The following is a 68,516-nucleotide window of genomic DNA, read 5'->3' on the forward strand; positions in this document are numbered from 1 at the left end:
CTTAAAAGACAAAGGACAACTGGCTCTAACAAGGACAGAATGAGATTTGGAAGGTCAGATGTACAACTAAACAAGAGGATAAGTACATAAAATAGACGCCTCACATGTCCTCAGCTGACAGCTTCATTGAATTCTACCCACTCAACACCAGTTTCATGTACAACAATAAAGAGAAGATTCAGGGGTGCAGGCCTTATGGGAAGAATTGCAAAGATAAAGCCACTTTTTTTTTTTTGAAACACAGACATTGGACAACAGATAATTGGAAAAGAGTGTTATGGATCTTAAGCCCATTGAGCTTTTGCGGGATCAGCTAGACTATAAGGTGCGTGAGAAGTGCCCGACAAGACACATCTATGGCAAGTGCTAAAGGAAGTGTTGAGTGAAATGTCACCTGAGTATCTGGACAAACTGACAGCTAAAATGCCAAGGATCTGCAAAACTGTCCTTGCTGCACATGGAGGATTTTTTGATGAGAACACTTTGAAGTAGTTAAAAAAAAAAAATTACATTTAATGGTAATTTTTCACGTTATTAATGTCCTGACCCCCAGTCCCATTGTGATCATTTGAATACCACTTTGGTGAATAAAAATACCAATTTCTTCCCATAAGAGCAAAATATCTACGTTATTAAAACTTTTTGTTCACCAGTGTATATCATTCAACAGGGCTTCAAAAGTGATGTTTGAGGTATGACTGTGTGTAATTTATATACATTATATAAACCTGCATGATTTTGTTTTCACCCAAATCGCTTGAGCGCAAACCAGGCCTGGTAGTCATGACTAAACCCTCAGGAACATTTTCATTGGTCATCTCAATCACGCAGTCACCTGTGAATGGTGTGGTGCAGACTCCAGAAAGATTGTGAAAGGATCTGATGCCAACCAACAGCAAGATATGCCTGCCGGTAGTTTAAATAAGGGCATGACTTGCATAAATTCAAATATGCAAATTTGCGAATTGGACTTCCGTGTTCGCCTGCAAATTCACGTCATGGCTGAACAGCTCTGTTGGAGAATTATTATTACAGAGTGCTAAATACGCTGTGCCAGCTGGAGCTTAGGCCCTGATACGCCCGAAGATGGAGAGTGGGGAGATGAAGGGAGAGACTCTAGTCCATGCTAACAGTACATAATGCACTGCTTAACCCTTGTGCGACCTTCGAACATTTTTGTCTTTTGAATTTTTTATTTTTTTTCTATCTTTTCCGCTGTTTATGCCAACAGCATACATTACAGTGTAATTAAAGCATAAAATCATGAATACTATAATGAATACATTTCAAAATGGAAATGTTTAATATTTTCCACTAGATGGCGCTATTTCTTCTCATGTTTAGCCTATGGAGCAAATACATAACCTTTTCCTATTTTCTGTTTGCTGTTTTATAGAGCAATGCAGCTAGCAGTTGAATAAATTATGCAGCTAAAGTTGTGTTGGTTTGGATGTCAGAGTGTGTTTTGTAATTGTGTAATATTGAGAAGTGTGTGTGTGTGTGTGTGTGTGTGTGTGTGTGTGTGTGTGTGTGTGTGTGTGTGTGTGTGTGTGAAAACAACAGTGGCATTATGTAAACAAACTGGCATTTAAAGGGTTAAAATCCTGAAAATGAATAAATATTTGGTAGATATGTTCAGGACTGATGTTGGTTGGTTAAAAGTCAGTGAAAGTGGAAAATAATATTAATATATAATATTTTTATGGCAGTTTTTTGACGCGGACATTTTTGTCCTCTAAGGACCTCTGAGCAACTTTTTTCACGCGCCTGCGCATGGGAGTAACCCGGATGGATCATTTTCATGACGTAAATCAAGATGGCCGCGCTGTGCTGTTGATGTGATTGACTTGCAGCACTGATCACAGAAATGAAAACATAATCTTTATATTCACCTTATTTTATCTTTATCGCCGATTATATTAAGACCGAGATTGTTCATATTTTCATGCTATTGTGATTCTTTTACATCGGAAAACTCCGAGGACTTTTAAACATGGTAATGTGTTAAACTGTCTAAACGAAGACCATTATTATTAAACATGCAGATAAAGCTGTAATTCTATAGTTAGCTCTGGTTTTGGCTTCACACATTACATCCAAGCACCTTATTTAGATAGAGTCTACATCATTTACGAGGTAAATCCATTACAGGAAGACTGATTGCATCAGACCTGATTAGAATGTAAACTTATATCATGGTTGTGTTTCCAAACCTAGTGAGCTGCCTACTTAGATAGCATTGTTTTGGCATCGTATGGACGTTCCTAATTTGTTTTTCTGGGACCAGAATGTCCACAAATGCTGTCCAGTAGTCATTTTACTAGGTTTTGAACATGTGGAAGGATTTGGATGCTTGATTTGTTCTTATTCAGTCAGCCAAATTGGATAGCATGGAGGGGAGCGAGTCAAGTGCAAAAGACAGAAGAAGATCTCGGAGCAGAGGTGAGTTTCGATCAGCACCTCAAGTCAAGTGGCTTTTATTATCTAATGGCAGTATACCTCCTGTGTATTGCCATTAGGAACGCAATGAAAGGATTATTAATCCTGATCAGCCAAACATACTTCAATGATGTTACTTGGGGCAACAGTTTTTATTATTATATATATATATATATTATATACATTAACAGAAAGAGAAAATCGGAAACGTAAAAGGAGCAGATCATCTTCGTCATCTTCCAGTTCTTCCTCCTCCTCCTCATCATCATCGTCGTCGTCTTCACGGTCTTCATCCAGCAGTGATTCATCTCGTAGTAAGTCCAGCTCCAGTGGCTCAGGTAAGTTAAATTTAATTTAAATCACTATTTATTATGTAGTATTATTAATGAGCTGAGTAGAGATGGTACATGCATGGCATCTTTGATTTTAGGATCACATGCGTAATACAGACTTAACTAAGTCAAGTTAAATACAGAAGTTCATGAAGTTCATAAATAAGTTCATGAAGACTAATTTTGTAGATGTGGTTAAACTTCAAATAATTAATTAACAGGAAAGACGAAATAATTAAAAAAATATAATAAATAAGATTTAAATTACACTGCAGATCAAAGAAAAAAAATGTTGATGTGTTTTGTGCTTCCACTGCCCTAGATTCTTGTAAAAAGCGAAGAAAATCTTCAAAGAAACTGAAAGAAAAGCATGGCAAAAAGGTAACTTACTCTTTATAAATTCACCTAGAGTTTGCTTTGTAAATGCATTTGACCTCCAAATAAAACAATTGCAGTAAAGGAATGTCATGGGGGATTTTAGACATTTCGGTGATTATATACTGAACCACTGTAATACATTGAGGGCATTCATGCATACATACATGTATGTTCAGACTGAATTTAAAATTCAAAAATCAAGGTTCCAGTGAGGCACTTACAATGGAAGTGATTGTGCCCAATTTTTGGAGGGTTAAAAGGCAGAAATGTGAAGCTTAATTTTATAAAAGCACATGCATACTTTTGTAAAAACTTCTGCGAAAGTTAAAATATTCAGTGTTTCAAAAGTGTATCCACAAGACATAAACAATATGCATTCAAACTTGATTTTAGTGTCTTAAAATCACTTAACCGCATCTGTGTAAAGTTATAACCAATTTTACAATTTCATTACATGACAAAGCTTAAAACCAATGTTGAAATTTCAATTTAAACAACTTTATAGCTCAAATAACACATGAGTTTTAACAGAAGAATTACTGAAAGTGCTTTTATAAAATAAGCTTCACATTTCTGCTTTTAAACCCTCAAACAATTGGCCCCATTTACTTCCATTGTAAGTGCTTGATTTTTGCTTCTTTTAGAACGAGTCGAAATTAATTTTATATGGTTATCGATATTATGCCATGAATGCCGTCGATTGAGCTTAACTTGTATTGAACCCGGAACATTCCTTTAAAAATCCTTAAAATGTCTATAGTGAATAACAAATGTTCTAGTTATGTTTTACAATTAAATATATAGTTGACTAAATATTGCATAATATTGTGTAAAATAAAACTTTGCTCACAAGTCATCATTATATCATAATCATTCTTTTGAGTCAGTTCTTTTCAATGAATCGTGAAACGATTCAAACATCACACTGAATGATTCATTAGAGAGTCGTTCTGAATCAAAGTTATTTGTGTTTATTATTCAAACATCTGGAAAGATCACGGATAAGATTGGGATGGATTGGTTGCAAAGTGTTGCGAATGTACTATTGGAGATAGAGATGCAAACAAATTCTCTGGATTGACAGATATAATAAATGATTGTTAAAGACGCTAGTTTATTACCTCAGTCTCCCCGCCAGCTTTTACGTTCACTAATTAAAAGTCGCTTTGGATTTGATTATTGCTAATAGAAAGGAAGAAAAGAGAAGACACGTAAACGGAAGAAGGAAAAGGGACAAAAAGTGCAGGATGAAAGCTCTGGACCTGTTCAGATTTCAAAGGTGCCCACTCTACTGAAAACCTCACACACATCATCTTTCAGCATTTATTTGGTGTTCGCTGATTAATTATTTCACATTTTAAATACTGATTGTGCAAAGTTTCCTGTCATCCCCAGTACCTTAAGGAAAAGAAGAGAAGCGGCAAGTATAGTATGATATCAGGGAAGAAGATTAAAATGAAAATGAAAAAATCAAAGAAGGACAAGCAGGTAAGTTCAATGCACATCGTGAGTTGACAGGGAGTGCATGAAATTAACTCAACAGATCAAACACCACAAACTCCATCGATCATAAATCCAACCTCCAAACAACATGTCTGTAAAACCTGATGACATCATTTCACTCAACTTAGTCTCCTATTGGCAATCGTAAATAGCTTAAAATAATTTTCAGAATCAGTTTTACAATCTAAATCATATGATAGTGCTTGGTAAGTTTTGTGCACAGAGTTTTAATCCACATGTTGCTTTTTCTCATTACAGAGGGACAAAAACAGAGCCGAACTGCTGGAGTTCTTAAACTCCACCTTCTGATTCAGTCCCAATCAGGACCTTTATTTTGCATTACGAGCCTGACCACCACTCAGGGAAAAAACGTCTTCAATGACTGATGTTGTCCTGATGCCATACATTGACTATTCCTTAACATAAATTGTTTTATGTAGATGGTTGTCTATACGATACATACAGTATGTTTTGTATCTGATTAACTGTACACTATGAGAAATGTAGTAGCTTGGATGTAACATTGTTACATGTTACTGAAATTTAAAAAAATATATATATATGTGTGTGTGTGTGTGTGTGTGTGTGTGTGTATATATGTATGAGTAATCATGGGGATCATGTTTTTGTCTTATCATCTTTAAATGGTAAACCTCAAGTAAATAATTACTTTACTTAATCTGTCCAAAATCAGAGGTGTAAGGAATTGTTCCGAGAGATGCTGAATTATGTTTCGTTGTGAATAATACAAGGACAGTTTGGACTCATTCAACCTTTCACCAGGAATATTACGTTTTATATTGTATCATAGTGAATCTTCATCCTTTCTTTTTCTCTTTTTTCAAAACAATTCAAATCAGAAGCAGCAATGTTGTCGAGCCGTTCCATTGTTGTGTTCCTATCCCATATGATAATCTATTTACTCTATGGTGTATTTACCTCCGCACTAGCAGATTGTTGAGTTTGATCTGTGTATTGGACCGTTACTTTGTCAATTCTGTAAAATACATTTCCACTCTGATTGTCTAAGTCCTTTCTTTTATAGCTTCTCAGACATAAATTGGCTCTAGAGTGACATATACAGGATCATTAATAGGAAATGTTTTTAGCTAGTTTAGTAATTAGTAGAGATTGTATGAAAATGTATTTATTTTGCGGTGGTTTTGTCATCCTATGAATAATATGTATTATTTAGCAACCTAGAGCTATACCATTTCTTTTATTTCAAAAGACAAACTCCTTACTTATCCAGAGCATAGCTATATTGTAATAATGAGCACATACCTCCAAATAATAGCATGACGTTTTGGCTGTTTTCGCACTGTGTTTGTGTTGGGGAGACTGACTCCTGAAAATTTGTGTGAAAATGGTGGCCTTCGCTCCTGTACAATGCAATTAAATAACTTAAAATGGCTTGTCAAGTGAGTTGATGTATTTCCTGTTGAAACAGGTGTAGCTGAACTGAAAATGTATTAAACATGACCAACAAGTGACCTGACTTGATTTAAAGAGACTTAAACAACTCTTATTTTGATTTTAAGTTCTATAGTGAGTGATCTACATGCTATTTGGGGAACAAGCATTGTTCCATCGCAAAGTAATGTACATTAATAAGTTAAGAGCGTGATTTGTGTCTGTATCAAGACAGCTGGCCCAGTTTGTTTTCTACCGATAACTTGTGCACTGAGTCTGATGGATCTGACACATCCGTTAAATGAGTGAAATCAGTACTGTTGGTAAATTGGGACCTGTCTCATAGACTTCCATTGCAAGATCATTTCTGTACACTACACACACACACACACACAAAAGAAGAGTTTTGCTATTTAATTTACTTAAAGGTTCGCTCAGTATTTTCATAATTGAAACTTTTGTATAAAACCATGCCCAGTCATATCAGTAACATTATAAAAGCTGTTTTTATAACGCAAGGGTGCCTCATGGGGACTCCATGTTAGAATCACATGACCAGCTGAATACTACTCAATCATTGTGTGTCAATTTAAAAAAGTTACTCAGAGGTCCTTAGAGGACAAAGATGTCCTTGTCAAAAAACTGCCGCAATAATAATAAATATTAAATTTCAATAACACTTTCAATTAGGAATTTTTTTTTCAGTCCTGATCATAACTACCATATATTCACAGTTTGTTTACATGATGACACTGTTTTTTGTATATGATGAATTTCTACAATGGTATCTTTAACTGAAAATATGGTGCATCCTGGCCGCTTGGCAACACTGTCTACTTTGACAGACTTTATATTAAAAAAAATAATAATTCTGAGTGCACCTTTAATTAAAACGGTCTAAAGCAACACACTTCTTGAGCATTTTCTCACAACTTGATTCATTACATTCCATCCATTTAAATTTGTGAAATGGATCTCCATTTGAGTAGAATACGTTTTACTACTTTTTGAGGTGTTAATGAACATTGATGAAACTGGGCAGGGGATTTCCATTTCCCAGCATGCTTTGCAAGGGACTCTATAGGAAGAGAAACTGTTGAAAATAAGTGGTAGTTTATGAGTTTATAAGGGGATACTTGTTAGTGTTTAATGTTTTGTTGAGATTTAGAAGAGTTTCTGTTATGTTGGAGTTTTGGGAACACCATTATGGTGAAGATTGTAGCTTGACCTAACGATGAGGACAGGTAGATGTCATGCGAGTTTGAATGCTTGCTTCATTGAGCAAATGCTGTGCAAACCATAGTAGCATAGTTACTAAACTCCACTCTATAGTATGTTAACATTAACTTTCACTAGTTAGTAAAGAACTAAAATAAATTTGAGTTATATTGACATCTGATTTTGCTGGGTATACCCAATTCAAATAGGTCATTTCTACACAAAGCTTTTGTGTTGATATTAAATATTAATTTTAAGTTAAGAAAACTCCTTTCAAACATGTGGAACAACTGTCCACGACTGAATCAAATTTAGCCAAAGAGCTATTGCTATTAGTATAAATGCAATTATTGTGTTAAAAAAACGAAGGTTGAAATACATTTCTGTGGTTATCATCATTTAGCACATATGCTTAACATTGAGAAAATAAACATAGTACCTATATAACAAAAAAATTATAATAATTAATTTAATTTTACCCTCATCAGAAATGGGTATAAGATACAATTTGTGATGCATTTGTTGTAAAAATGTAAGATTTACAGTGCCGTACAAAGCAAATATGCATTCATCTTTATTTTGCATGGCAATAAAAAAATGTAAAACGTTGTTCTTAAAGTAAATTGCCTCTATTAAATCGATAACCTGTACAACTCAAATGACAAAACATTAAAAGGTAAAAAAAAATATGTTTCACAAACCCCTCATACAAATTAATAATTAGGAATGGGGTTTCCACAAAACAAGATTTTGCTAGGACAACAAAATCTATCAAATTAAATTTATAGCGCAAATAAAAGGACATAAATAATTATATATATATATATATATATATATATATATATATATATATATACACACACACACACACACTTAAAACCAATTGCCTAATATTGTGTAGGTCCCCCTCGTGCCGCTAAAAACAGCGCCAACCTATTGCTATCTCAGAATAGCATTCTGACATGATATTCTTCTCACCACAATTGTACAGAGCGGTTATCTGAGTTTTACTGTAGACTTTGTCAGTTAAAATCAGTCTGGCCATTCTCCATTGAACTCTCTCATCAACAAGGTGTTTCCATCGACAGAACTACCCCTCACTGGATGTTTTTTGTTTTTGGCACCATTCTGAGTAAACTCTAGAGATTGTTGTGCATGAAAATCCCAGGAGATCAGCAGTTACAGAAATACTCAAACCAGCCAGTCTGGCACCAACTATCATGCCACACTGCAAATCACGAAGATCAAATTTTTTCTCCCAATCTGATGATTGGTGCGAATATTAACAGAAGCTGCTGACCCATATCTGCATGATTTTATGCACTGTACTGCTGCCACACGATTGGCTGATTAGATGATCGCATGGATGATTGTTGGTGCCAGACGGGCTGGTTCGAGTATTTCTGTAACTGCTGATCTCCTGGGATTTTCAATTAGATTAGATGCTAGGATTATCAGCTTTCCGTTAGGAGGTGGGATTCACTGTCCCATTGATTCTTTACCATTGATTCCATTGTGTCGGCACTCCGGCATGCTCCACACACGCGGTGCTTTCTCTGTTGTCAGACCAAGGCTCTTCTCAACGTTCCCACATACAGTCTTAACATCAACGCCATCTTCCTCCGAGCCATAACTGTTGGAATTCAGTTCCAAGGTGCTGCTGAATGGGTTGATCCGCACACGTGACTTAAAGCTCAGCAGCGACAGGCTGATGGAGCGTTTGTTGTTCCACTGGTGGATGAGACGCTGATCCTCCTGCTCTTCCTGAACACACTCCAGTGTTTCCACAATAGCAGAGCGAAAGAGTCCAGAAACCTCCTGCACCTCAGGCTCATTCTCCAATAGCACCTGCCGAAACCTGTGGATGGATAGAAGATTTCCTCAAAAAACTTCATTAACCACCAGTCAAAAGTCTGGACACACTTGACAAAACAGAAAATTCTTTCATTATTCACTCTCCCTCACCTCATTCTGCACTCATATGAATTAATTTCTTCTTTGGAACACAAAAGGGGAATTGTTTTCAAGTATTTACAGGGTTTATTTGCCATTATATAAGTGCCCTTACAAAAAGTGAGAGTTCACTGCAAATTTGCCACAATCATGCAGCAAATTCGCCACCGATCATTTTCAGATGCAAATTAGCTTTCTGGCAAAGTTGCAGCAAATTGACCATTGTTGCCAAAGGTTTGCTGGAGGTTCACCAATACCGGTGAAGAGCTGCAAACTTCTGGCAAACATTTGTGGTGAATCACAAGCTCATTTACATGTAAAAAAAAAAATGTGTGGCAAGTTTACATTTTTTGTAAGGAATGAATCCAGACTGTCAAGCATGACAAAAAACAACAACAAAAGAACACACCATAAAACCACAGTAAGTCAATATGGCTATTAGTAGTTGTTATTCACTCTCGAATCAAATCACATTCGTAAAATAAAGAACTGAAATCAAATATGGCGGCTATGTCAATAACATCAAACCTTATTGTTTCATGACGCCATGATGTTTGATCATGAAATGCAGTGAGTATCACATCACAGATCTTTTCCTGTAGTTTTGTTAAAAAAAAAAATTGTGTGTTTTCTTTTGGTCCTTTATCAAGCTTGACAGACTATTCACAGTCACTATTCACTTAAATTATGGCACCACCTGGAAAAATTGAGGGGGGAAAAATGTCATACAGCTTTTTTATTAATGGAATTATATTACCTTTATATATGCAGTTTTGTAAAGGTAAAAAAAAAAAATGTTGTTGAAATATTCCTTTAAATGTTTGTCATTAGTTACGTAGACAAATATAAATTGTGCCTATGCATGTATTCTTAAAAAAAATATATGTAATGTGTGTTAACTACATAATTCCATACTGTCATCTGTTAAAGATGTGTCCCAAACCGCACACTTCAGCACTATTCTGCGCCATTTTGTAATGCTAATATACCGTCATCGTAGAATATGCACACAAACATATTAATATCAAGCATATGTAAGTCCATATTGCTGATTATAACATGTAATAAGTAGTGTGTTTGTCATCAGTGTTTCATTCAGTAATCTTACAACACATCCTACATTAAAGTTTTGCACCTAAAGCACCCAATACTGACGCTGATATACAAATGTTGATGTTCTACACATGTCTAAAGCATATAAAGTGATTAAACTAGTCTTATATCAACCCTGTTTTACAGAAACCATGATCCAGCTCATTACAACTTCAGATATAATCTGCATGTACAGTACTCTATAGTAAAATTAATTTACATCTCTCAACTGAAACGCTTCACCCCTCATTCAAGTCCTTGCTTCACAGATGCTCATCAGCTGCTCACAGATCAGCAGTTCTCAGTATTATGTCCGAAAGAGGCGATTCTCAGTTCAGTGTAGGCCTACTGGTGACTCACAAACTGCTGTGACCGACTCAGTGTACTCTTGACTCGAGAAATATAGACTGGATAATCTTAAATTGTTAAAACTGTAATACAATCAAGTTAGGAACATATTTCTAGTATGTTTTATATGTTACACTCTCTGTTGTTCAGCTAAATACACCTGAAACATACATTTCACTCAATGTCAGCAGCTCACCATTTCTCAATATGTCGGACACCTCCAAAAGAGGCGATTCTCAGTTCAGTGTACTGTTGACTCGAGGACTGTTACGAGCGACTCATTGTAGGGTTGAGCTGTTGCGACCCAAGAGTATGGAATGATATTCCGGACATTATTCAAAAGGAATTGCAAATTGTATTTGCAATTGCGTTTTCAATTTGTGGACGCATAAAATGTGACATAATTCAAACGCAATTGCAAATCGTGCATTACGGTTTGCATTTTCGTTTAAGCGAACGCACAGTGACTGCCAAATTTCAAATGGAAAAGCAAAGTCCGTTTGCAACTGTGTTTCCCATATCTTACGAGTTTTGGCCCTGTCATATTTAAATAGCAATTTCAATTACCACGTCTGCTTTTTCACTTTCTCAGCGTCGCGTATGTAGCCAGCCAAAACTCAAATGGAATACTAATTCCCTTAGTATTTCCATTTCCGATGCCTTACACAGAAACCTGTCAATCAGGGTCAAGGGTGGGATTATGCTATGGGGCGTGTATGTCTTGGGAAGTGACATCACTCACAGTCTATCAGGATCAATAATCAGCACTGCACTTTATTCATCTATAATCTCACACTGGACTGTCAACATATTCTCCTCAATATACTACTTCATAGATATATGAATATATATTTCATATACTCCTACTTATTGTATTGTATATTGTGTGTATTGTTTACTGTACATTGTATATAATTATTGTGTTGTGTAAGTATGTGTACATTTGATATGCACACAAGAATTTCACCTACTGTTGCACTTGTGTACATGGTAGTGTGACAATAAAGTGATTTGATTTGATATGATAAACCGGCGTCTGTTCAGGGCATCACCTCTTGACCGTCGACTGTGAGTGACGTCACTTCCCAAGACAAACACGCCCCATAGCATAATCCCACCCTTGACCCTGACTGACAGGTTTCTGTGTAAGGCATCGGAAATGGAAATACTAAGGGAATTAGTATTCCATTTGAGTATTAGAAAATCAGTTATTTTGAATTCTTATAATAAAGGTGGCTTAAATTTCATTGATTTTGATTCTCTTAACAATACCTTAAAAATTAATTGGCTTAAACGTTTCCTTCACAATCAATCTTCTATTTGGAGTATAATCCCAAGATATATTTTTTCTCAATTAGGAGGTATACATTTTCTTTTAATGTGCAATTATTCAATTAGTAAACTTCCTGTCAAACTTTCCAATTATCATCAGCAGATGCTTATGGCTTGGAAACTTATTTACAAGCATAATTTCTCGCCACACAATTTTTTAATTTGGAACAACTGTAATATTCTTCATAAGAGGAAATCTTTATTTCTTGAAAACTGGTTCAATAATGGGGTGATATTAGTAAACCAGCTATTTGATAGTGAAGGTAATTTATTTAATTATTCCGATTTTGTTTCAGGATACCAATTCCCAGTATCTAGTAAAGAATTTAATATAGTTTTCAAGGCCATCTCTTTGGAAATCTGTATGCTGTTTAGAAACAATAATAGTGCTACAGTGACTTCTGTTTCTCCCCTAGCCCTGAATCTACTGTGGTTGGTTCTATTTGTTTTTCAATACATAAATCCAATTATAAAATTAGGTCATTATTTTTGGACCCTGTTACTTCAATTCCTTCCTCCATTTCTTATTGGAATAACCTTTTTGATGATATTAAATGGTCATATGTTTGGTCACATCCTCAGAAATTCTTTCTAACTAATAAAGTTAAAGAAATATCCTATAAAATTATTCATAGATTTTATCCAGTTAAATACTTTTTTAAAGAAATTTAGAAATGATATTGATACTTCCTGCTCTTTTTGTGAAGCCTCCTCTGAAACTGTTGATCATTTGTTTTGGGAATGTCTTTTTACTCGGTCTGGAACAATATTGATGCTCTGATGGTCCAAAAGGTTTTATGTAACTTTTCTTTATCATATAGACACATACTTTTTGGATTTTATGTTAAAGACAAGAATCTAATTAATGCATGTTTTTGTATAAACCTTCTTTTATATATTGGAAAGTTTCATATCCATAAATGTAAATATATGAAAAGTAAACCCCACTTTAGCTTTTTCAAAGAAGAATTGAAGATGTATTTAAATACAATTTCAACTTCTGTTAACAAGAAAGCAATGAAAACATCCAGAATTAGTGCCACGTTTAATATTCTCTCTTAATGTTTTTTCTTTTGTGCCCTCTTCTTCTTTTTTTTTCTTTCTTCTCTTACTCTCTTTTCTTTTTAGACTATTGTTGAATATATTTAAATTTCTTTCACATTTCCTCTCTTAATGTATTCTGAACCATAATTTCTCTTTTGTTTTGAAAGATTGTTTATATTTCTTGTATGTATCGTCTTGTTCTGTTTGTTAATATTGCAATAAAAAATAAATAAATAAATAAATAAAAATAGTATTCCATTTGAGTTTTGGCTGGCTACATACGCGACGCTGAGAAAGTGAAAAAGCAGACGTGGTAATTGAAATTGCTATTTAAATATGACAGGGCCAAAACTCGTAAGATATGGGAAACACAGTTGCAAACCGACTTTGCTTTTCCATTTGAAATCTGGCAGTCACTGTGCGTTCGCTTAAACGAAAATGCAAACGGTAATGCGCGATTTGCAATTGCATTTGGATTATGTCACATTTTATGCGTCCACAAATTGAAAACGCAATTGCAAATACAATTTGCAATTCCTTTTGAATAATGTCCGGAATATCATTCCATACAAGAGTTCAGTCTGATTTGGGAACTAGTTGAAGCGGTTCATTGCAATATCACCAGTTCTAGGTTCATATTACTCCCAGTTATCGGCTCATTTCAATTCAGAATCACAGGCACATCCGAGAGACAGGTTAAGATAGAGTAACTTGTGGATCAGTGTTGACTTCAAACGCGAATGGTTTTAAACTATTCAGTCCGATTTGGTGTACTGGTTCAACTAGTCCCCTAAAATGAATCGGTTCAAAAGATGATTCGTTCATGAACTGGACATCACTAGTGTATGGTGCATCATTTGGGACTCAGCTAGAGTTTTGATTTCTTTACAAATTGGTAATAGAGAATGGTGTGTCCGAACCGTTGGCTGGTAAATTCAATTTAATAAATCTACATTTTCTTTATTAAATAAAACCATTTGGTATACTATGTCAACAAATTAACTTTCAGAACTCAAAACTTTGTCCCCTTTTTTGACTAAGCTCTAAAGTTAAGCTTATCTTGGGGTTTTTGTCAAAGGAACAGGTCATTAAAGAGCACCTATTTTGGTTTTTCAAATATTACCTTTCATGTAGTGTGTTATATAGCTGTTTGTGAAAGAATCAAAAATCAAAGTGCACGACAAATGGAGTTATTGACTCCCAAAAGAAAGAGTAGATACTGAACACCTGAAACGAGTCGTTAGTAATTCCAGACTTATTTCCTGTACTAACCTACGTAATTTGGTAACAAAAAAACCTGCTTCTGGTCTTCATTGGCTGCTCGCAAACAGCTTTGACCCGCCCTCAAACACTAAACTAAGTGGTAGACCAAATCATAGACATATTTATTATGTCTATGGACCAAATCACAACAGACTGGAACATCTGACCAATCAGAGCAGAGTAGGCTCTCTGAAAGGCTGAGTTTAGAATGAATGCTTTAGAACAGATAATTGAACGAGTCGTTTTTGACAGTGGGGAAAAAGGTAATGCTTCAATTTAAATTATGAGCAAATTAAAGTGTTTTTTGACCTTGGAAGCATGTAAATCTATTGTCTAAGACCTTTAAAACAAAATCAGACACGTTTAAAAACCATAATAGGTGCACTTTAAGAAATGTAAACAGGAATAGACCGTGGTTTTACAAGTGGAGGTGATTCTGGAAGTCAGCCCAACATTCACTTCATGCTTACAACAGCATACTGTTATATGAGGGGTAATTAATGTAGTAATAGAACAAGAAATAAAGAAAACATAGTAAAGAGCGTAGTCTGCCATGCTATAAGAAAATGGTATCTGGCCCTTTAGGACTTCTAAGGACCATGATTTTTGCTGCATTTCTCGGCCACATAAGAATGCAGGCTTTTTAAGAATGCAACCGCACCATAAGGTAGTTCATCTCCTAAAATTTGATGTAATTGTGTGTACTGTATATAATAATAAATATATAATAATCATATTTATAACATTTCCTTTATTTTTTTTACTAGACTATGATGTTATCATGTTGCTTTGTCTGGTTGCCAACCAATTGCTGCATTGCCGATAATATTATTGAGTATGGATACATGTGCCCATTTGGCTTGGTAGGTGCCTCAAGCATTTCACTTGCCAAAATATGGGACAATAGGCACTTACAAAGGAAGTGAATAGGGGAAAATTTGAGGGTTTAAAAGGCAGAAACATTTTCCCAGTAGCGTTGTGGTGTCAAGGTGGTCTTTGTCAAACTTCAGGCACGCAACAATGTTTTTCTTTTGGAAAGCAGAGGCTTCCTTCGTGGTGTCCTGCCATGGACACCATGCCTGTTTAATGTTTTCTGTATAGTAGACTCGTGAACAGAGATCTTAACCAGTTACAATGATTCCTTCAAGTCTTTATCTGTAAATCTAGGTATCTTTACCACATTGAGCATTCTGCGGTGTGCCCTTCGATTCATCTTGGCTGGAAGGCCAATTCTAGGGAAAGTAGCCACAGTACTAAATTGTCTCCATGTATAGACAATTTGTCTAACTGTGGACAGATGAATATTAAGCTCTTCGAGATACTTTGTACCTTTCCAGCTTCATGCAAAGCAACAATTCTTGATCGTAGGTCTTCTGATATCTCTTTTTTGCGAGTCATGTTCCACGTCAGCAGATGCTTCTTGTGAATAGCAACTCAATGTTTGAGTGCTTTTAACAAGTCAAAGTAGCTCAAGCCCACACCGCCAATCTAGTTTCATTAATTTGATGCCAGGTTTGCCAACTCGTGACTCTAATTAGCTTTTGTTAATGTCAATAGCCTAGGAGTTCACATACTTTTCCCAAAATACACTGTGAATGTTTGAATGATGTATTCAGTATGTACAAAAGAATACAATAATTTGTGTGTTATTAGTTGAAACAGATTGCATTTGTTAATTATTGTACCTTAGATGAAAATCAGAAACCAGATTTTGTGAAATACATTTTTCTTGCCACTGTCCTTCCATTGTAGCTTTAAGTTTTACTCTTAAGAAAAGGAAGTCAAAATGTGTTTTTGTGGTAATCAACATAATGCCACAAATGCAGTCAGTTGAGCTTAACTTTTATTGAACAAAGAATATTGCATTAACTAGCATTTTAAGTGAACCTAAAAGGAGAAATTCAGAAAATGGCTCAGAAAGCAAGTGCATATTTTCACAGAAATGTACTGTGGGCCACCTCCATTACCACTCAATGTAAACAGCAGACTCTCTTCCCCTGGTTAAGTTTCACCCATTTTCTCCTGAGAGAGCAATACATGAGCAAGTACTCTGAGTAAAAGCAACCCCTTTTTTTTTTGGTCTTACATAAATGCAAACCTCCCCCTTTCCCTCCCCCTTTTCACATAATGATAAGGGACCATAATACAATTTTGTTTTAGCTCAGTTTTAAGACATTTCGAGATGTTTTCGGGAAAAAAGCCATAGGAATTATTTGAAAAGTAGGGAGCAAACATTAAGGAATAGGTCTTCATTATCTCCAGAAAAGTGAGGGAACAGATATTTGTAATGATGGCTACCATGCAGGAGCACCATGTAATCATTTCTGAGGGGGAAACAATTAGGTGTTCTGGTTATTTATCCTGTGATAGTGAGATGTGTAAGTCCACTGGTACAGATCTGGGCTTTATATTTATTATATATAGTTTTGTTTAAGGCTTTTTAATTAAGGTTGGGTAGACGATGACTCAATTTTCAGTTTAAAGCAAATGATCTGTGGAAGATGGGACTCGATCGGACTGACCAAATGTAAAAGTTCAAAACACCTCAAACACCTTTTTTTGCCAACACTAATTGTGCAACTTAATTATCTAAGATTCAAATATTTTTTTTGAAGATGCACGCAAAAATCTGAGGGGGCATGTGGGCCTGATGCTTCTGGTTGCTATGCCATTGCAATGCCCCTGCTCTCTGGACAATGAGGCACCGCTTCAGTAGGTGTGCATCACAAGATGCTTGCGTGTGATTTACGATCATCACTTCAGCACATAGTTTAACCAATAATCCCAAGTCAGAGCTACTTCGTTGTCCATCAAGGTAAAAGCATGGCTCTTTTTGGGCAGTTCTTAGAGAAATCTCAAAGACATCTTAGTAAACTAATTACCCAGGCCATCCTCCCCTGAACCTGCACTGACAAACATCCTTATGCGGTGAACAAAACATACAGCATCCAACGAATGGGTAGATTTAACCATCTGTCTTAAGGCCAATTCATACTGCGACAACAAACTGCAACATCTAGGCTGTTTCCACATTTATTTGTTTAACTCTTAGTGGCACAAGGCTTGGGAACTTTTCCTACAATTGCCATCTGAATACAAATTTGACTGGGGCAGTATGGCCAGGTTTGACAGCAATTTGAAGTATCACTGGAAAATCTGACACTTCAACACAAGTGGTATAAAAAAAGGCTACAATTTGACAAAAAATTGTTTTGTATAATGTATAATCTCTATAAACCATTGTTGAAACAAACTTAATTTCTGATATTATGTCAAGTTCTGCCTTAATATATAATGTCCAAGGCATAAGATAATGTCCCAGGCATAAGATAATGGAGATAATATCAGAAATTACGTTTGTTTCAACAGTAGTTTTTAGAGATCAGCCAATGAATGAGCATTGAGGCCATGTACTGGTTATAATTGTCATTTTAATTTCTCCCTAATGTTCTGAAATACATTTTTTATAGAAGTGAAGATAACCCAATATGTGCTTATTTTAAATGAAAATGAAGTTAGCAATCTAGATGTAAATAAGATCATACTGTACCGTAATGAATAAATTACCATAGTGAATTCATACTTTGCTGTCATCCACAAACAAAAAGGCAGAAATGGGTCCATTTTGGCATTACTCATAATAAAAAGAATCTGAGGACATTAACAGCTGGTATGTAAAGAGAAGCCTTGATCTGCAAAAAGTCTCACAAGAGTCCCACAGAAACCCTATCCCTAAACCTAAGCATAGTAGATTAAGGCTTGCCTTCTAGATAAAACCATGAATAGCTAAGAGGAAAACATAACACACTAATTCAATAAAACCCAACAACCATTTTTGTGTGAGAATGTGCCTATACCTCTGTATTAATGATCCACAGTATGATGGTGGCACTTTGCTACACAGGTCTTCAAGGCCCAGTCTTTCTCCTTGGCTGATGTCATATCTGCTGTGTGGTGTGCTCATGAGCCAGCTGTAGTCCACGCCACTCTTCACTCTCCGATATTCATCGTCCCGCTCATGGTGCAGCCTCTCCGCTTCTCTCATCTGCCAGCTCAGCTCCAACATCAGGGTGTCTGTCACCACTTCAGACGGCTCGCGTCGTGGGCTCCTATAATAGGGCTTGCTCCAGCTGAACCACGACATGATTGATTGTGTACCTGCTCAATTTAATATTACCTGTAGAGGTGCAGTAAAGGTTCTCATAGTTACACAAAACAAAGATTAATCTGAAACAAATTGGTGTCTTATGACACTTATGCATGCTGGGATTTGTATTGGTTTATTTTCATGAGGAGATTTCATTTTAGATAGTTTCACCACTTCAATTTGTCCCAAAATATTCCTGTGTATAACCAGAGTTTAAAAGTGCACCCAGTAAATTTTACCTAAAAAAAAAAGAGAGCAAAAAAAAGTGTTACCCTTTGTTAGGAATTCCTTGTCTTGTTTCACTGTTGCCCTTGTTTGCCTTTTTTGTCACCTTTGCTTTCCTTAGTTTTCTCTTCATTCCCCTGTTGTCTGCCCTGTGTCTCACTAATCTATTGTTTATGAACTACATTTCCCACTATCCACCTGCCGTCATTACTGCCATTTTGTTTATTGTTTTCACCTGTGTCTCATTTGTATTATCACTCCCTGTGTATTTAAGCCCTGCTTTTTGTTCACTCCTTGTCGTTCGTTGAATGTTGTTTAGCCTGGTTTGCTGTCCTTGCCTATGTTCCCTGTTTTATGTTTATTTCCCCATTGAGGGTTTTCCTTTGTGTTTGTTTTCTTAATAAAGTTAAGCTGCATTTTAGATCCGCTCTCCTCGTCTGCCTTCACTGCCTCATTCATAACAGAACGAACGACCCACAATGGATCTAGCGGCTTTCTTCAATGAGCTGACCCAAGCGGATCTGTCAATCCGCGAATACACCTACTTTTTTCTCGCCGCGACCAGCATTGGAGGATGGAGAGAGGAAGCGCTGAAAGCGACTTACCAAGCCGGCCTGCCTATGCGCCGGTGGCAAGAGTCGCCCGGAATCGAGGGTTACACCTGGCGAGAGTACGTCGATCTGATCTTGTCGACTTTCGCAGCTGGCGAACCTCCTCTCGCGATCCTGGGTGTGCTCTCCATGGGAATCAACACCTCCACGCTGCCAGCTTGGTCCGCTCCAGAGCCGGTGTGCCCAGCTTCCTCTGTTCCTGAACCAGCGTGCTCAACTTTGCCCGCTCTAGCGCCAGCGCGCTCAACCTCGTCAGCCCGAAGGAGGAGGAGGAGGGCAGAAGCTTCTGCTCATTACTCCACACCTTCCACGGCCAGCGAGCCAGAGCCCACGCCTGCCACGGCCGGCGAGCCAGAGCCCACGCCTGCCACGGCCGGCGAGCCAGAGCCCACGCCTGCCACGGCCGGCGAGCCAGAGCCCACGCCTGCCACGGCCGGCGAGCCAGAGCCCACGCCTGCCACGGCCGGCGAGCCAGAGCCCACGCCTGCCACGGCCGGCGAGCCAGAGCCCTCGCCTGCCCCGGTCTGCGAGCCAGAGCCCTCATCAGCTACGGTCGGCGCGCCAGAACCCTCGCCTGCCCCGGTCTGCGAGCCAGAGCCCTCGTCAGCCACGGTCAGCAAACCCAAGCCAGTGCATACCACGGTCATCCAGCCAGTACCTGTCGCCTCAGAGGTCAGTGAGCCAGTGCCTGACGCCTTGGTCGTCCCTGAGCCAGCGCCTGTAGCCTCCGACGTCAGCGAGCCAGCGCCTGTAGCCTCCGACGTCAGCGAGCCAGCGCCTGTAGCCTCCGACGTCAGCGAGCCAGCGCCTGTAGCCTCCGACGTCAGCAAGCCAGCGCCTGTAGCCTCCGACATCAGCGAGCCAGCGCCTGTAGCCTCCGACGTCAGCAAGCCAGCGCCTGTAGCCTCCGACATCAGCGAGCCAACGCCTGTAGCCTCGACCGTCCCTGAGCCAGCGCCTGTAGCCTCGACCGTCCCAGAGCCAGTAGCCATGACTGTCCAAGAGCCAGCGCCAGTAGCCATGACTGTCCAAGAGCCAGCACCAGTAGCCATGACCGTCCAAGAGCCAGCACCCCTCGAGCCTCCCAGGGCTCCTCCTTCCGAGCTTTCCAGAGCTCTGCCTTCCGAGCTTCCTGAGCTTTCCAGAGCTCCGCCATCCAAGCTTTCCAGAGCTCCACCTTCCGAGCTTCCTAGAGCTCCGCCTTTCGAGCCTCCCGAGCTTTCCAGAGCTCCGCCTCCCGAGCTTTCCAGAGCTCCGCCTCCCGAGCTTTCCAGAGCTCCGCCTCCCGAGCTTTCCAGAGCTCCGCCTCCCGAGCTTTCCAGAGCTCCACCTCCTAAGCTTTCCAGAGCTCCGCCTTCCGAGCCTCCCGAGCTTTCCAGAGCTTCACCTCTCAAGCCTCCCAGGGCTCTGCCTCTCAAGCCTCTCGAGCCTCCCAGGACTTCACCTCCAGAGCCTCTCGAGTCTTCCACGGCCCTTCTCCCCGAGCCTCCTACGGCTCTGCTCCCAGAGACTCCAGAGCTTCCTATGGCTCCTCCTCCCAAGCCTCCTAGGGCTCCGCCTCCCAGGGCTCCATCTCTCAAGTCTCTCGAGCCTCCCAGGGCTCCTCCTCTCGAGCCTCCCTCTGCTCTGCCTCCTGAGCCTCCCACGGCTCTGCCCCCTGAGCCTCCCGAGCTTTCCATGGTTCCTCCTCCCTCGGCTCTGCCTCCTGAGCCTCCCACGGCTCCGCCCCCTGAGGCCTCTGAGCCTCTAGAGCCTCCCTCAGCTCCTGACCCTGTTCCCGTCCTGTGGCCTTCCCCCAGGCCTCCTGACCCGGTCCCTGTCCTGTGGCCTCCTCCCAGGCCTCCTGACCCAGTCCCTGTCCTGTGGCCTCCTCCCAGGCCTCCTGACCCAGTCCCTGTCCTGTGGCCTCCTCCCAGGCCTTCTGACCCTATTCCCGTCCTGTGGCCTCCTCCCAGGCCTCCTGACCCAGTCCCTGTCCTGTGGCCTCCTCCCAGGCCTCCTGACCCAGTCCCTGTCCTGTGGCCTCCTCCCAGGCCTCCTGACCCAGTCCCTGTCCTGTGGCCTCCTCCCAGGCCTCCTGACCCAGTCCCTGTCCTGTGGCCTCCTCCCAGGCCTCCTGACCCGGTCCCTGTCCTATGGCCTCTGCCCAGGCCCCCTGACCCAGTCCCTGTCCAGTGGCCTCCTCCCAGGTTTCCTGACCCAGTCCCTGTCCTGTGGCCTCCTCCCAGGCCTCCTGACCCGGTCCCTGTCCTGTGGCCTCTGCCCAGGCCCCCTGACCCAGTCCCTGTCCAGTGGCCTCCTCCTAGGTTCCCCAAACCTGTCCTTGCCCGGTGGCCAGCTCCCTGACCACCTGAACTTGTCCTTGCCCTTTGTGCCCCCTTGGACTTCCTGCCTGCCCTCTGTGCCCCCTTGGACTTCCTGCCTGCCCTCTGTGCCCCCTTGGACTTCCTGCCTGCCCTTTGTGCCCCCTTGGACTTCCTGCCTGCCCGGACATTTTTTGTTTTGTTTTATGTTGATCGTCTGGAATCCGATCCTTGAGGGGGGGCTATGTTAGGAATTCCTTGTCTTGTTTCACTGTTGCCCTTGTTTGCCTTTTTTGTCACCTTTGCTTTCCTTAGTTTTCTCTTCATTCTCCTGTTGTCTGCCCTGTGTCTCACTAATCTATTGTTTATGAACTACATTTCCCACTATCCACCTGCCGTCATCACTGCCATTTTGTTCATTGTTTTCACCTGTGTCTCATTTGTATTATCACTCCCTGTGTATTTAAGCCCTGCTTTTTGTTCACTCCTTGTCGTTCGTTGAATGTTGTTTAGCCTGGTTTGCTGTCCTTGCCTATGTTCCCTGTTTTATGTTTATTTCCCCATTGAGGGTTTTCCTTTGTGTTTGTTTTCTTAATAAAGTTAAGCTGCATTTTAGATCCGCTCTCCTCGTCTGCCTTCGCTGCCTCATTCATAACACCCTTAATGAAAGGAGATATTTAAAAATTACTATTAAAGTAAACTAACCTCACATGAGATGAAGACTACCGCTGTTTTATTTTACATGGAACGGGACACATGAAAAATGGAATACCAATTTATCTTGGTAATTAATTCGATAACGCACATGCGCATTAGCTATTAAATTTTTTTGTGTCAGCAGCACATTTTATGTTACCAGTGTTGTCAGATTTTACTGCTGATTTGAAGTACAGTGCCTTGCGAAAGTATTCGGCCCCCTTGAACTTTTCAACCTTTTGCCACATTTCAGGCTTCAAACATAAAGATATAAAACTGTCATTTTTTGTGAAGAATCAACAAGTGGGACACAATCATGAAGTGGAACGAAATTTATTGGATATTTCAAACTTTTTTAACAAATAAAAAACTGAAAAATTGGGCGTGCAAAATTATTCAGCCACCTTAAGTTAATACTTTGTAGTGCCAACTTTTGCTGCGATTACAGCTGTAAGTCGCTTGGGGTATGTCTCTATCAGTTTTGCACATCGAGAGACTGAAATTTTTGCCCATTCCTCCTTGCAAAACAGCTCGAGCTCAGTGAGGTTGGATGGAGAGCGTTTGTGAACAGCAGTTTTCAGTTCTTTCAACAGATTCTCGATTGGATTCAGGTCTGGACTTTGACTTGGCCATTCAAACACCTGGATATGTTTATTTGTGAACCATTCCATTGTAGATTTTGCTTTATGTTTTGGATCATTATCTTGTTGGAAGACCATCCATCTTCCCATCAATCCATCTTCCCATCAATTTTAACCATCTTCCCTGTCCCTGCTGAAGAAAAGCAGGCACAAACCATGATGCTGCCACCACCATGTTTGACAGTGGGGATGGTGAGTTCAGGGTGATGAGCTGTGTTGCTTTATGCCAAACATAACGTTTTGCATTGTTGCCAAAAAGTTCGATTTTGGTTTCATCTGACCAGAGCACCTTCGCCCACATGTTTGGTGTGTCTCCCAGGTGGCTTGTGGCAAACTTTAAAGGACACTTTTTATGGATATCTTTAAGAAATGGCTTTGTTCTTGCCACTCTTCCATAAAGGCCAGATTTGTGCAGTATACGACTGATTGTTGTCCTATGGACAGAGTCTCCCACCTCAGCTGTAGATCTCTGCAGTTCATCCAGAGTGATCATGGGCCTCTTGGCTGCATCTCTGATCAGTCTTCTCCTTGTATGAGCTGAAAGTTTAGAGGGACGGCCGGGTCTGGGTAGATTTGCAGTGGTCTGATACTCCTTCCATTTCAATATTATCGCTTGCACAGTGCTCCTGTTGTTTAAAGATGTTTAAAGGAAATCTTTCTGTATCCAAATCCGGCTTTACACTTCTCCACAACAGTATCTCGGACCTGCCTGGTGTGTTCCTTGTTCTTCATGATGCTCTCTGTGCTTTAAACGGACCTCTGAGACTATCACAGAGCAGGTGCATTTATACGGAGACTTGATTACACACAGGTGGATTCTATTTATCTTCATTAGTCATTTAGGTCAACATTGGATCATTCAGAGATCCTCACTGAACTTCTGGAGAGAGTTTGCTGCACTGAAAGTAAAGGGGCTGAATAATTTTGCACGCCCAATTTTTCAGTTTTTTATTTGTTAAAAAAGTTTGAAATATCCAATAAATTTCGTTCCACTTCATGATTGTGTCCCACTTGTTGTTGATTCATCACAAAAAATTACAGTTTTATATCTTTATGTTTGAAGTCTGAAATGTGGCAAAAGGTCAAAAAGTTCAAGGGGGCCGAATAATTACGCAAGGCACTGTAGATATTTTTTAATTGTAATATTGACAAATTATTTTGGAGATTTAGTTTTTTCCTCTATTTAAGTATATGAGCTACACTTTCATGACTGGATGGAAATAGCTTCCCGAGAGCATTCCAAAGATGGCCGCCAGTGGAACGACTTGCTAAAAAAGACTTATTGCGATAACACGAACTATTCCTTGGGAATGCCAAAAAATATTGCGAGGAAACAAGCTATTGTGAGAGAACACAAACTTTTGTGAGGAAAGGCAAAACATACTGCAAGCAAGGGAACGCAAAACTGTGGCAAGAGAAGCAAACTATTGGAGGAAACGCAAACCATTGCGAGGGAGCGCAAACTATTTATTGAAAATCCAAACTATTGTGAGGAAATGCAAACTATTGCAAGGGAATGCAAACTGTTGTGAGGAACGCAATTCCCTCCCTGTCCACAGTGTTTCTCCTTTCCTTGAAGACCACAAACACTACACATTTTGGATGTATCCTTTATCGAACACACCGGATTCTACCGATTAGTTAATTAGTAGCATGCTCCATGGTTTGAATTGGGTGTGACAAATAAGGGAGACATACAAAAGGTGTAGTGTTAGTGGTCCTCCAAGAAAGGATTGAGAAACACTGTCCTTAATACTTGAACAATTGCATTAGAAAACATTTGCATGATTTAAAGCTGAAGTGTGTGATATCTGCGCTATCCGAGTGACCAAACACACAAAAATAATGATGGTTTTATAACTTGAACCCTTGGACCATAAGCCATTTATTTGACAAACTCATGTTTTTGGTTGAGTCAATGTTGCTGGTCGGTTTACAGTTGTTGTTTTTTTTCCCACCTCGGCATTTACACTTTGATGAAGTCAACCTATAAAATGGCTATTATAGATATCTCTGCAAATTAAGCTGGAGCAAGAAAAAGAGTAAATGCACACTTTAGCTTTAAGGTGCTTCACATTTTTAGCATGTTGTTCAGCCCTTGATGAGGTTAAATGTCACCAAGCCTAAACTTTCAATGCACAGATGCTGTTAAACACCCAAAAGACGCTCTGCTCTTTCAGTCACAGACGCTGATTTTTATGTGAATTTGTGATTGACGGCTTCCACAGAGATTGGTAAATGAACACATTTCTTTTTAATAGTTTGTATATCATATGTAGAGTTGAAGTCAGAAGTTTACATACACCTAACCCAAATATATTTAAACACAGTTTAAACATTTAATCATAGAAAACATTCCCTGTCTTAGGTCAGTTAGGATCACTACTTTATTTTAAGAATGTGAAATATCATAATAATAGTAGAGAGAATGATTTATTTCATCACATTCTCAGTGGTTCAGAAGTTTACATACACTTTGTTAGTATTTGGTAGCATTGACTTTAAATTGACAGAACTGGTGTAACAGAGTCAGATTTGTAGGCCTCCTTGCTCACACATGCTTTTTCATCAGATTGAGGTCAGGGCTTTGTGATGGCCACTCTAATACCTTGACTTCTTTGTCCTTAAGCTATTTTGCCACAAACTTTGGAGATATTCTTGTGGTCATTGTCTATTTGGAAGACCCATTTGTGACTGACCTTTAATTCCTGGCTGATGTCTTGAAATGTTGCTTCAATATGTCCACATCATTTTTCTTCCTCATGATGCCATTTATTTTGTGAAGTGCACCAGTCCCTCCTGCAGAATGCGTCTCCTTCCCGAGCGGTATAATGGCTGTTTGGTTCCATGGTGTTTATACTTGCATACAATTGTTTGTACAGATGAATCTGGTACCTTCTGGCAGGCCCGGACTGGCCATCGGGAGCACCGGGACAATTCCCGCTTGCCTGGCATCTAAGTTGGCCTGCTGCCAGCCAGCGTTTTATTTTTTTTTTTTCATTTTTATTATTATTTTATATTACTACCTTTACCAGTGATCATTTTTGAATTCATCATTCAATAAAATTATTATTAATATTAATAACAATAATAAAAAATAATCATGAATCTGTTAGTCTTGACTGGCAAGGCTACGTACGATTCGACTTTACGCCTCAGACAAACGGTTAAACAGAAAATGCGAGCAGCACCCGATGATGGAGAGAAAACGGCCAGGTGGAGCAGAGAGGGAAAGGACAAAAAAGAAAAAGCACTCCAAGAAGAAGCAGCAAAATGTTGCAAAATTACTGACCTGTTCAGGGCTTCAAGTGCAGGTCAGTTTCATCTGTAAATACTGTACTTTTTTCTTCGTTAACTTAGTATTGAACTGCTAGCAAATGTTAGCGGTAGCGCCCGTCTAACGTTACATTCGTGGAGAAATCAAAACAAATGAGTGCACACAGAAAACTCACAGAAGCAATGTACTGAGGTAAAAATTCTAATTGTTGTTTTCTTTTATTTATAACATATGATTTAGTTTAACATAACACAACTAAGGGAGCTGTTTTGGTGAATATTATCACGATTGAAAATGTTACATTGAATTTATTGTTCAATAAACAAGTAGCGTAGTTAATATTTATTATTAAGTTACTTACATTTTAGACACAAACCATATGAACTGTTTTTGTTCTATTTCACCGGCTAAAATAGTTCCAAAGGAAAGCTACAGCAGCGCGGTGTTTTGTTACTGAATGATTCAGCATTTTGAACGAATCTTTTGTATGAATGACTCACTAATTAAGACGGTCACTTGCCGCCACCTAATACTTAATGTTTAAGTATTGCATTTTTTTTTTATATTCAAACATTTATTTAAAACATCAATCTCATAACATTATTTATTGCAGTTGTAATTGCAGTGCACAGGACGTTATGTGCAGACCCATTTGATATTAGGACTGCTTTACTTCTAGGTTGGTTGTTTATGTTTTTATGTTATTGTCATACTGTGAAATAAATGTAATTTGGGGGGGGGGGGACAAGGTTGTCCGTGTTTCTAAATTTTATTTGGGTGCATAGGATGGCCTGGATGGGTGTAGGATTTCCCGGCCTGAAGTTGTGTCCCAGTCCGGCCCTGCCTTCTGGCATTTGGAAATTGCTCCCAAGGATGAACCAGACTTGTGGAGGTCCAAAATGTTTTTTTTCCTTAAGTGTTGGCTGATTTCTTTTTATTTTCCCATTTTGTCAACCAAAGTGGCACGGAGTTTGAAAGTAGGCCTTAAAGTACGTCCACAGATACACCTCCAATTGACTCCAATTAACAATCAGAAGCTAATTGTCTAAATGCTTGACATTTTCTGGAATTTTCCAAGCTGCTTAAAGTTAGTCAACTTGGTGTGTGTAATTTCTGACCCACTGGAATTGAGAAAGTCAATTAAAAGTGGAACAATCTGTCTGTAAACAATTGTTGGAAAAATGACTTGTGTCATGCCCAAAGTAGATGTCCTAAAGGACTTGCCAAAACTATTTGCCAATATGAAATCTGTGGATAAGTTTAAAAAATGTGTTTTAAATGACTTCAACCTAAGTGTATGTAAACTTCTGACTTCAACTGTAGCTTCTCTGTGCTCTGGTAATGAACATGTAAAACATGAACTGGTTTTCCTTCAGGTACCTGAATTTACATCGGAGTATGTCCAAACGCGTTTGGGGGCAACCAAACACTGTGCTAAAATTGTTTATCAAAAGTGTAATAGAAATGCATTTATTTTACCATGAAGTCCACATGCCTAACAATTATGACATAGGCTGAACAGGAAAATGTACAATTTGTAAATGTATAAACCACAGACGTGTGATTCAGCAAATGCAAGGCCAATTAGTCTATTAGTATTAACCATATTACCAACTTGTGTTTGATTGGACAAATGGCCTTTGACAACAACAACAAAAGATATGGGAAACATTTTCTCAATCCTTTTAAATGTCGATGAGCATATTTATCAACAAAGCATAATGATATGGTTAGCTGCATTTAACAGTTTTTTTCCTGAGCTGTTCACTCCACTATCAGAACAAACCTGTGACCCACCAGTTGAGAACCATTGCTGTAGAACTAAATAGGCCAAGTGGCAAAACAAAAAAATCCAATGTTTCCTCAAATGGGAAAAAAAATTACTTAAGTCACATGACAGTTTGGCAAAGGCAGTGATTTTATGAGAAAAGGTAAGGAATAGTTCACGCAAAAATGAAAATTATGTCATCGCCAAATCACCCTTAATGTTGTTACAAACCTTTCTTTTTTCCCAGAAAGAGGAATAAAGACAGTCATATTGGTTTATGCAGTATGAAGTAAGTTTGGAACAACACGAGGGTGAATAGTTGACAGAATTTTCCTATCTGGGTAAAATATCCCATAACTTGGCTTGTCATATTTTTAGATAATCAGCAACGTAATTGTGGCTTGAAAGCTGCACTGACAAACGTTTTAAGCTTGTTAAACTATCTGAACTAAAAGTAATATCAACCTAATAGTCTTAAATCTCTGGATATCACTATAAATCTTTGTCAATGGTTCTAAAAATCAACGAATAAAATCGCAAAGCATTTTGAAATTGATAAGCCTCATTGTTTTCTTAAAATAGTCCTCCTCTTAGCCCAAACACCAACTCCTCTCTGCTCTTTCTCTTCTGTTCTCGGTTTATTTCTCATTTGCTCTTTCTCCCTACCTTTTGAAGTGATCCAGTTGTCTTGTATGGCTTGTAGATGTGTAATTGTCCAGGTCACAATGCCTCTCAGAGCTGGCTCTGTAGGGCCTTTATGTTTGCGGTTGCTATAGCAATTCTCCCCAAGCCCATTCTGCAACCTGCATCATCAGTTGAAAGGCAGGACGGATGGGAGGAGTGAGGGGGAGAGGTCATGCGCTCCATAAAGAGATTACGAGCGTGCTATGCTACAAGACCTTGTGACAAAGAGGAGTTATCTGTTAAAAGGCTAATGCGGAGTCCTTTTTTCCATTATTAACAGCATTTACAGGGAACTACCTTCCTGTAAATATCATGTGAACTATGTGAGAAAATTGGCAGTTTGAAAACAATCAAGTAATCATGTAATTTAAACTGCAAATGTAAATATGTGGCCAGTAGCTACCATAGAAGTTGAAGGAGATGCTTCCTCCCCAATATTCATAGTGGATGATTGAGTTTTTCCCAATGACCGATCCTTAAACTTTTAGATTTTGTCCTCAGCAGTCTTGAATATCTGGTTACATCCTATGGCCCAATACACTGATGAGCCAAAACATTATGACCTCCTGCCTAATATGCCATTTGTCCTCTGCGTGCCACAATAACATTGCCAACCCTCAGAGGCATGAACTCTGAAGTTGTCCTGTGGTATCTGGCATCAAGACATTAGCAGCAGATCCTTCAAGTCCTGTAAATTGCAAGGTGGAGCCACTGTGGATCAGAGTTGTTGGTCCCTCCTCGGACCACTGTTGGTAGGTACTTACCACTGCTGACCGGTAGAACCCCACAAGCCTTGCCGTTTCAGTCATCTGGCCATAACAATTTGGCCCTTGTCAAAGTCGCTCAGGTCTTTACTCCTGACCATTTCTCCTGCACTCAACATGTTGACTATGAGAATTGATTGTTTGCTTGCCATCTAATCGACCCAGACTTTGTCATGTGGCCTTGTTAGGAGATGATCAACGTTATTGGCTTCACTTGTGAGTGATCATAATGTTTTGGCTCATCAGTGTATATATGTGGGGTTCAAAAGTATGAGACCAATTCTGATTTAAACCTAGAAATAAACAGGAAATATGTTATGATGTAAAAAATAAATGTGACAAATAAAATAAAAATAACTTGTGGCATTGAACATGTTAATTCAGTTCAGATTTCCTTGCGTGCATTGACACAAAATGTTCTATCTTTTTTCTCAAATCATGCTAGATCATCTGGCTTTGGTCAGATGATATAGCATAATTTGAGAAAAAAGATAGAACATTTTGTGTTCGGCTCTCCGATCCTCCAACTACGCTTCGTCACTCTGAGCCTCCGGCTTCACTGGGGACCTCCTTCCCTACTGCTCCACCTCAGTCCTCTGATCCCCCAGCTCCGCCTTGGTCCTCTGAGCCTTCGGTGCTACCTCGTTCTTCCAACTCTTCGGCTCCACCCTGGCGCTTCACGTCATCTGCTACTCTCCCAGCACCAAGTTCCCTGGCCACGCCCCTCAAGTCTCTCACGGCTCCGCCACCATTGGCTCCGCCCCTCAAGCCTTCCACGGCTCCGCTCTTAGAGTCTCCTCCCTCAGCAGCTCCGGATCCTGACCCAGTCCCAGTCCTGTGGCTGCCTCCCAGGCCTCCTGACCAGTCCCTGCGCTGTGGCCACCCCTCCAGGCCCCCCGACCCATTCCCAGCCCCCCTATCATCACTTCCATCTGCTCCTCATCATCCTCACCTGTATTCCATTCCCTCATTTAGCTCCTTGTGTATAAATACCCTCTAGTTTTTTTTATTTGATTGTCAGTTCTTGAAGTGACACGTTGTGTTGTTTTTTTGTGATGTTTAGCATTATAGTTTGTCCCACTCCTGCATTTACTATTAAAAGATTGAAAGTATCTCCTCCTGTGTCTCTTTCTCTCCTTTAACCCAGCGTTACAGATATTGGCACAGACATGTTTATAGGTTGAGCTTGCAGCTCTACAGTGGAATGGAGGACAACAGATGGAAAGGGTTTAATCCAAGCAGATGTCTCAGTTTAGCTAGCGCAGTAAAGCCACGACATAGACGAGGCTAGTCACTCAGTTTGGTTCCTTAAAGGGATAGTTCACCCAAAAAGGAAAATTCTCTCATCATTTATTCACCCTCATGCCATCCCAGATGTGTGACTTTCTTCTGCTGAACACAAACAAAACATTTTAGTACAATATTTCTGGTGTGGGCAGAAACAGATCAATCAATATTTAAGTCTTTTTTTCTATTCTTTTTTTTCTTTTTATTATAAATTCTGCCCAGTAGGTGGCAATATGCGCAAGAATGTGAAACACCAAAAACAAAAGAAGAATGGGAAAGTGGAGATATAAAGAAGGACTCAAATATTGATCACCCCAGATGTGTATGACTTTCTTCTACAGAAGACAAACAAAGAATATTTCAGCTCTGTAGCTCCAAACAATGCAAGTGAATGGTACAAACAATTTGAAGCTCCAAAAAGCACATAATGGCAGCATAAAAGTAGCCTAATCCATGTGAGGTTTAATCTATGTCTTCAGAAGCGACATGATACGTGTGGGTAAGAAACAGATCAATATTTTAAGATCTTTTTACTATAAATCTCCACTTTTTTTGTTTATTTTTATAGGAGAATTTATAGTAAAATGGGCCCACACCTGAAATATTCTGATTCTAAAAGAAAGAAAGAAAGAAAGAGTGATTTTCCATCTCCCCATCACTAGGGGGAGACATTTACCACAATTACACAATGACAACCGTTATTGGCAGCACATACAGTATTGGTTGTTTAGAAGTTGTCTATGTTAGAAAGTATGAAACCAGGATTTAAAGAAAACTAGCTGGGTTAAAGGGCTCGTTTGCCATTAGCTACTGATGGAGAGAGAATCACTGTGGACATTATATGAACTATAGCTTTTCATAGATTGAGCATAACTTGCTGTACAAAGCTGCAGCAGCGATGACGAGTGTGTTGCAGATTTGCTGAACGAGAAAACACTCTATGAAACACTTTCACAAACTATTGCAATTCACCAGCTGGACAAGTTGACTGACATTATTATCATGTATACACACTCTGAGGGGTGATTACAAAGAATTGAGTATAAAAATATATATTAATGGTTTAAACATGTTATCATTTGGAACAGTACTGATTGTATCACCATGTACATCGTATTATACATTTGCTCAAAGCCTTGCATGTTGCGAATTACATGAGACAACATCTGGGCAAATCCAATCGAAAGTGATCATACCCATGCCTTTACTTACTATGAAAGGCAGAGCTCTTGATGTGGGCACTCTGAAGAAAGTTTGGCATTACAGTTGAAATGTAGCCTTCACTAAAAGTCTTGTGAAAGGGCCCTTTGTGAAAAATTAACTTTCTTTCTTTTGTTTGGAATGAACTTTTGAGTTGCGTCACCTTCATGAAGTGCCCTACAAGGTTGCAAAAATGCAGTTTGGAAATTGCCCCTATAAACACTCCAAGAGTATTTATGGTATATAATGCATTTGATTCAAATCGAGTTACTTCAGCATTACGTGACTATGGTAAAAACAGCTTTCTGTGCTTTAGTGCCACCAGTTGCACGGGTTTTGTTTGCACGTGGTTACTCCTGACACATGATCCAAGCTCATGTTTTATTGGTCAGGTCATTTCATTGCCAAGTGAAGAAGGAAAAAAATAAATGTGTTGACGATCAATAAAAAATAAAAATTCTCTCATCATTAGCGCTTTTCCACTATCTGCCAGTGCAAGCCAGGGCTATCAACTGGCCAGCCGGGGCCAATAGCCTAGAACCTCGAGCCGAAAGATCAAAATTGAGCTGCGTTCCCAACAACGGGCTAATAAATCCTCAGGATTGTCCAAAAACCCAGATCATTCCTTGTATTCAGTGCCTTTTGGAAATCATAACATTTAGAAAATCATGATAGGGAGATGTAAAACATTTGACAAATTATTTTGGTCAGGCTCAGGTAAATACGTTTAGGCATTTATGGAACAAAATAAATGAAATGGAGGACCAAAAATGTCCACCCTTTTAGGGACAAATTAACAACAATTTGAAAGACTTATGATTTAAATGTATGGACGTTGTTTACATTATCTTAGAAAACCCATGTCCCTTTGCCTATGAAAGTTCACCGAACCTTGGACAGTAATTTCTTTGGGCACCACTTTGTCCATTGGGCGTTTTAACAGTGCCTGCATTTTTTGTAATTTATATTTTTCAGTGTTACTGTTCAGTGAAACTCTGCCTTTGACACTGAACAATCCCTGGCTGGCCTTGTTTGGCACAAGGGTAATCAGCGGGCCAAAGGCCATTGGCCTAGAGAAAGCCGAGAGCCTATTCACTCACCGTAAAAAGAAACTTCGCCTTGTCAGCACATGAATGTTTGCTCCAGGTGTGAATGGCTTCATAGGAATACATTTTTTCTATTCAAAATGTTAATTGTGGAGAGAAATCACAGTGAAAATTTGCATTTGGTGTGGAAAGTCCGAAGCGTTAAGACGTTAATCGCATGTTAATAGTATTTAATATCTATACAGCATGTTTCTCAAAAGCACTGTTATCTAAGTAGCATGTAAAAACATTTGTAAATTAAGGAGTATGCCTGACCACCTATACATTCCATGCAACATAAGCAGCAATGTCTTATCAGAGACAAAGGGACATTTAGCCTAGTAAATTATATTACTATATTTTGACCATTGTAAAGCCATTGTACACTATTTCCGAAGCTTAAAAAAGTGTTGAAAAAAAACTACATTTAAAACAATAGGCAGTTCCTGCAGTCAGCCCCATGTGACATGCTAGGCCTAAATTTCTCTTTGTCCTCCTCATCCTCCTCTTCTTCCTTCCTCCAATGTCTGGTTACAGTCTGCAGTAGTCTTTTTAATTTCATGTTGTATAATGGCAGCAAGGCTTAAAGTGCTCAACCTAGACCCCTGTATTGTCCCTCTATATGGATATAGGCCCGAAGTAGTTAAATAGTGATTCAGGTTATTTACATCCTGTTCTGTGTGCATCTAAGTTTCCAGCCAAATCAACAAAACTTTAGGCTACATGAGTGCCCCTTATAATGATTTGCAATGTGTGCAATCACATTAGATGCATATTCTTGGGTCATTTTCATTTATCTCTATGAATTATAGCATCAATGTGCTGACATCTATTTTCCACTATGCCTACTATTTTCATGTTGAAAAGAACTCCTGGACACATTGGCGAAAGTTTGTGGAGTAATTCAAGTAAAAGTAGTTAAAATAAAAATGCTGATGCTCTTAATGATGCCATTATTACTGCAAACTGTTAATGATTGAAATTGAAAATTGAAACAGACAGATCTCAGTTCAGATGAATTAGCGGGATTTCCCAAAAAGAGGAACACAGACAGGAAGTGTCATGTGACATGTTCAGTGTGACCTTGATTCAGACTTGAAGTGCCTGCATCAAATAGCAACAAAGACATTGTGCTATTGTGTTGCATTACTTGATTCTGATCTCAGGATCTGAATGTTCTAAAGTCATTGAAATATGTTACTTACTCAACTGGTGTATTTGCTTTAATTAGGGTTGACATAGCTCCAGAAGTGATTGTGAACCCCATCTGCCTTCCATTGGTGAAGTTAAGACAGAATGATTAGAGAAAGGGAGCAAAAAGTCTTTCGTCTCATTTGTGAACATGAAATTCTTTGTGGAAAACAGGATTCATTCATAATAGTTAAAACAGTCAGCATTTGCTGACATTGAGCTTCTTCATTGCCATCAAGTACCTGTTTCATCTAAACATTAGCTGTTTATGATCCTGAATGGAGCATTTGAGCTTTACCACACTGATCATTAATAATAGGGAGTGGTTAGGCACATATACATTGTGTAAACAATAATATAAGGAACTGTAATGTAAATAAAGGTGAACTATACACTCACAGACCACTTTATTAGGTACACCTGTACACTTACTTATTCATGTGATTATCTAATCAGCCATTCATGTGGCAGCAGTGCAATGCATAAAATATGCATTTCAGGACCTTCAGTTAATGTTCACATCAACCATCAGATGGGGAACAAATTTGATGTCAGTGATTTCAGCAATGGCATGATATTTGGTGCCAGACGTGCTGGTTTGAGTATTTCTGTAACTCATGATCTCCTTGGATTTTCATGCTCAACAGTCTCTAGAATTTATTCAGAATGGTGCCAAAAACAAAAAACATCCAGTGAGCGGCACTTCTGCGGACAGATGGGAGAGATCAATGGAGAATGGCCAGACTAGTTTGAGCAGACGAAAGGCTGCAGTAACTCAGATATCCGCTCTGTACAATTGTAGTGAGCAAAATAGCATCTCAGAAGGCATAACATATCGAACCTTGAGGCGAATGGGCTACAACAGCAGAAGACTACATCGGGTTTCACTTCTGTCAGACAAGAACAGAAAGCTGAGGCTGCAGAAGTGGAACCCGACGCGGACTTCTGCTGTTGTTGCCCATCCACCACACGATTGGCTGATTAGTTAATTGCATGAATAAGTAGGTGTACTGGTGTTCCTAATAAATTGGTCAGTGAGTGTTAGATTCCTCTTCTGCTCATAAGTTTTAAAGAGTCTTAGATTAGATGAAAGATTTTCCTTGGTAAGGGTTCTATTGGACATAGTATCTAGAGTCACTCAATATGGACCAGTGGAGCTTTACGTCATCTGACAAAGTTACACCCTTCCTCATAAAAACTCCAGAATTTGCCATTCTGATTCACCAAAAGTGACTAACCTGGGACAAAGAGCTTGTGATTTCTTAAAACTTTTCTCAGATAATTTTGATGAAGAGATTCATAGACAAAAAGCCTTTAACTTTATGCCTACAGGTTCATCAATGAAATTGGTTTTGTGGCCTGTGCTACACTATGCTGAAGCTGGCACACTGTTTTCTGCTGGAGTCATTCATTATTCAAGTATCCTCATGTTTCAAGTCAGCAATTTTAGAGGGAATATTTTCATTGTTTTCATGTTTTGGTCACATGTAGAATGTCCTGATGAGCTTTATCTAAGCGAGTGTGTGGCCTTATCATAATTTAGAAATGTAAACATAGTGTTTACATCTATTTTGTCCTTTTAATGTAGTTTAGTTGTCTATAGTTTTCACTCTGTGACTTTTAGTTTAAGTTTTTCAGTAAATTTAATTTTTATTTTAGTTTTAGTGTTTTAAGGCTGCCAAAGTTAATGCAAAAACTGATATAATTTACATTTTATGATACATGCTTCAAACGAAACTCTGAATATCTTAAAAAGATTTGATGTTGGGGGGCGTGGGTAGCTCAGCAAGTAAAGACGCTGACTACCACAGCTGTAGTCGCAAGTTCGAATCCAAGGCATGCAGAGTGTCTCCAGCCAGGTCTCCTAAGCAACCAGTCGGCCCGGTTGCTAGGGTGGGTAGATTCACGTTGGGTTAACCTCCTTGTGGTTGCTATAACGTGGTTCTCTCTGTGTGGCGCGTGGTGAGTTGTGTGTGTGGATGCTGCGGAGAATGGCATGAAGCCTCCACACATGCTACGTCTTCACGGTAACATGCTCAACAAGCCACATGATAAGATGTGCGGATTGACGGTCTCAGACACGGATGCACTATTTCGTCCTCCATCGCTACACCACCATGAGGACTCATTGGGAATTGAAAGAAAGAGAGGCTACTGAAACTTCCAACAAGCAGGCAATTTTTACAACAAAGTGACAGAGATTTTTGTGATCAAGTAAAGTTAATATATTTATTAAAAATCTGTGTTATTGATACTAGTTCATAGATGCTAGGCCATTGTTTCTGGTTAGTCTGAGGCTATGAGGTGGTGATCTGGCAATCATTTCCTTCTTGTGTTAGTTCTGTTTCATAGTTCTAACGGGGTGCAGTGTCTGTTTGAAAAAATATTAAGGAATGTAGACTGCCTTGTTCTACTTTACATTTGCCTTGTTTATTCAGGTTAAGATTGTTATCTTTAGTGGGCAGATTAGTTCTGAACTGTGGGAAGAGTGACGTGTGAGGCCTATTATGTTGAAACTAGTAACTGGCAAACTTTTCTTATCTTTTTTTTGTATGTCAAAACAAGCTCTTCTGGCACTGTGATTCATTGTATGACATAAACATGCTCGGCTCAATATATGCAAATCTTTAAATTGTGTGATATGACTATTATATTACTGTCCTGAATTTAAAACAATTTGGTCATGAAGTTCGCCTCTGTGACATTGTTTCCATTGACTGTTGGTTTCTAAGGCAAAAAATGTACGTCTATAAAATTTCCACGAGTTTATGCTCAGCCGTATAAATTGTTTTGGGCACAGCGTTTAATAATGTGTATTAAAAATCTTTGATGCTTGCCCACTCTCAAAGCCCATGGCATGTGCCTACTATACTGTTATTAGAATGATATGAGTTCCAGTTCTCGAATCTGATTGGATGAGAGCAGTGGGGATTTCTTTAAAACTGCAAGGGAAGCTCAGCTTCCCCTATAATGTCAAAAAAATAATGGTCAAATATGTTCTATTGTGTAAACAATTTATTGACTAAAAATGCGTTAGAACACGTTCATCTCGAAGACGAGTTCGTTCAGAATCAGCTACATTACATATAGCAGCAGGTCGGCTGACTCGATTTAATTCTCATACATTCCCGTAGCGTCAGTGCATTTCCCTGTTGAAGCCGAGCGTCCATTGACTTCAATGGGGCTGCTCTGAACAGTTTTTTTCAGTGCTCCGAAAATAGACGGTCATTGGATAAATGCTGCGATTATGTCCCGCCCACGGACGCTCAGCGTCTCTGGGGGTGAATGAGGAGTGGGCTGGCCCGGACTCCGGGCTTCCGCGTGATGATTGGAGGATCTGTCGAAAGACTGCATCTCCTTTTGATTGACAGCGAATCTGTACTATAAGAAGTCACTGAAGCTATTTCACGCTCAGTCCCATCGCGGATTTCTCAAGTGTAGTCGAAAGACAAACTGCTGCAACCTATTTCTTTATATTTGTTTGGCGAAATTGCTAGTCAATTTGCATAATACATTTCACACAATTATACACCACATTCCTTGTTTCAGTTTTACCAAGTTTAATATATTTTGTTTTAGAGCGTTCGTTCGTTCGTTCGTTCGTTCGTTCATTCATTCATTCATACAGTAGGCTAGGCTAGCGTCGTACGGGTGAAACTGCGCACGATGGCAGACGGTGCTAATATTGTCGACCTGATTTTGGCGAAGCCATTTGAAAGTCTTCCTTACGAGGAAAAAATTAGAATTAAACAGCAGGGCAGATCAACACCTAAGATTGATTTAGTGCAAAAAATAGGGTAAATAAGTTTATAATGTAGGCCGAAAATGAGCTTCCCCTCTTTGAAAGACCAGCAGCCGCCACTGGATGAGAGACATTCCATGAGTACTGATGTCTCACACCATCAGCACTCGGACACTTCGCTCTTTGAATCACTCCGCTTCTGTTCGTAGCATTCTAAACCAAAGTGTAAGAGCAGTGCAGATGTGTAAAAGAGCTAGAAGTGTGTCTTTTCATTTTTCCCTGAGACGTTAAAGATTTTATTGAGCAGGTGGCTACAAAAGACCATTTTTATGTTAAATGAGCCAGTAAAGTAGGCTGTGCGTTGAGTCAGCGCATGTCAGTCATCGAGCAGTTTCTTTGAAGTCATCGCATTTTCTCACTCCATGATCACTCAAATTACTAGCTGAGAGACACAACAGATATAAAAATAAAAAAAATACTCAAGGCTACACGCTAATTCTGGAGTTTCTGTACCATGAAATGACCCCCACTCAGACGGCTATTTTTACACAGAGAAAATAGGATGTATTTGACAAATTTTAGTGTGTTATGAGCCAGTTGAGTTGACGTGTGTTACGGTAGCCAGCTGGAAGGTAGCTGTGCAGTGTGTAAACCTCACTCCTCTGGCCTCAAGAGGAGCCTTTAGCCTCCTCTTTAATGTGACTGCCTCCCATGCCAGAGACATCAGATAAAATCCCACTTGGACCGTTACAGTGGTGCCGTGACCCGTATGGGAGGGAGGTATAGGGGTGAGTGTAATGGTAGCCAGCTGGTAGGTAGCTGTGCAGTGTGTAAACCTCACTCCCCTGGCCTCAAGAGGTGCACTAGCGACTGACGCTAGTGGATGTAGCCATTAGCCATCTCATTAATGTGCCCGCCTCCTATGCCAGCGATGCCAGTTCAAGTTCTGTTCGGAGCAGGACAAACAGGACCGGTTACACGCGCATTGAGTCAGCACTGTCAGTCAGCATCAATGAGCAGTTTCTTTGAAGTCATAGGCATTGTTTCTCACTCCATGATCGCTCAGATTACTTACAGATTCGGCATTAAGTCTTATCACAGCTAAGAAACACAACAGACTGAGCTATTTCAAACTCCAGGTGCTTACCTTTTACCAGAGTTTCCACATTAGAGAAGAATCGACATGGCAGCGGAGAGAGAATGGATTATTTTGTGAATGACTCTTGCGCACCGGCTACCGCGAAATAGGGAGGAATACCCCAGGTTGGATGGCTATTTTTCCTCAAAGAAAATAGGATGTATTTGACCAAAAAGACATTATTTAAGCATGCTGACTAATACACTACAACATCTCTGCTTGAGAGTCACAGCAAAGCAGGTAGTCACTCTCTCTCTCAAACACATACACACGTCCTTGTTTCTTCAATAACTTGTTAGAAACAGCCCAAGCTGTCCTTATTGGTTCTAATGTGACATTTTCAATTAGTAATGCAGGATTGGGCACATCTTTTGAACTAGTCCTTAGTTTTCCTAATTTTTATAAATGTACAATTTAGTTGAAATGTTGCGTGGCTGTGATTACCAGTGGTCCAATCACAGCCATGCTGATGTAGGGCCACACAGCACTCTTGCTCGTGTGATATTGCTTAATTAACATTCATGTCACAAAATGTTCGTTGGTTCAGTTCAGCTTTGTTGACGGAATCCGATAAAAGTGAAGCCCTCGCTTTTTGCCACTGCCATTCTGACAGGCAACAGAAGCCAGACAACATTTAATTTAGCTTAACCAGACAATTTAAAAGTAACAACTAACCTTTTGAGGACTGTTGGGTCAGCTAACTAGGTTTAGTTTACTGTTTGAGCCGTTCCATTTGCCCCAACTTCAAACTGTTACGTAGGCGGTGACGTTGCCAAAGTATTGGTCTATAGAGCTGTTCAGACATGACATCAATTTATAGGTGAACCTAATTTGCCATAGGTTCTCTCTGGATTTTCCTATGGGTTTTAATAATTTTCTTTTTATTATTTATGAGTAAAATAAGGTCTGTGGTAAACATTACTTGACAATATGAGGACATTTTGTTCTACAACATAAATTACACACATTCATACCTCAAACGTGAATTCTGAAGCTGCGGCTTCAAAATTAATGTTTGAGGTATGACAGTGTGTAATTTGTGTAATCCCAGGGGAACCCATGGCGAATTATCTTCTGTTTATTTTGGACTACAAGCTCTATAGCGTGAGTTTTGGGCAGGACTATCTGTTTGCTCGATCAATGGCAAATACGGGAAATATTCGAGAAAGCTCTTTGAAAACTATTTTGGTGGCACAGAAATTGCACTCTTCATTTCTGTAAATACATTTTGGCTTTTGTTAATGATATTAACACTGTGTGTGAAATGGGCAACTTTTATAGGCGGTTTCAGGTCATGGTGGTTAAACAGGGCTCCTGATATGAACAAGGTTTTACAGAGAGCAGCTGTCACTCACTCTAGCTGCTCATAAGATTTTTAATGATCTGATATGGCTTAAACATTCATAGCTGTACACGGGCACACACACCATTCATGACAATCTCATTTCTGCTATGCCTGTTAATCAAGAAGAGAGAACCTACACAAGGAACCCAGTATAAATGTAGCATAGTGGAACCAAGGAGGTCTATATTCTAGGGATGCACCCTTACCACTTTTTAATCTTCCTATCTTCCGATATCGGAAATCTCAGTATCGGCCGGTCCCGATCTGATACCATTGTTGTTTTTTGCATAATCAGTTTAGAATATCTTTACATTATTGTGTGGCACTAATTGGGAGTACTCTTTAATATGAAAAGAAACACAAACCTCTAACTACACATTATTTCAATATAAATGTATAGCTCAGAATTTGGAACCCATTCAACTTGTAAATATAATTATTTGTAAACAAATAATGATATATTATAATAGTAATATATAGTAACATATCTCAATCGTGCACCTTTAACTTTTAAACCCTCATGCCCCTTTCTCATGGGCACTCATTTCTGGAAATATTTTTTGAGCCAATCTTCCGACTAATCACTCTGAAGCACTAAAAGGCGCTAAAAGTGAGTAAAAATCTCTTGCAAAAATATGTATAGGTTTTTAAGATTAATGTTCTAATGACCTACCTCCCTACCCTTAACCTTGAACTCAAACCTATCCGATATTATCATAAAAAGCAAATGTGAGATGAAAAACGCAATTGCTTAAACAATCATGGTGGTACTTCTATGACACTTTTGGCTCAATTGTTGACTCGCGTGTTGTGTGGGAGTCGTACCCTGGTCCTTTGTATTGCAAGTGTAATGTTGCACAAATGGAAGAATGGCAATTGTGAACTATCTTATACTTTATCTTAAAATTAGCCAGCCTTTGTCTAAATTGCAGCTCTGCAAATTGTTGGCATTCTCTCAGCCAACTTTGTGAGGTATTCTGGAATTTTATACAACAGTACTGAAGGAGTTCCCATGTATGCTGGACACAGAGGCACATTTATGTTTACAGATTTATCTACAAGTCTACTTTCAAGCATGTCAGCACAAGATCATGGGAAACAGAAATTCAGTAAAGTTTTGACTGATATTTCTCAATTTTTTAACAAGTCAGTGTGGATTTCATCAGTAGTGTTGCATAATTACATCTGATGTTATAGCATATTACATCACCTAAAGGTATTTAGCACATTGTACTTGTTAACCTCAGAATTTGATCAAAGTCTGTGGATAACTGAGTTTAGCAGCAGGCTGTGAAGTCTAATCTCTTTATTATTACTCTTCTCAGATCTCACTGTCTACTCTACCAGAGGCCACTTGCAAATCTGTTCAAATTATTCTCTTTAACCTAACAAACTATGTCTTAAAGGGATAGTTCATATAAAAAGTACTATTCTCTCATCATTTACTCACCTTCATCCCACCCAAGATGTGTATGACTTACTTTCTTCTACAAAACACAAATGCAAGGATAATATTCTTGATTACTCCCTCAAGTTCAGGACCCTTGCTGCTGCTAGCGGAAGGAATGAACCTACATTACTTACCACCTACCGTCAAGGCCTGAATCCAGCGCTGTGGCTACAGCTCGCTGCCTATTATAACACCATTGGGCTAGAGCGTTTCATTCAGTTATCCATCGTGTGGCTCATCAAATGAGAGAAATTCTAGAAGATCCGCCAGCCTTGCAGTCTCTCTCCACTACCCACCGGCCAGTTCCGTCAGCACCTTCAGAACCAGTCTCAGAGCCCATGCAAGTGGATGCGTTTCACCTTTCCCCTACAGAAAGATGTTGCTGGCTGACCCAGCACCTTTGTCTATATTGCAGAACTAAGGGGCCATGTGAAATCATTGTTTCCTGTCTGACCTCCATTACCAGGGTTGAGTGTTGTTTTTTCACCCTCAGTAAATTGTAAACCACTTACTACCACTGTAACGCTTACTGCCTGTGATGTGCCATTCTTAACTCTGGGTCAGCCGGCTACTTCATCTCGGGAGCACCCTGTAAGTAAAAGGCTCCAGCTTAAAAAGGAACCCTGCTCATCTGAATACTTCATCCAATCCATAATCAGAAACCCCCTGGGGAGAGGCGTCATCACAGCACTGTGTCGGACCCTTGCAACTCCAAGTTGGTAGCCAAAATGTGGAAACCATCACCCTACTCGTTCTGTAGCACTCAACAGCTGACGTGATCCTAGGGCGCCCATGGCTCGTCCGGCACAATCCACAAGTATCCTGGAGAGCGGGCGACATCCTGTATGCGTTCACCTGTATAGCAGATATACACTACTTCCATTGAGAGCCCTCCAGATCAACAGTCTCTGGACATTCCTGCATGCTACGCCCACTTCCAGGATGTCTTCTGCCATCCTGGAAGTGGGCCAAGGTGGAAGCCATCAAAGCCTGGCAAGAACCCACCACTGTCAAAGAACTTCAATGCTTTCTTGTGTTTGCTAACTTCTATCGTTGACTCATACAAAACTACAGCCAATTGACCTCCCACCTCAAGAAAAAGCCCAAACATCTATCCAGATCACCTGAGGCCACCCACGCCTTCAACCAATTAAAGGTAGGCTTCACATCTACTCCTCTGCTCCGCCATCTCAACATGGAAAAACCTTTCATTGTTTAAGTCGATGCCTCCGCCTTAGGCGTGGGTGCTATCCTCTCACAGTAGCAGGGGAATCCTGCCCGTCTCCATCCTTGTGCATACTTCTCCAGAAAACTCAACACGGCGGAGCAAAATTATGACATCGGCAACAGAGAACTCCTAGCCATCAAACTAGTGCTGGAAGAGTGGCGGCACTGGTTGGAGGGGGTCCGTCATCCCTTCCTGGTCCTAACCGATCATCGGAATCTGGAATATCTGAGAGATGCCAAGAAACTGAATCCCCGACATGCTTGATGGGCCCTCTTCACCCAGTTTAACTTCACCATCACCTATCGCCCAGGATCAAAGAACTGCAAAGCAGACGCACTCTCTACACTCTATGTTCTGACCAACCTGACTCTGGAGGGATACGGAGCAGAGGAACGCTCCTGGGTACCTCGAGAAGATATCCTGGATCCAGCCCTCACTCAAACCTTCCACCTGATCCATCCTGATCGATCTGCTTCACGCAGACAGGGCCAGCCAGGGCACTGGGAGATACGGCCCTATGGAATGCCCCGTGGAGGGGGGTTAATGTCACGATCAAGCCAGGCTCTCCCTCACTCACTCAACCTTCACACTCACCGGAGTACTAATCAGGCATATCTGTCCCACATCAACCTTCATCACCAGCACTATAAGAATTGCACACACACCCTCAGTCATTGTCTAGCCTCATTAGAATTTACAATACTACCTGCCTCGAAACCTACCTACTACAAACTTCTATGATATCCAACCAGCGTTGTTACCTCTTTCTAGTCATCCCATGTCAACATCCAGTCGTCCAGTCTTCCCAGTTATCATCCAGTCATCTACTTCGACATCCAGTCTTCTTTTGTCTCGTCATCTCCCAGAGAAGCTTTTGTGTAAAGGTACATTTAAGGCCATTATTCTTTTTAAGCCTTTATTCCAAAATAGAGGTTTATCTGCTCTAAAAGTAAACTTTAAAATTAATTTATACATGATTAGCATATTCTGAAATGGACATTCACAGCAATTTAATTGGCTCATTAATTGTTATTCTTGTCCTTACATAGCACACAAGAGCATATTGAATTGCAAAATGTAAGCCACAAGACTGGGATTGTGCTTTCAACCATTTGTTGTAATTATTTTTTCAGGTTTGTAATAATCTGTCACCTCAAAAGTCAAGAAACATGTTTCTTGACTTTTCTGTCTGTTTCTCATGTCACCCAAACTTGCTGTCTTTTGGAAATATGAATGTAAATGAATATTTGGTTATACTGAATATTCTGAATAAGGTGTTTTTGTTGATCCAAATTTTTCTGCTTCATATTGGCATATGCCAGCTCTCTTATTCAGATTTCAAGAAACTGGGGAATTGGTTTAATCAGTTATGGAAATTTGTTTAATGTGCTGACATGATGCATATTTAAACCGAATATGAATTAATTTAAATTAAATTAGAAATATTCTTGTACATGTAAATGTAGTCAGTGGCAATCTTTAAGACGTTGACAGCCATGGCTAAACCTTTCTAGCCATAGCTTGAAAGGATAACCAATAAAAAAATTTGGACAAGAAACACCACAATTGCCTTGGTATGGTAATGGTTTTTCAGCTCTCAGTCTGATATACAGTACAGTAGGAAAATATAAGAATATGACTAGTCTTCGTCAATAGTCTCTGTTTTGCTCTTGAATTGAGAGAGTTTGTTTTATGGGGTTAATGTAAATCTTGCAGAGATACTGTTGCTGGGCTATTATGAAAGCAGGTTTTTGCTGGACCCCTCGGTTAAGACAAGACATGTCATGTGACAGGGCTTTGATGGGGCAGAGGGCTGCTTTGTGGGATTAATTATCAGGCTGCATATGTCTTTCATGACTCTAGCAGTGGAAAGACCACCCCTCCCCCCATCCTATTCTAACACCGATCAGTTCTAGAAGGTGTGGACACCTTAGAATACTTCTGTCGTTGTACCTAACCTAAAACCGCTTTTATTAATTTACTTATTCTCGATTGTTTGTTACTTTACCGGCAGACTGGGTTTTTTTCTGTTCTCAATCTGTTCTGTAGCTGACTTCACTTCATGCTTCCCATTGTTTTGTAAAAAATGGAAAACCCCAATAAATATAGTATTACAAAATTGGGAAATACTATTTATCTGTATAACGTTTTTCACAGAAATTAGATTGTTCAAAACGGAGTGATTGCCAGTGGCCCTCTGAAGCACCATTGTGGATATGAAACTACATTTCTTTGTGGAAAAGTGGAACTTGGAATGCAATGCTTGCATATAGCTCTTAAGAAAAACAACAGACTTTATAAAAGCATTTTTAATTGTTTTTTATTAAAAGGTTTAGAGTAAATAGACTAACTATAAGGCCTAATCTTAAAGACTTTTAACCAACCATCTTCCACCATTCAACTGCCCAATGAGTGCATTTCCTCTGGTAAATGGATCCCATCTGAGAGAATAAATTATATGCAAGGGATGGAAATGTATTTGGGGCAAAGAACAAAGTAGAAATACAGTACTTACAGTACATTAACCAATGACAAAACAAGCCTTAAAGGCTGAAGCCTTAATGTCGCTAGACATTTACAAGAGCCATTACAGTGTCAATGAGTCATAGTGCATCAGTTACAGATTTTGTCAATATACCTTGTTCAAGTCAAAGTCTCAAGGTCCCAGTCTACATCAAGTTTTTTGTCAAAAGCCTAAGCCTCAAATCTAGTTTCAAAGCTCTGTTAAGAAAAATTCCTTGTTTAAGGTGGGGTATGTGATTTTCTTTTTTGACCATTTTTTCAAAATAACTTGAAATCCTATTCCTAACCCACTTACTGGCCGTAAATTAGAAGCACTGAAATGAAAATTAAGCAATTTCATCATCTGTGGAACGGGCAGGACTCGAAAAACTCCAGCCGATCATTTTCAAGACCATCTAGAATAATTGGACAGAAAATGTGTCAATCAAACGGTCGTACCATGCCCCCCTCCCCCCACCACCCTGGTGCGCGTGTCCCGTTCGTCATCAGCTGCTTTCAGATGGAGCGGCATTTACTACACAGAGCTGTAGTTCATCACTGACAAGCTGGGCAATTTACCCTTCATTATCACGGCCCAGCTTGTTAGTGAACTACGGCTCTGTGTAGTATACGCCGCTCCATCTGAAAGCAGCTGATGGCGATTTACTAATCAATGAATGCACTTTATGTTATGTGCTTTACTGACGAGATGCGCATAACAATCTCATCTGATAACGTTATATCGGTCAGCCCTATATTTAGCCATAAACTTCGGTGACAACCAGGACGTCCAATATATTTTTATATATTTTATATTTATACAATATATATTTACATTTCAAAAACATCAATTTTCTAACAATACTAATGATTTATGTGACTGTTGAATGTTAATAATATCTGGTGCAACTTAACGCTGAATGTTGTGCCATGTTGACGGTCTTAGCAGGTAAATGGTGACGTCATGCAGAAACTCCAACCTATGCTAGCCTGGCTCGCTCTCGCGCATCTGAGTTTTCGCTCGTGCATGATTGCGCGTCCATGTTTTTCGAATGGGTGGAGTCAGGGCCAGCGTTGGAGGAGAGAAGGTAGGACTTTATGAGTTGTGTATTTTCAAAATCTGCCGGCCGTTTTGCAAATCACATACCCCACCTTTGACTAATTGTGCTTTTATTTATATAATTGATTGCACAGAATTAACATGTTAAAACATGTCTAATTTTAATTTGCAACTCAAGTTTCCATCTCTGTAACTACTGAAAGCTTATAATATACACTATATATTATAGGTATAAATTCACAAAGCTTGACTCAAGCCACTAGATCCACCTACTATCAAAGCACAATGTGAGGAAATTGTTGTATGCATATTTGAAAGCAAGCTGTACATGTGTACTTTGAATCACTTCAATCTGATTACATGTTCTTGAACTGGCCTGTATGTTGATTCACAGTTCCATCATAAATTGCCAGCATTATAATTTCTTTGCTCTAAAATTGTTTAGCAGCTCTGATCATTGTCACTTTGTCTTTCTTGGTAGATTTTGGTTTAAACTTGGTCTAGTTAAGTCTGGTGTGCCCCATGGCTCAGTACTGGGCCTTTAAATCTCATGAATTTACCTGTTTGTTAGCTTATTTCACTTTCTATGCAGATGTTCTATTCACTGTTGTTCTAGAATCTTGTTCTATTCATTGTTTAAAAGTTTAAAAAAAATCTGCTGTGGATGTCAAAATAATCTCTGACTGAATCAACTTCCCTTAGAAAGTTACAAACAAAACAGGCATGTGGATTGAACAGTACCAAACAAGCATTTTTAATTCACAACAACACAGTTGACAGGAACATATCAAAAACATTTAAGCACGGTATGCTTAAAATCCTCAGTGATACAAATACTCTTGTCTGTGCATATAGTATATGCTGAGCTCATGTTTACAGATTTCAAAGAAAGTCACTAAACAACTAATAATAAAGACAAGTTTTCCTGTTTTTCATAAATTGCATATTTCTACCCACATAAAATATTACCAAAGTTTGCAGATATAAATAGTTTTGTGAAGGGCTGATATTCTGCCTGTTTTTTTCTACAATGAAGGCCACGGAAAAGACTGTGCGACACTAAGAATAATATGATCAACCCAAACCTGTGTGCCCATTCCCTGTGTTTTTCAGAAGAAAAAAAACTTGAATTTGTAAGACCATAAGACAAGGTTATGGTCTTACAAATTCGCTTCGTTCCTCCCTCAAAGCGTTTATTATGAACAATTATATTTGGTCATGTCACAGGTGCCATATTAATGTTTGCTACAAATCTGAAGAGGTCCCTTCACTTTAAACAACAGCATGGACAAATCTCCTGACACCCTCCTGCAGTTTGACAACATATTTTACATTTTGACAGCATTTTCACCTGTGGTTTGATTGACAGAACCACAGAATGAAGGAGGGATCAGTTTGTATAAAAATCAACGAGAGGGTTGTCTAGTTCCTACACTGACTAGATTCAGTGCTATAACAGCAATTTCAATTATAGGCTTGGTGAAGAACTGCTGAAACATCTTATGAGATCAAATAAAACAGATCATTTAAAAAGAGTGAAAGATTTAACAGCAATCTTTAAAAACATCATATCTAAAAAGAAAATACTGTCAAGGCAAAAAAAAAGAAAATACTTTTTTTGTTTTACCTTTAATATCATACCTCTAAATCTTACAAACAACTTTTTGATAAACAAAAAACTAGATGTAATTACCAATAACTTAAATACATACATTATTAAATCTCTCACAAAATGTAAAAGTTGAATATGACTGAGAAAACAAACAATATAAAGTATGAAAGATAAAACAGAACAAATGGGTAAACAAAATTGGTCAAGACATTCCTCTAATGATTCAGCAGCCAAACTTTAAAATGACATGTCATTGCATTACATCCACAGGAAGGATGTGAGTGTCTGACATCCAGCATAAAGAGAAGCTTTGGCACAAACACCAATCCGACAATGCAGTAAACACATGCAGAAGGCCTTACTCTCCAGTCTTTTCATATTGCCTTTATGTTGATATGGTGTCATGGAGACAGGGCAGTGTGTGCGTGTGTGTGTTATGATGAATGTGTGTTTGGACTCTTCTCACAGCAAAGTAGAAATCAGTCAGTTGATCCAAAACACGCCGGTAACCTTAATTCTCCATCTAAACTGCTCTTATTTCACAGCGATGACTCCACTTCCCTTGTGATGATTGCAGGGGCTTCAGGCCTGCTTGAAGTCTCCACAGACTCAATGATGATCTCCAGAGCAGAACCTTCTCCTGGGACCATTGGGGTTTTGGACTCACTTGGTTTCTTTTGGTCAAGAGTACCATCCGGTTGTTTTACAGTATCAGTGGCACCGCAGCAGAGTTTTGGTGCACACTGTGTTCTGCAGGACAACTCGCAAAGCGACGCGCGAGACTCCGAGATCATTGTGACAAATTCCGGTTGAATGGTCGTTGCATGAATGCCCTCATCATGGAAAAAGTCCTTGATACGCTTGGCAACGTCCATATAGGAGGTAGGGTCGTGGCATTTGATATGCGCTGTGGCAATAATGCGACTCCCCGCCAGCTGCCAGATGTGCAGTTCATGCACCGCCAGCACTCCCTCCAGTTCCTGCAGCCGGGCATTGAGCTGATGCATGTCGATCTGCTTGGGCACAGTTTGCAGCAGGATAAGTGCAGACTCTTTCAGAAGTGGATACGTGGTGTACAGAAGGATACAGACCATGATAACACAAAGTGTTGGGTCGAGATAAAGCACCCAGCAAGGCCCTGCTTTGAACATAGTATAGTTGGTTCCTGCACTGCTGATATTCTCAACATGGTTTGCACATTGGTGACCAACACAAGGGTTCTCGCAGGGCGTACCGGGCAAGCACGGCTTCCATACAAAGGTGAAAATGAGGGCGTTGACCACCACGATCACAGAGCCGAGAGCATCACCCAGGACGTGAAGGAAAACACCCCGCATGTTGAGCTGGGATGCAGAGTCATGTCCGTTTTCAAATTCTTCATATGGAGCGTTGCCGTTAATCTGCAAATCCAGGCTGTTGCTATGACACACATCTGCAAGACAGAAAGAAAAGCAAGTATGACTAATCATGCAAAGCAAACTTCATCAACATGATGCAAGTCAAACTTTAAAACGCACAATCTGTTCATCAAACTAACTCAACAAAATAGCAATTGTGCTTGTTGTAAAATACATTAAAGCAATAGAATACACAAAAATAAAAATTCCACAGGGTTCCCACCCTTTCTGACCAATAAAATTCCATGGATTTTCTAGTTGTTTGGGATTTCTAGAAATCGATTTTTAAAAAATCTTGTTTATTCTTACTGATTTGTTGATAAATCATTTCAACAAATTAACTGAAAAGAACCTACTCAAAAGAAGGATTGGTTCACAAATTGGATATCACTATTGATTGCAAGCAACTTCTACTCTACACATACTCCAACCAAGAGCAATATTTAGGTGTTTAAATATTTTAGAGAAGAGGTTAACAAGAACAATTTATATTGACTAAAAATTACTATGACTTTTCCAGGCCTGGAAAACTAAATTCAAAAATTATTAAAAAGAAATAATAATAATTAAAATTCCAACATATTTCCAGGTTTTCCATGGCCACATTAATCCTGATTCTCTCATCATTTACTCAACCTTATCATCATTTTCTTTCATCCATGTAACAAAAGTTTAGCAAAATGCTAAAACTGCTTTTTTCTATATATTGGCCAATAGCCCCGCAACATTGCCCTGAAACACGCCCTTAATATGCCGCCCTGGTGATAGCGTCCATTTCACAAGCAAGAGGGAAACTTAAGCAGAAGTATCAGACTCTGGAGATGGCTTGCTCTAGAAAATGAACACGGATTTGTAGTGTGCCCGCAATTTATTTTCTACATTTTCCTGAACCTGTACTGCTGTTCGCTGGATACAAAACTTTCGGTTTTGGTCATTACCCTAGATTCTTCCAGTTTGGCAACAATATACTTTCACATCTTAATTCGGCAGACACCGTGACGATGTGGTGCTGCACACTCATCAGCACAAATTTTCAGAAGGGCCCTGAATGACTGACAAGGAATGATGATGATTCTTCCTTCTCCATTGATCTGTAGAGGTAAGCTGGTAGCTAGAAATGAAAAATTGAGAAATAAGTATCTTGGTGCTGAAACCTCTGACATGACCCCGCCTCAATACCCAGTTGGCCGTCTTTGGCCCAAAGGTAATCGGCGGGCCAGGATACCTGGCCAATGGCCACGAGGAGGCACGATGAAGCCCTGGAAGTGGTAGTGGGGGTGCAACTGGCCCTGGTATGCACTAACATGCCCTCATTTGGCCTAATAGTGGAAACATGGCTATTGAAAAGAAAATGGTTATCAGAGGCTTTCCCATATTAAAGAGCAACATGCAGGTTGAATTTATAACTGAATTAATACTTTATATTGTCTGCAGAGGTCTTTTAAAAACACATATGTAGAAATTACTAATGAAATCTCATTTGATGTAGAGATTTTGATGAAAATGTGCTAGGCTCTGGAATACGCCTTTCCCGCTATCAACGCGTCATATGACGTAGGGCGAGGCAAACAAAAGAGCTCGCGGTCAGCTCTCATTGTGGGTGTTGATGTAGTTAGAGCAGTACAGAAAGTTTTAGAGAAGCCATAATGGTAAATTATTGTGTTTGTGCTGGTTGCACGAATTCCAGCCTGTCAGGACATCGTGTCCACCATTTTCCTTCTAGAAAAAACAAGGCTTTTCGGTCTTGAGTGCGTTTTGTGCAGGTGAAGAGAGCAGACTTCACTGCCGCGTCTGTTACCACACACTCGGTCGTTTGTGGCGCACATTTCACTCCGGAGAATTATCGACCTGGAGATTTGTTGGAGTCTCGGATGGGATTTCGGAGTAAGGACCACGTGAGGCTGATTACTGATTTCTGTGCAACGAAAACGACGACTTAGCAGAGTAAGTCTTACTTTTAATTATTTTAACTCTTAATTTGCTCATAATTATAGGCCTGTGGGCCATCATAGGCATGTTCGTCCACACCGGAGAACTCTGTTTCTTCATTCGCATCCATTGGAACCTGAGCTTGAACTTGACCAGACTCCCTCGCCCATCGTCACTTCCGGTTAGTGCTTTATAGACGCGGAAGTTATTTTATCACAATTTATCTCAAAATATCGTTAATGGCTAAATATATATTACTCCAGTTCAGAAAATCTAGTTGTTTTATCATCAACATACACTATGCTATATAGGGGTGTCCAACCTGCATGTTGCTCTTTAAGACATATTCCAAGTCTTCTGAAGCCATATGATCAGACAAATATATTTAAGATGTTATTCACTGCTAATCTTCCTCTTCTGTAACTCTCAAATCTCATTTACATTCTCGAATATTCAAATATGGTGCACGAAGGTGTGTTATTCGTTCTCGGATGTCCTGTAACCAATCGCCATATGCATTGCAATTAAAAAGATTACATATATCCTATTATTTTGAAGGCCATTTGTATCATTTATTGAACATAATGACATTTGTAATGAAGCAAAGGTGGATCAAATTGCTTGACCAATGTATATTTGAATGTGCACTTTCAGCCCCTACAGTAATGGAAATGTCTATGGGTGATATTGAATTTGCTGTAACTTGTGCTCCTATTTATTACGTTACTTACATATTTGAATTATTTTCTGTCATGAATAATTGTTTTTATTATTATTTTACTTCAAATATATATGTTCTACTGCCCCACCTTATTGTTCATTGACAACTAGAATTAAGCCATTTGTAGGTTTACCTTCCCTTAAAGTATAAACACTAAGCCTCCCAGGCACTATCAAAACATTGATGTTTATATTTTGAGCGGCCTGCTCACCTCCACCCATCCCTTTCTAGTTCAACCTAGTGTGAGTTTGGGGCATGGCTACTACACATTTACAATGTGTAGGACATTGAGAGCATTTTTAGGGTTCGAAGGGCATGGCAAAATTTCCAAGTTGCTTCTCGACAGGTAAGCAACACAAGTTAGCACATTACTGTTGAGCTCCAGATAAATTTGTAAGATACTCTGAATATGAATCCTTACACGTACTAGTTACCAGAAGAACCATCCTACCTCATGTAATGGATCACCCGCATATCAAACTGCTGTTCAATCCAGTGATGTTATTAGACGACCTGATTCCACTGCCATGCTTTCTGTCTGGTGTGTTTGTTACAGTGGTCTTGTTTATTATGACGTTAAACATTTATGACCTTTATTTAGTAAGGCCCATTTGTTCATAGGGAATCAGTGAGTGCGAAAGGGCATGATGAGCCTAAAGGCCCGGTCACATACATTTGCACGCCGAAATCCTGCATGCCGAGTGCATGTGAATTCAACAAACTATATTACTGCCAAGCTGCCTCTTTTTAATGCTGCACTTTATCCTCTTGCAGTGTGAAGTTGATAAGAAATTTGCTGCTAAAATTATTTGCTTGTCCGTTGTGAATATTCAGTGTAGCTATTTATGAAGCACTGCCCACACAGAGGTCACAGTCAAAACAAGCGACTTCCTAATGGTCAACATTGCAAAGGTTTGCAACAAAGTTCACCAATCTTGAACCACGCGAAATCCGCGAGGAAGTTCTTCACCATCGGAAATCCACCAAGCGAAATTCGCGACCACATGGATTCCCATTGAGATGACGTGTTTCGCCAATGGAACTTTGCCATGCAAAGGTGTGTGTTCCGTTTGGTGCCACTATTAGCACAGGTTTTAGTTGTGGTATATGCACATTTTCAAAACACACAAATGAGATTTGAGAGCAACTGCAAAGTTGAAGATTTTTCCATGAAAAATGAACTCAATTTCGGTCTGTTCCTCACAAAAAAAAGCTATTACACGTCTTCAGAAGCCTTTGAACATGTCATATGAGTTGTATGTACAACTTCTTCTGAACGGTGCTCATTCACTTTTATTGATATTAGAAGAGGACCATCAACATCCTGCCCAACATCTTGTGTGGTTTATGGAAGAAAGGAAAAAAAACATACAGATTTGGAACAAAATAAAGTAAATTCTATCATAAATGAAAATATTTTCATTTTTGGGCGAACGATCCCTTTAAAAGGACAATTAAAGCCCTGTGTAACAACAATCTGGTAGGCCACCTAGCTCACTGGAGTGAATTGTGTAGCATCTCTCAAGATGAACATCATTACCAAAATACACAGAAGTCTCCGAGGCTGTGGCTACTATTCTAGACCGTTTTTTCATTTATATAACATCTATAGTGAGTTGATCATTGATGCCTGTGGTGATGCAACCCATCTGTTCATCTCATGTGATGCAACCCATCTGTTCATCTCTCCTCTGGGCTGTCCTGAACAAACAAGTAGACAAGGCTTTGTGAGGAATTCCTCTAGATAAGCAGTGGCTGCTAAAACTTGTATTTGGAACAATCTGTACTTTTCCCAGTGGAACCAATCTAGTCAAAGTACCACTATCACATAAAAGGGGAAAAGAAAGTTTTGGCACATAATTGTGGTTGTCAGTGAGCTGGCATGCCATCCCATTATTTCAAATCCATAGAAGCAAGATACTTTTGAGCTAATGAAGACAATTCAAATATACAGTGTGTCAGAGGAACGGTCATATGACCAGAGACTGGTTACAATGAAGGCCTTTTTTGACAGTCGTATCATAGGAGTTTCCAATAACACGCAACAATCCGTAATAGTTGTTAATTCTGTAAAATTATGTTTCATAGGGGTTTTCAGTCTTTTGCTGTCATTTCAATGTCGTTTTTTAATGACAATACCCATGAATCACTGTCTGATTGTAGTAGCAATAGCTGAGGTCGCTAACGGTAACCATGTCAGGGCTTGTTTTTGAAACGAGAAAACAAAAGTCCTCTCAGGACATTGTTGCACACGTTTCGCAAGATCCCGTGCGCAAAGAGTAGAAACACCCGCAACATCACTTACACATTAAATCTAAATAACACACACTTACTTCATCAAGTCTATTAGGGACGAAGAACTAGATATTTGTTTACTACGAATCAGTCGGTTCAGGTTTCAAAAACCGGTCTTTAATGGGAACAAAAGAAAACTTTTCCTACCAGCTCTCCTTCGGTCCGTATTAACGCCGTTCGGGCTGCTATTGTGATTCCCGACCAGGTTATTGGTCTCTTCTCCAGCAGACCGGCAATCCTCCTGCATCTCGGACCTGCGAGCTTTCCCGTTCTTGTGTTTTTTATTTCCTCCGTGGGAATGGCCGTGTCCACCTCCTCCAGCGTGCCCGTGGAAGAGACAGAGCCCGAGCAGGTTGACCACCAGCCCCGCGGCGCCCACTCCGATCACCACCCAGGGCTTCTCGATCTCATGCGGCTCTGTGAAGCGCTCGGTGGCCTCCAGGATGATGGTGAAACACAGCGCGGTGAGGAACACGGCGTTGACCAGTGCGCCCATCACCTCGGCCCGGATCCAGCCGAACGTGTTCTTGTTGGTGGATTGTGTCTGCTCCGCGAAGCGTACCGCCACCAGAGCCACGACCAGCGCGATCACGTCCGATAACATATGAAAAGAGTCCGACAGCATTGCTAGAGACGACGTAATCCGGCTTACTACAACCTCCACGATGAAGAACCCGAAGGTGAGCGACAGCATGCACAGCAGGCGGACCCGGTTCTGCGCGTAGGCCATGATTCCAGAGCACGTAACAATTAAGCTTGATCTGAACTCGTTCCGACCGACAGAATGTAAACGATGCGGGAATCCGAGTTTAATGAGCGCTGGGGACCGGAGATCTGCCCGGTTATACTGACCCTCTGTGATGCGCGTTTGCAGACGGCTGAAACTTTGCACCCGGACCGGCGAAGTTTCCACACGGAACTAGTTCGGCGTCAGGCCACGCCCAATCTCGACTGTGATTGGTGGAGTGTTAGGGATCTAGGGAAACTCAATCCCTTCCGAGAAACGAACACAATAGATTTTTTTCAGTATCTCCCTTGACGAACCTTGAGAAAAAATAATAATAATAATAATAATAATACGTAAACATTTTTTTTTTTTAAATATTATATTTCAGTAGAACAAGTTCATGGTTTCTGACAATCTGCCGTCAAGGGAGATACTGAAAAAAATCGATTGTGTTCGTTTCTAAGAACGGATTGAGTTTCCCTCAATCCCTAAACCTCCAGAATTATAATTTTGGGTAAATTATTCCATTACGAAAACCCCGCCAATGCAACCCCTTAACAATCACTACAAGTAGTAGTAAAGATTTCATTTTCCTTAAAAAAAGAAAAGAAAAAGTTAACTTCCAGTGAGTGAGACAAAAGATTTTCAATTTTTTTTGTTTTACATTGAGACCAATAATATATATATATATATATATATATATATATATATTTTTTTTACCATAACCAATCTGTTGAAAAGTTTGTGTTGTGTTCTATGTAATATTCTGAGGATTTATAAGAGCCAAACAACAAGATGGTTTTCTGCTTAATAAAGGTTGGGGATTTCATTTTCATGGGTCTGAAAATGAGAAATGGAGAGCTGAAACTGATTTACCGTTTTTACACTTTTAATCTCCTCCAAACTATATGGTCTACCAATCAGTTGAGAAAACTATTACTTAAAACATTAATTAATACAATTGGAAAGTTTGCAATATTTTTCCTCAATATTGCATCGATGTTCGCATGGCAAAAATGTATATTGTTAATAAAAATTTTCCTGTTCATTTTATGGTCATGGGGGAAAAAAAAGTTCTAGTACATCAACAAGCTGGTGACTTTCATCCAGTTGGAATAAAATTCCATGAATTTGTTCACACAGGGTATCTGAACACACAATTGTTTTAAAGCTCATTTTCATAAAATTTGCTTAGTTTAATTTCACTTTGTTACACCCGTGGTGTTCCCAGTCTAAAGAGACTGGCCATTGGAAATGAATGGATTACAGAAATATTAAGTGTTTGGGAGCATCCCAATCCTTCAGAAGAGCTCATATGTGGATGTTTGCTCACACAATGTCCTTGGGCACGACGTGTGTGCAGGGCTTTTTTGTGCACCATCTTTCAATGTACACTCTTTGAGGAAAACTTCAAGATGTACTCATATTATGTTGCATTTGGGCTCGTTTGAATCGGGATAATCTGCTGTAAGTTACGATATGTTATTGTCTATGTTATAAGTATGTTTCTGAAAGTAATAAAGAAAAATGTGACAAAGACACTGCAGTTTGGCCTCTGAGTGAATGAAAATTGCTCATTACATTTTACTAATTGAGATCTTTCCAACGATATAGAACACATGACTATCTCATCTTTTTTATGTTTTTACCAACTCTGAATATAATTGTTGTGATAACAAATTGGCAAAATACGAGAAAACTGTTCTAATTTGTCAGCAAATTAAAAAGCATCATTTATGAATTGGTAGGATCGGCTATAAGCATGTAAAGTCCAGATCCTAAGCTTTATAATAAATCCTATTTTGTTTAGATCAAGCAAGTGATTATTACATAATTATTATTATTATTATTTTATTATTATTTCTGCAGGGAGTGCCCCACACTAGCCCAGTACAAAATCAGTTTAATGAATCCTTCTATATTTGTATGATATATATTAAATATGTTCAAAAAAGGAGTATAAAACCTGTCAAAATTATTAATAAAGTAGTTGATAAAAAGATCTAATGCAATATATTGTGATAATATATGCAATATGAGAGATTAATTAACAATCTTAGTGGGCCGATCACAAAAGCTGCACCAACGAATAGAACACAAGGGTTAAAAGGTCAAAGTCAAATGTAAAAAGACTTATTCGAGGGTCAGTACTGTTTATGTTCACAAATAAACAATTAACAAACTATTTCAGGCACGTTTATATTAATTTAACAATGCATTTTGTGATTTGGTAACAGTTCTCTTTAAAGAATGAGAAACAGTGAGTCAAATATTGCAATACACCAAAAAAAAAAAAAAAAAAAGAGTCGCAAACATGTTGTATTGTGACCTAGATAACAATATAATATTGTATTGCCAGTAACCTTGTGATTCCCACCCCTAATGTATTCCCCTCTGTGTTTTTTGCAATGTTACACTTTTTTATTTATTTATTCAATAATAAGTCAAGACATTTCTGTAATAAACCCTGCAAGCATCCAGAATCTTAAACTAAATAAATACGGTGGATTACGCTCTAGTCGCTGGTCTTGCTCTTTGTGGGTCTGCTTGCACTCACACAGAATCTGCTCCTTCAGCCGCAGCTCGGCCAAAAGCACAGACTCCGTCTGTTTGGGCTGCTCTATGTCCACTGACCTGCGGCGCTGCCTCTCTTTCAGCCTCTTCTGCTCCTGGACAACACAACCTGAGATCAGTCTGTTCTGCAGAACGGACTCCACCGAGGGCCTCTGGTAGTCCTAAAAACAGAGAAAAGCAATGCAGTTTGGGGCAAAAGTGCTTCATATGACAACAGAAAAAATACTTTAGGAAAATGTATTCAGAATGTTAAAGTCAAGAATGTTGGAGCAGAATCACGAGTGCTTACCAGATTCACTGTACAGGTTTGTTCATGGAATAATTCATTTTCTGAAGAATATGTTGCTATGGCATTCCAAGTAGGTTTCCATGTGGGTTTTCCCAGTGATTTCTCTATAATATGGCTTCCTGCCAAAAATAGTTTTACCTTTAAGTTAAGCATTCTTGACAGGAGTGTGTTCAGATCCTCAGAGTAACGGTAAGGGTTTCTTCTAAACTTCCCTTCTCTGATTTTTCCAGCCAACTCTGTTTGGTTGTATCAAGTCAAGTGGTTTTTATTGTCGTTTCAACCATATACAGTTAGTACAGTACACAGCAAAACGAGACAACGTTCCTCCAGGACCATGGTGCTACATAAAAACAACAAAGGACCAACATAGGACCACATGAGACTACACAACGGAATAAAAATACCTATATAAACTACCTATATATACCTATATAAAGGTATATATAGGTAGTTTATATAGGTATTTATATGTATGCTGTGAACGGGGGACTTCAAAAAAGAAAAACACTCAAAATGAACTTGACTGTAACCACAGTACAACTACAGTTCAGTATAATCACATTGAAAACGTGAGCATAAAAAAAAAAACATACAATAAAGCACATAGTTCATAGAATAAACATCCCAATGACAATATATCTGATTTTTCAATGTAGGACATATGATTAATCTGTTCCTGTGGAGAAAAATCTGAATATTTACTTTACGGCACATTCTTGACAGAAAGAAATCTAATGAAGAAACTTTGGCACTTCCAAATCTTTTCATATCTTTTATAACATTTAACAAAGCTTTGAAATGCATCTTTTTTTTATTTATTGTTGTTGCAAAGGTGGGACTCATTCTAGCTCCTCAGGAGTGTCCTGAAGGAGGGTTGGGTTGAAAAGCAAAACATGCTGTGTGGAATAATATTTGTCAGTGTAAATATGACACCACGTACCTTTGATCCTCATCTGAACCATCATCAGATTATATATATATATATATATATATATATATATATATATATATATATATATATAAAAATGTAATATAGATGATAAACAGGGATGGATTACTGACAGGGCCAATGACTACCTTGATTACCAGGGGCCCTTGACTGCACGGGGTACCCTGCGCTTTACGGCTGCATGATCTAGTTTGGTGATTCCCCCCAATTGAAAATCCTTTTGGGCATGAACAATGGCGACCACCCTCCCATCCACCCCCGCTGAACAACTTTTGAACATGACCAACGGACACCCCTGCCACCCCCAACAACTTTTGGGTGGAGGGGAGCCCTTGGAGATAATTGGCCCCAGGGCCTTTGCAAGTCATAATCCGTCCCTGATGATAAATCAATATTTATATACATTTAAAATATATAATTTATTACATTTCATAAAATATTTAAATCTTCATAGAATGTAGCACAATAAACACAACAAATGGAACATAAAATCCACAACTAAGAGAAAATGACAGTTGTTGAGCTGGAAGTACACTTACAGCGGACATGTAATGTGGAGTCCCAACAAATGTTTTGGCAAAGCTTGAGTATCCGAGCCAAACCAAAATCACCAAGCTTTACATTCAGCTTGACATCCAAGAATTTCAAGTCACGATGCAGAACTGTACTGCTGCCATTAATTCTATCATGTACCAAAACACACAGGATGAATTCATCCTCCAGGTATCATCTGCAAAGAAAGTGTAAAAGAAGAAAAAACAACATTGTAAAGTTCAGGAATTGCTGCTCAATCACACATTATTTCTGTCACATCAAAATAACAGTGGCTTAAAGGAATAGTTCATCCCGACGTTAACAATTCTGTCATTATTTACTCACACTGATGTTGTTATTACGGAGCACCTTAGAGGATAGGGTGGGAATTTTTTCTGAAATAGTTCAGCGTGCCCTCGCAATAATATTTGCATTCCCTCCCAATGTTTTGAGCGGACTCGCAACAAATTAACCATGGTTTTACTACAGTAACTACATTTTAACCATGATATTCGTAGTGAATCCATAGTGATAATACAGGGTGACGAAAATTATAGTAATAAAAAAAAATCATAATTTTCTGTTAATTATGGTTTTAATATGCAGCTTTTTAAAAAAAACTTCCACACAAGGTTAGTTCATACTAGTAAATAAAAGAACCATAAAATTGTATAATATACAACAATTGTGTGAAAAAATAAATAAAATAAAAAAAACTGCTATTCAAGGAAAATCTCTCTCTGCTGCAGTTCTCCAATCTCTTCCCAGTATATTTGAACTGGGCCCGAATTTGTTTGCATATCTTTGGCAGAGTGGATGATCATTAGTTAATAGTCGTATGGACCGATTTTATGCTATTTTTTCTGCAAGTTTTTGGAGCTTGCAAAACATGGTCACTGTAGACGTTGTGGTTGTTGAAAGAAAAATAGCAGTCTAAAGATTCTTCAAAAATTCTCATTTTGTGTTTTAGGAAAAAATAACAGCATATGGGCTTAAAACGATATGTAAATAATTTTTGGGTGAACTATTCCAAGTGTACCTCTGTTTGATGCATCTATTGATGAGGCTGGCGAGATCTCTGCCCTTGCAGTCCTCCATTATGTTATACAACGTTGTGTTTGTCCGGTCTATAATTTGGTCGTAATATTGAATGATATTTTGATGCTTCAGCTCACAAAACAGATTGACCTCTGACACCAGCTTCTGCTTCTCTGCCTAAGCCATGGTGCCACAGTCCAGCACTTTCCATACCAGAATCTTAAAAAGATCATACTATCCAAAATAACCAGCTGAAATGACTGCACCAATCACTAAAATGTGAAAATTTACAGTGACCCCAAAACAAAGGGATAGTTTTCTCAAAAATGCAAATTCTCTCATTATTTACTCACCCTCATGCCATAGTAAATGTATAGGACTTTTTCTTCAACAGAACACAAAGATTTTTAGAAGAATATTTCAGCTCTGTAGGTCCATACAATGCAAGTGAATGGTGATCAGATCAGATCAGATCAAAATGTAAGTCCTTTTTTTACTCTAAATCTTTAACTTTCAGATGTGATAGTGAAACTGAACAGGCACCATATGTGGCTTTCACGTGTAAAAGTGAAAGTTGAGATTTAGAGAGATAAAATAAAAATATTGATTGGTTTTTCACCCACACCTATCATATCGCTTCTGAAGATGTGGATTTAACCACTGGAGTCTTATGGATTACTTTTATGTTACATTTATATGATTTTTGGTGCTACAAAGGTCTGGTCATTATACACTTACAAAGGGCCCAGAGAGCTGAAATATTCTTAGAAAAATCTTTGTGTTCTGCAGAAGAAAGTCATACACATCTGGGATGGCATTAGGGTGAGTAAATGATGAGAGAATAAAACTGTGAGTTTGGGTGAACTATCACTTTAAGCATAAATTAGAATACAAAATACACTAACCAATTTCATTGCACTCTCTAACAAAATATAAAAGCAAGTGGCATCTGCAAAAACCTGGTCAATCTCTTCCATAAAATGAAAGTGAACTAGGTGTCAAGCTTCAGAATGACAAAAACAGCACAATAAATGTATCATAAAATAGTCCATGCATTACTGCTCTCCATTTCAAAGCTTCAGTGGAGGGAAAGATTATCAGTGAATAGTGACTTAAAATTTCAACCTGCTTTTTTCCAGGAACATGTCATACAGGTTTGAAATATCATGAGGTTGATTAAATGACAGGATTTTAATTTTTGGATAAACAAATAAAAACCCATATTTAAGTTTCTCAAATGCACAAATAGCCATGTTAATTGCTTATATAGGAAGCGTTTTGAAATAATCCGTTTGATAAGCATTTTGTTGACCTTTCCATCGGATTTCTTCTTAATTTTCTGCCATTTCCCCATAAGATCAGCAGCCGCTGGTGAGCATCAGTCTTGGATTGCATCATGCATTTTTTTTATATTAATGCTTACAAATCTTTTACATCAAGAGCCAAGAGGTAAATTAAAATGCACCAGAACATTTCAGACAAACGTCGTCACACTTTCAAATGCTTTGTTTATTGAAAACATTGCCTCATTGGAGTATTCCTTCCTACGCATATTCATATGCAATTATTATTGTAACAGAATTACTCATCATGATAAACGTAGTGTACATAAACCTCACGTTAACCTTTTTTGTGAACTCAAAAGCTGCACTTGGGAGCTGCAGCGGGTCTAGATTGTGGTCGTCTGGACTGGGTGTGGCAAGGGCAAAGTTCATAAAAAGAAAGCCATTTTGTTTGAAAGAATACAACCTCCGCGAGTCCGCGTTTTTACCATAAAAGAGAGCGTAACGGTCAACTAGCGTGTTACGACAGTAAGTCACCGTTTGCGGATACCATACAAATGAATGGGAGAGCCTACCTGTCGCAAAATCGTCAATGCCTTCCCTTGTAAAACAGCATTTTTTTCGTAGTAAACTCAACACACAGTTCACTCCAAAAGGATTGTGTTAAACATGTTGAAGATTAGCGGATATGCGGTAAATTCATTAAATGATTATCTGTTTTCTCACAAAAGCAGTTTATTCAGCACACAAAGCATATTCTCCATAGACATTTATAAAAAAAAAAAAACGGCATCTACCACACCAGTGCTATTCAATACTAACCTTGTAGACACCCTTCTGACGGCTCTTTTTTGTTTCCACCCAATGGCGCATTGGATGAGTTTGGTAATTATGTTTTTATTCTTGTATAATATATCAGATGCTGTTTATTAATAGCATTTATTTACTAACATGCAAAATATGTTTTCAAACCAACTAAATGTCATAGACATACATTTCTATGAAACTAACATTAATAGGAATTGCAAACCGATTCCTTATTAGAGCTATTATAATTTTTGATTTACAAATGATCATTTTACAAGCTAAACTTGAAGATTTATAAAAACATTCACTGACTGGTGCCAGATCTTTTTATCTTTAAAAATCTAGTTTACAATTAAAGGTGCTGCAAGCAAATTTTTTCATGGAAAGGTAGCCCTTTTTTTTTTTTACTACTACCACCTGAAAGATATTAATGAAATAGGTGTTGTAAGATCTCTCACCGGTCTCAGTGACAGCTCGAGACTCTGTAAACAGCAAACAATAAAAATGTCCGCGGACAATGACGCTTTTGACCTGTCAATAATTTTGTGCCGCCTTATAGTATAGTAGTTGCAGAGAAATACTGAGGCATAATGTCATTTTTATACCATGTTGCTCATAACAGTTGTCAGTTGAGGGCGCTATTTTGCTGCTGTTGTTGTAGACAACCGGTTCTGCTTGTGTCAGTTTCAATGAAGCTCATTTGGTATCTTTTGAGTGCAGAGTTTTGGAAAAAGGGTGTGTGGCTAATCCAACGGCTCAGCTTGTTGAAATTCTATAATGGCTAAAATCACTTACAGCACCTTTAAACAATATTTTTTTTTATCTTTTTGAACACCCTTTCATCAGTGGAAGTGGTGTTCTGCCTTCAGAAAATGTTTGTCCAACTCCGGAAGAGAATACGTTTTTACTTTACGATTATTCTATTAGGCTTACAATATTTACAAACCTGCTACCAAAATTAGGGACATGTCTCCATAGTATAAACACTGATTTTGTGTGATTGTTATTTTCTAGTAGGCTAATACCTAGACTATTTAGCTCTCAAGATGGAGCACATGTATTAAAATGAATTGGGAAAAATTTTAAAACACAATATGGTGGATGTATAAAAGGAAGTCCTTAGAAGTTAATGAGCCAATCACCTTTTATACACATACATCACATGCCAATCAACTCGAGAATGCGCATGCCCATTAGCTCAACCAGCCTGATAAACGCCTTGCGTCCCAATCCACACCCTGTCTGCTTTAAATAGCATATGAGATTCGAATTATGTCCTGTGTCCCAACAAAGTCCTTTTCAAGGCAAGCCAGTGCACTCGAAGGCCGTCTTTGGAATGCTTTTGAGCAGCGCTGTTTTCAATTAATACAAGCGGCATAAAAGTGCAGCTCCTATCTACTTGAATGGGGAAAAACCGAAATCTCCAAACACGGTTGGTCAAGATTACTATCAAAGAACATAATTCAAATCAGCAGTACAATCAGACAACACTTGTATCATAAATTGTGCTTCTGTAGCCTCGGCCATGGTAAAAAAACACCACTTTTCAGGCTAGTTCAGCTAATACACATGTGAGTTCTCGAGTTGACAGACAGGCAATGACTGTATCTAAAAGGACATTGGTACTGCATCAGAATATCCATACTTCTCTATGATATAGTATGCCAAAAACAGTATACCAATGGAGTAGTATGTTCAAATTCACAGTATTTGTTAAGCAGTAAGCGAGAAGTACCAGGATGACCAACTATTTCCGGGATATTCTGATACGCAGATCGACTGGACACTTTGCGATCCCATAATCCCTCAGGAGCATATTACATGTTCAAAATGCTGGATTTAAAAGAACAGCGGTGAATTGCGAGTCGGATGGATCTTCTCAACTGTATAATAAATAAATATATATATATATATATATATATATATATATATATATACACACACATACGTACACCAAGATAATTGTTCCCTGTGCTAAAATGGTTCTTGTTTAACGAAACTTGAGCGGATAGTTTTCGTGGTTGTTCTTACATCAAATATTTGGGTCAAGAGACAATGCCCGTGTACCTGGATGATGTCTGAAATCTATTCATACTACTTGCATGCATGCATACCTAAAAGAATGTACTGTTTTGCCTGCAGATAAGCAAGTCCTTTATCAAATACTGTACTTTCTGTGACAGTACGTGTATTTGGACGCAGCATGGGTCTCTACCTGTAAGGTTTCTACATCCGCATAATTTGTTCCAGTTTCTCCCATTCATTTTAAAACAAGTGCTCCATCTTCGGCTAGATAGTCTCTGGATGTATGTCAAAAATACTTTTGCTAGAGCGAGGAGGCCAAAGTCTTTGGAGCCTGGTGGCGCAGTTGCTTACTGGCTTAAAACAAGAGGGGTTTTTGGTTTCAAGATGCGATTTTATGATGTTATAGTCAATCCCAATTCTTGAACACTTGTTAGCCTTAAGTACCGGCTTTTCCATCACAAAGAGTACACACTTTAAGGGCATAGTACAAGTAGGTGAATTGGGATGCCACAATTGCATTTTTTAGCATGATCTGAGCTAAAGAAGCTAAATTTATGACACCATTGTTGTCAGATTTTACTGCTAATTTTAATAATGTTCTTTGATCATAATCTTGACCAACCATTTTGGAGATTTCAGTCTTTCCCCATTCAAGTAGATAGGAGCTGAACATTTATGCTGCTTGTTTACATAGAAAATAGCTATCTAGGAGGGTTGCAAAGATGGCCGCCAAGTGGACTGATGTGAAAAGAAATTTGAAAACACAAACCTAAAAATTAGGGCTATATAAATATTAATGAAATCCTAAAATAATTCATTAAAATATTTGTTGGCTCATTTTTCTTTCAATAACTTAGGTACAAGGGCTGTATGGTTGTGCTAGATAAACGCGGTCAGCATTACTCCGTGTAAACTTTAAGAAAATGGAATGAGATTACCATTCCTAAAAGGATGTTTGATGTTAGTTCCCAGAAAACACACGCGCATCTCCAAGATGTCTGTTTAAGAGCGTTTCATCTGGATAGCATCACAGTCTAATTATATCTGCTAAACTTCATAAAAAGATCAGATTTACCAACATTCAAAATCATAAACATCTCAAACACATCTGCTGAATGTCTTATAAACATATTGGTGATGAGCAAACAACCTAAAAACTACATATTCCAGATGTAAACACACACATCAAATAGATGTCTGGGAGACGTGCATGTGCAATCAGGGTTCCTGGTTGTCAGAAATTTAAAGTAAAAAATATATAATTTTTGTATACTTCAAACTGTTAAATTATGACAATATCCTATGATTTTAATTTGACACATTTGAGAAGGACAAGACCATTTGATGCATTTAAAACTAGCCATTTATGCTATGATAATCTTGTCAGACAATCCTTTAATACACTACCTGACCAAAAAAAATAAATAAATATATATATATAATAACAGCTGTGTGGCCACAAGTAAGCCATTTGTTAGTGAGACTAATCGGAAAAAACAACCTCAATTTGCTAGGGAGCATAAAGATTGAACTGTAGAGCAATGTAAAAAAGTCATATAGTCTGATCAGTCCAGATTTACCCTATCCCAAAACGATGGGCATGTCAAGGTAAGAAGGGAAGCGCAAGAAACGGTGCACACATCATGCATAGTGCCCACTGTAGCCAATGGAGGCAGTGTTATGATCTGGGGTTGCTTCAATTTGTCAGTTCTAGACTCAGCAAAGTTATGCAGCAATAAAATGAAGTCAGCTGACAACCTGAATATACTGAATGACCAGATTATCGCATCAATGGATTTTGTCTTCCCTGATGGCACGGGCATTTTCCAGGTTGACAATGCCAAGGTTCATCGTGCTCAAAATGTGGAAGAGCACAATGTACAAATGGTTCAGTGAGCATGAGGAATCATTTTCACACATGAATTGGACACCACAAAGTCCTGACCTTAACCCAATTGAAAGTCATTGGGATATACTGGAGAAGACTGACACGGAGTGGTTCGACTCTCCCGACATCAATACAAGATCTCAGCCAAAAATGTATGCAACTCTGGATGGAAATAAATGTTGTGATGTAGGGGGTCCAAAGAAATATTAGAGTATTGGGGGGGGCGGGGGCAAGGCAGTGTATATTCTTTCAAGATGATGGGGTTTGTCTCTTTATAGCTTTAAAAACAAAAGTCACAGGACACCATACATTTTTATCTTATTAATAAAAAAGGCCAATTCTAGCCATACATTTAAACATAAAGAGCAATACACAAAGGCAGTTGAGGCAAATTTTAATTTCACAGAGCAGAATTAAAGGGACAGTTCACCCAAAAATGAATATATAATCAACGGTCCATAAAATGAAAGTGAATTGGGTTGAAAACTATAAAGCTTTAAAAAAAAAAAAAAAAAAAGCACAAAGGCAGCATAAAATTAATCCATAAGATTATAGACTTCAGAAGCGATCTAACTGGTTTTGGGTGAGAACGTCTTGATCTGCAGTCTCCTTAGCAATCATGATTTCAAGATGGATTACACTTCCTAGCGCCATCTAGCCTATGAGTCACGAAATAAATTACATTTTGGTCTGTTCTCACCAAAAATCATTTGGCTCACTTCAGAAGACATAAATTAAACCACTGGAATCTTATGGATGACTTTTATGCTGCCTTTATGTGCTTTTTGGAGCTTCAAAGTTTTGGCCACCATTCCTTGCATTGTATGGACCAACAGAGCAGGGATAATCTTCTAAAAATCTGCAAAAGAAATAAAGTCAACCACCTGAGATGGCATGAGGGTGAGTAAATGATGAGACTTAATTTTTGGGTGAGCCACCCCTTTAAGAGCCAAAATTCTGATCCAGTATAGATGCCACAATTGCTATTGGAGCAAAACAGGAACAAAAGCAAATTAAATAAATAATTCAGATCATTAAAACTCAGATAAGAGTCTGTGTGGGTCACTGCTGCGCATTATTTTTATTCCAGCACAATTAATTTGTGTATGTAAAATGGCTGGGTAGCTAGGAAGAGAAACAGGAGTACAAAATGAAAAAAAAAATGGACCATTCTGTTGAAATTTGGTTAAATTGCTAATATATAGATATATCTCACACTGTTTTAAACATAAAAACCATACTTAGGAAAACAATGTTACGTCTCCATCCAACAGACAGTGAGAACGAAAAGAGGAACCCAATGTCTCTCACATTTGAAGTTCATGGTGACGTAGCCTGCCTCGAATGCAGTCTGCATCAAACTTGGCTTTAGTCTTCTGGCGTCATTCACATTTCAATCTGGCAAGCTATGAAAACAAAGTCTACGTTCACAGAGGGGGTAAATGACAATTACGGTGCAATGTTTTCATCTACAAACGTCTAATTTATACATCTTACAGTTTGTTTAGAATGCAACAACATGGGCATTTAATTTTGAGAACATTATTGCTGGACCTATTCCCTTTCAACACGAGGAGCGCACAAAGATGACGCAATCATGGTATTCTCCCCATTAACACACAGACAGATCCAATTTAACACATGAACAACATTTCTGCAATATTGTCTCAAGCTTGGAGGAAAATGTTTCCTTTTAGCTTGATGAGCTCAGAACCATTTTCCTCAAGATAAGCTAGTCTAAAATATTTTGTGCCTTTACACAAAATTTGATCACATCTCAGACCTTCTG

At 39.0% G+C, this 68,516-nt stretch overlaps 3 protein-coding genes and 1 pseudogene across 4 annotated transcripts; 1 reads left to right on the forward strand and 3 right to left on the reverse strand.

Moving 5' to 3' along the window:
• Positions 1-1,811: 1,811 nt before the first annotated feature.
• LOC127622244 (protein FAM133-like) lies at positions 1,812-5,673 on the forward strand. 2 transcript variants are annotated; one of them, XM_052096275.1, is made up of 7 exons: positions 1,812-2,136; positions 2,373-2,442; positions 2,631-2,777; positions 3,094-3,152; positions 4,339-4,428; positions 4,545-4,637; positions 4,911-5,673. In XM_052096275.1, the coding sequence occupies exons 2-7, from the start codon at positions 2,391-2,393 to the stop codon at positions 4,959-4,961; spliced, it is 492 nt and encodes a 163-aa protein (XP_051952235.1). In that variant the 5' UTR covers positions 1,812-2,136; positions 2,373-2,390; the 3' UTR covers positions 4,962-5,673. The 2 variants fall into 2 exon arrangements, with proteins under 2 accessions (XP_051952235.1, XP_051952234.1); XM_052096274.1 differs by having other exon boundaries at positions 1,812-1,996.
• Positions 5,674-8,747: 3,074 nt separating this feature from the next.
• LOC127622242 (protein RD3-like) lies at positions 8,748-28,791 on the reverse strand. Its single transcript, XM_052096273.1, has 3 exons — positions 28,650-28,791; positions 18,173-18,492; positions 8,748-9,141 (listed from the first exon to the last, which is right to left on the reverse strand). Exons 2-3 carry the CDS (start codon positions 18,457-18,459, stop codon positions 8,763-8,765), a joined length of 666 nt encoding a protein of 221 aa, XP_051952233.1. The 5' UTR covers positions 18,460-18,492; positions 28,650-28,791; the 3' UTR covers positions 8,748-8,762.
• A 17,370-nt stretch (positions 28,792-46,161) lies between these two features.
• Positions 46,162-55,661, reverse strand: LOC127622513 (zinc transporter 1-like). The gene is made up of 2 exons (XM_052096617.1): positions 54,761-55,661; positions 46,162-49,703 (listed from the first exon to the last, which is right to left on the reverse strand). The coding sequence occupies exons 1-2, from the start codon at positions 55,341-55,343 to the stop codon at positions 48,811-48,813; spliced, it is 1,476 nt and encodes a 491-aa protein (XP_051952577.1). The 5' UTR covers positions 55,344-55,661; the 3' UTR covers positions 46,162-48,810.
• A 511-nt stretch (positions 55,662-56,172) lies between these two features.
• Positions 56,173-62,103, reverse strand: LOC127621714 (serine/threonine-protein kinase Nek2-like; annotated as a pseudogene).
• Between the last annotated feature and the right edge of the window lie 6,413 nt (positions 62,104-68,516).

This window comes from Xyrauchen texanus, chromosome 28, assembly GCF_025860055.1.
Source record: "Xyrauchen texanus isolate HMW12.3.18 chromosome 28, RBS_HiC_50CHRs, whole genome shotgun sequence".
NCBI lineage: Eukaryota > Metazoa > Chordata > Actinopteri > Cypriniformes > Catostomidae > Xyrauchen > Xyrauchen texanus.

What these genes read in the sequence shown, in the direction of transcription:
- LOC127622244 (XM_052096274.1), top strand. An exon ending in AAGAAGATCTCGGAGCAGAG is followed by an intron (nt 2,443 to 2,630) that starts GTGAGTTTCGAT and finishes ATACATTAACAG; the next exon opens with AAAGAGAAAATCGGAAACGT. An exon ending in AAGAAAAGCATGGCAAAAAG is followed by an intron (nt 3,153 to 4,338) that starts GTAACTTACTCT and finishes TATTGCTAATAG; the next exon opens with AAAGGAAGAAAAGAGAAGAC.
- LOC127622242 (XM_052096273.1), bottom strand. Translation starts at nt 18,459, where the DNA reads ATGTCGTGGTTCAGCTGGAGCAAGCCCTATTATAGGAGCCCACGACGC. An exon ending in TGTGGATCATTAATACAGAG is followed by an intron (nt 9,142 to 18,172) that starts GTATAGGCACAT and finishes ATCCATCCACAG; the next exon opens with GTTTCGGCAGGTGCTATTGG.
- LOC127622513 (XM_052096617.1), bottom strand. Translation starts at nt 55,343, where the DNA reads ATGGCCTACGCGCAGAACCGGGTCCGCCTGCTGTGCATGCTGTCGCTC. An exon ending in TACGGACCGAAGGAGAGCTG is followed by an intron (nt 49,704 to 54,760) that starts GTAGGAAAAGTT and finishes TCTGTCTTGCAG; the next exon opens with ATGTGTGTCATAGCAACAGC.